The 72,089-nt window shown below is 35.9% G+C and overlaps 2 protein-coding genes across 7 annotated transcripts in view; both read left to right on the top strand.

Moving 5' to 3' along the window:
* LOC144437252 (RING finger and SPRY domain-containing protein 1-like) overlaps positions 1-23,641 on the top strand; it is a 23,820-nt gene extending 179 nt beyond the window's left edge. Inside the window, exons 1-9 of one of the 4 annotated variants that reach the window (XR_013481010.1) lie at positions 5,893-6,084; positions 11,120-11,235; positions 11,569-11,712; positions 11,951-12,062; positions 12,389-12,491; positions 13,054-13,206; positions 14,089-14,193; positions 15,251-15,381; positions 19,875-20,007. Coding sequence is in view for 3 of the 4 variants with exons in the window: in XM_078126150.1 (XP_077982276.1) it covers positions 6,015-6,084; positions 11,120-11,235; positions 11,569-11,712; positions 11,951-12,062; positions 12,389-12,491; positions 13,054-13,206; positions 14,089-14,193; positions 19,875-20,001 (930 nt within the window). In the remaining variant the exon portion in view is untranslated. Of the gene's footprint in view, positions 1-5,892; positions 6,085-9,656; positions 9,685-11,119; positions 11,236-11,568; positions 11,713-11,950; positions 12,063-12,388; positions 12,492-13,053; positions 13,207-14,088; positions 14,194-15,250; positions 15,382-19,874 lie in introns of those variants that run through there. The other 3 variants (XM_078126152.1, XM_078126150.1, XM_078126151.1) reach the window with 3 other exon arrangements.
* Positions 23,642-34,774: 11,133 nt separating this feature from the next.
* On the top strand, positions 34,775-61,000 carry LOC144437654 (uncharacterized). Of its 3 annotated transcripts, none has more exons than XM_078126646.1 (10): positions 34,775-34,853; positions 38,622-38,805; positions 40,360-40,500; positions 41,232-41,292; positions 41,907-42,072; positions 42,512-42,715; positions 43,523-43,787; positions 44,383-44,576; positions 45,489-45,657; positions 46,452-46,515. In XM_078126646.1, exons 2-9 carry the CDS (start codon positions 38,685-38,687, stop codon positions 45,537-45,539), a joined length of 1,203 nt encoding a protein of 400 aa, XP_077982772.1. In that variant the 5' UTR covers positions 34,775-34,853; positions 38,622-38,684; the 3' UTR covers positions 45,540-45,657; positions 46,452-46,515. The 3 variants fall into 3 exon arrangements, with proteins under 3 accessions (XP_077982772.1, XP_077982771.1, XP_077982773.1); XM_078126645.1 differs by lacking the exon at positions 34,775-34,853 and adding an exon at positions 36,210-36,566; XM_078126647.1 differs by lacking the exons at positions 34,775-34,853; positions 38,622-38,805; positions 40,360-40,500; ... (3 more) ...; positions 43,523-43,787; positions 44,383-44,576 and adding exons at positions 47,210-47,420; positions 48,407-48,897; positions 58,476-58,624; positions 59,372-59,576; positions 60,275-61,000 and having other exon boundaries at positions 45,530-45,657; positions 46,452-46,600.
* The last annotated feature ends 11,089 nt before the right edge of the window (positions 61,001-72,089 follow it).

Raw genomic sequence — 72,089 nt, 5'->3', positions numbered from 1 at the left:
GAACTAGTCATAATGTTGCAGGGTCTTTTTTTGATAAAGTTTGATACTATTAGTTTGTAGCTTTGTCAGAGTTTTTTGCATTTGACAGCTAAGCAGGTGCCACCAAACCAGAAAGACCAAGCACCATGTTTTTTTACATCTCACACAACATGGTTTTTTTGTTATGAATGACACATACAAAATACAGACACTAGCCCCATCTACATGGCACTAAAAATCCTACCTGAGGTAGGATTCGGGATAGTTTGAAGCCTGTGTAGACGCAAACGCGTCCTGAAACCGTCCTGAAACTGTCCTGACTTAGGACACCTTTGAGAGGTTTCCTGAAACCCTCCTGACTTCGTCCTATGTACTGTCAGGACGGAATGCGCGACATCTATGCCGCAACCTTCATATGTGCAGACACAAACCTATTCTACCTCAGGTAGGACTTGGGACTGCCTCAGGTAGGACGACCTACGTGTAGATGGGGCTAATATGTTGAAGATCATGACGCTCTCCTTTGGTGGTGCGCCCCCAACGGCGAATGCAATAGCTGTTACCAGGGATATTGTTACCATCGCTTCTATTTCCTCTTTCATCGCTGTATTTTAATAATAAAACTACAGTGGATTATTCCAATTAATGATGGAAACTTAAGACCAACAACAAATTTTCATGACGTCACATTTTGTTTACATGCATACCCAACTATAACCATTTCTAGAATAATCACTACCAGACTACACAGGAATACCATACAGGGAAAATGAAAACAACTTCTACATGTAATATATTGTTACACAGTACACATTTTATTAACCAAAATTGGTGTACAAGTACTGAAATGTTGACAGCATGTAAAAAAGTATCTACCTATGCAGATTTGAATATATTATCTAGTTGAGGTGGTATATACAGCTCATGATAAATATCATAACAATGAAAATATATACAATAATGTATACTTGAGTTGGCACATAATCTCCCTTGCTTGTTTGAAATATCAATATATGTGAGTTTCATTCAGTACACTTCAAATTCTGTTTTCTCTATATACGACATCATGTAGACAACTCATTCTTCCTTGATATTGTTAATTTGTACACTAAAACTAGCAAACTTTAACTTGGTCTAGCTGGCTCACACAACTCGTGCAAGGTATGGTTATGCTATGACTGTATAGTCCTGCTTGGTGCTGAGCAAAACGCGTGCATCGTCTGCAAGTAGCGAAACGCGTGCACTGTCTGCAAGCAGGACCAGGTATGGTAACACTAAGTTGAAGATCATGACACTCTCCTTTGGTGGTGCGCCCCCAACGGCGAATGCAATAGATGTTGCAAGGGATATTGTTACAATCGGTTCTATTTCCTCTGTCATCGCTGTATTTTAATAATAAAACTACAGTGGATTATTCCAGTTAAATATGGAAACTTAAGACCAATAACAAATTTTCATGACGTCACATTTCGTTTATATGCATACCCAACTATAACCATTTCTAGACTAATCACTTACAGACTACACAGGAATACCATACAGGGAAAATGAAAACAACTTCTACATGTAATATATTGTTACACAGTACACATTTTATTAACCAAAATTGGTGTACAAGTACTGAAATGTTGACAGTATATAAAAAAAGTATCTACCTATGCAGATTTAAATATATTATCATAATTGAGTGTTAGGTATGGTCTAACAAAATAAATTGTTTGGTTCTGGTTACCCAACCTCAACTAATTTTTCAATACCGACCTGCAAATTTAACGTATTCGAGAAAAAAAATAAAATCGCAAAAATTGTGAAGTCTTGCAAGAAATAGTGGATGCAGAAACTGACATCAACTTAAAAAAAACAATATAAAACTGTTGTTCCAATCTGTAATGGCTGTACATCTGATGGGAAGAAACCAAAAACACAGAGACCATATGGAAAACAACGGAAAAAACACCTATTCTAAAATTGAGCATAAGCGGAACCACACAATTTTTTTGTTAGGCCAAATAAATGTATGTACAAAATACTAACAATAGTGTAATTTTGCACTTCGGATTAATGTCACACAACTCGTGCACGGTATGATTATGCTATGGTTGTATAGTCCTGCTTGGTGCTGAGCGAAACGCCTGCACCGTCTGCAAGTAGCGAAACGCCTGCACCGTCTGCAAGCAGGACCAGATATGATAACACTATGTTGAAGATCATGTCGCTCTCGTTTGGTGGTGCGCCCCCAACGGTGAATGCGATAGCTGTTACCAGGGATATTGTTACCATCGCTTCTATTTCCTCTTTCATCGCTGTATTTTAATAATAAAACTACAGTGGATTATTCCAGTTAAATATGGAAACTTAAGACCAACAACAAATTTCTATGACGTCACATTTTGTTTATATGCATACCCAACTATAACCATTTCTAGAATAATCACTACCAGACTACACAGGAATACCATACAGGGAAAATGAAAACAACTTCTACATGTAATATATTGTTACACAGTACACATTTTATTAACCAAAATTGGTGTACAAGTACGGAAATGTTGACAGTATATAAAAAAAGTATCTACCTATGCAGATTTGAATATATTATCATAATTGAGTGTTAGGTATGACCTAACAAAAAAAATTGTTTGGTTCTGGTTACCCGACCTCAACTAGTTTTTCAATACCGACCTGAAAATTTAACATATTCAAGAAAAAAAAATGAAATCGTGAAAATTGTGAAGTCTTGCAAGAAAAAGTGGATGCAGAACCTGACATCAACTTAAAAAGACAATATAAAACTGTTCTTCCAATTTGCAATGGCTGTACATCTGATGGGAAGAAACCAATAACACAGACACCACACAATATTTTTGTTAGGCCGAATAAATGTATGTACAAAATACTAATAATACATCTGTTGCAGACCTCACTGTATGTGTGTGAATCCCCATCTGAATAATAATAAGATAACCGAGTGTGGGAGGTGAAAGTGTAATATTGCACTTCAGATTAATGTCATTTCTATGGGTTTATGTGCATACACAGACATGCACCAGTCTCTGGGGAGATTTTTTTGTCTCATATTCTTCAACTGTTTTGAGTATGTTATTCAGTTTTGAAAAATGTCCAACTTTTTTTCAGTTACTAGTAGTCTCCCATGCGTTAAGGTATTCACCCAACTGTTTGCAATCACCATTCAGGTCACCATCTAACACAGAAACACATGTGTGTTTAAAAAAATCTTTATTCAAATTAAGAGAGAAAAAAGCCTGGCGACTTGAGCAAGTCTAGTGCATGCAGTGAGATTTACAATAGGTATATATATACCCAGGTTGGTCATGAATTTCACATACTAATGGCCCCTCCTGGGCCCTAAGATGGAAAAAGTGCGACATGTAAATGTCATTCGAAGGAAAGATACAGATATAAAAATTCCAAGCTCTAGTTGATATAATGATGAGATGAAACATTCGTTTCCTTACAATCTCTTTCACTGAACTGTTAATAACACGGCTGAGTCAGCATCAATATATCTCAGATAATGTTAATAACGTTTCCCTAACATGTATCAACTGCATCTTGTTGAAAAACCATGAGGGTTTTTTAGCACAACTGAACTTGTTCAGTAGTGCTATAGGGATCGCCCGGCGTCTGTCTGTCTGTGTGTGTGTGTGTGTGTGTGTGTGTGTGTGGATGTGTGTGTGTGTGTAAACAACTTAAAGTCAAAAACCATTGAACCGATTGCCACGATATTTGGTGGGTCCATTACTTTGGGTGTCTAGTTGGGAAATTGTTCAAATCAAAATGATCGCATCACAGGTGTGTGATTTGGGTCAAAAAATGTGATTTTTGGTCAAAAAACTTAAACTCAGAAACTACTGGGCAGATTGGTGCGAAATTTGGTGGGAACATTCTTAAGGGGGTGTAAAGTAAGATTTGTTCATGACGGGATGATTCCATCAGTGATATGCAAATTAGGGCTAAAAATGTGTCTTTTTGGTTAAAAATCTATAATTCTAAAACTACTGAGCAGATTGGGCTGAAATTTAATGGGAATGTATCTAGGGATGTATGGACGAAGAAATATTAAGCATACCATGATTCCATGAGTGATATGCAAATTAGGTGTAAAAATGTTCATTTTTGGTCAAAAACTTATATCTCAAAAAGTACTTGGTCAATTAGTCTGAAACTTGGCGAGATGTTTCTGAAACTGTTATTCTGCAGATTTTCTTAAAAACATTTTGACAAAATTGGCCCTAGCGACCATGACCACGCCCTTTAGCAACAACCAAATGGCAGTATATTTTGGTCAAATAACATCATCTGGTAAGCAAGTGAGTAAACATTCAAAAAATGTATGCAAATACCCTAGCAACCATGACCACGCCCATAGCAACAGACAAACGGTGGTGTATTTCACAAAGATAACAACAGGGTTTAATAGATAATTGAATAAACATCCAAAAAATGTATGTAAATTTGCATAGCAACAAGACCACGCCCATAACAACAGCCAAATAATCACGTATATTGCAAAGATAACAACAGGAATAGAAAGACAGATGAATAAACATTCAAAAAATGTATGCAAATACCCTAGTAACCATGACCACGCCCATAGCAACAGCCAAACGGTGGTGTATTTCACAAAGATAACAACAGGGTTTAATAGTCAATTGAATAAACATTCAAAAAATGTATGTAAATTTTCCTAGCAACAAGACCACGCCCATAGCAACAGCCAAATGATCACGTATATTGCAAAGACAATATCAGGAATTCATACACAAGTGAACAAAAACATACACAATGTATGCAAATATATCTAACAACATGACCACGCCCATAGCAACAGCCAAATGATAGCATTTATCGTAAAGATAGCAACATGGTTGGATAGGCAACTGGATAGTTATTCAGCAAATAAACACCTATTGTTAGCATAGACTAGCATATGGATAAACATTTTTAAAAACTACAGTTGTGCTACAACGCCATTGGTATTTTTTTTATCAGCAAATGTTTACCTGCAGTGTATTGATCTAATTGAGTTGTTATCATGTCAAGCTTAAATTGATTTACAGTTTGCATTGTGTACACGTTAAAGTGGCCATATGGATGAGGATTTGGTATTTGTTTTGATAACTTGATAAAATAATTTTATCACGGCTTCTACTTGAAACATTTATGTGAAAAAAACATATGCCAAATCCTTGTTTATAACTCAATAAATTGCAAAATCATAACAAAATTTCTAAATTGTTTTTATATTGTACGTACAAAAACAAACTATTTACAATTTCTTTTTTTTAGCTTTTTGCAATGTTTTGAGTTACAAACACAAGACTTTGTCAATGTTGTGTCACATTGATTTTTCGAGTAGGACACCATGATAAAATTGTTTTATTAATTAAAAATCCAAAATAAATACCAAATCCTCGTCCATATGGCCACTTTAACAGTGATATGCTTGAGAAGAATACAGGGAATGTTACTAGTGCACTATGTTCTATACAGTATATGATTATTTTGTAAGTATAGCCAAATGCTGATAGTATAACCACAAGTTGAAATGACAATGCATTCTGAGACATGGTGAATTTTGTTGTTGCGAGTCAAAATACCATTTCTTGTGAGTCACTACATAGTAAGAGATAGGGGAACACTAAATTTTGGTGCGTCATTAGAAATTGTGTGCGTCAGTGGTGCATCAAATTGGCTTAGAGGGCACACTGCTCACAGGTAATATAACGGTAAGTCATACTATCAAATTTGAACTATACTATGTCACATGGATATGATACACGTATACACAGAGGTAATCAGTAAATAGTTGACAGTTCAATGAGAAAGGTTGTAACTATGTGTCCTATTCAAATAAATCATTAGCATATACCACAGCCTGTTTTACGACACCGTCCAAGACGCATCGCCAAGAGGCAATGATTTTGCAGTGTCACAGAAGAAATAAGACTGTAAGATAGATCATATTGTTACGCCCTCTCAAGGGGTTGACCAATGTATGAGGGCGCCCTCTCATGGCATACCTTACAGACTTGGAAGAAATAACAGCTCTGATTTGTGAGAATGAAAGAAATGACTGCCAAGGTACCGGTAACAATAATGTTATTTTATTTTTCATATAGAAACCTCATTAGTCAGTGAAATGGAAGACAAAATCCAAATTTAACACATCGTCATATATCTTGTAATATTGCCTGTTGTGTTTACTTTTTTTAGTAAATCTGTACAAATTCAAATTACTGATGGTTAACGCTTGATAGTTTTTGTACATGACCTTTGACATAATGCAAAGTTGAAAGGTCATAGACGCCATTTGGCTACGATTGTCAATACACTAGGAGTTTGTGCAGGAACTTCGGCTTATATTTCATATATTTTAATACTCAAAAATTTTAGCTGAAGACAATACTTTTACAGTTTGGCTACATTTTTATATAGCAGATGAAAACATTTGATTATAGTACATTGTGTATACTTATAGTGGCATATGGATGACGATTGGATATTCAGTTTTGATTATCAAATTATAAGACAATTTTATCATGGCATCCTACTTGAAAAATCAATGTGAAACAACATAGACCAAGTCCTTGTTTGTAACTCAATATAATGTAAATAGCTATAAAAAATGTGTAAAAAAAGTTTGTACGTACAATAACAAATACTTTTACACACTTATCAGTCTTTTTAATTATTGAGTTACAAGCAAGGCTTTGGCATATGTTGTTTCACATTGATTTTTTTCAAGTAGGAAGCCATGATAACGTTGTTTCAAAAATTAAAAATCCAAAATAATTATCCAATCCTCATCCATATGGCCACTTTAAAAGTCACAATATGTAAGTTTTTAACATTTAACATTTAACATTTATTTCATTTCTAAAGCGCTTCCTCTATTTAAAAGAAAATATTCAAAAGCGCTGCACAATAAGTTAAAAGAGACATTTGATAAGTTAAAAGAGCATTGACATTTAAGAAATACTGTAAAAAAAATAAAATAATAATAATAATAATACACATCAATAGCATATTAAAACCATTCCTAAAAGTGTTTAAAACAGAAACATGGCTAAAATCAACAGTTACAAGTTGTAAGAAACTTTAAACAGGTATGTCTTCAACCCTCTTTTAAATTGTTCCATTTCATCTAAACATTTCAACTCTTGTGGAATGGAATTCCATAGTCTCGGACCACATACGGCAAAAGCCCTATCATTTAATTTATTATAAGACCGTGGAACTACGAGATTGTGACTGCTATTTGTTCTTAGGTTATAATTGGAGTTGCAAACCCCCTCAAGCATATCTGCAATGTACACTGGAGCCTTGCCGTTCAGAGCTTTATAAACAAGCAAAATGATTTTGAATTCCACTCTCGCCTTAACAGGAAGCCAATGCAACTCAATTAGTGATTGGGATACGCTATCAAATTTCCTCAAGCCTTTAATAACGCGTACTGCTCTATTCTGTAGATGTTGTAGTTTGTCAAATAAGTACGCTGGCATACCGTACAACATTACATTTGCGTAATCCAGGTGGGAGCTGATCAGTGAGTGAACTAATATTTCAGTTGCACTTTGATTGAGATATTTACGTATTCGACGTAAATTGTACAAATTGTGATTGACCCGTTTAGACACTTGGTTTACATGATGATCCATGGATAAGTTAATGTATTGATTCACACCTGATAACATAAATCTGTCTTTATTTTACCTTTACTTATTTACAAAAATGCACCATTAAAAGTGTGTGTATTTGAATCTGGAAACACTGACTACAACATTGTTGAGAGGACAATATTTGTAGAGAAAGTAGAAAGACGTGTGTTTCAAAGTGTGCTACGATGAAAATTGAAAATTTCATTTTTGTTCACTGAAGATTATGTGCCTAAGGGATGATTGCACAATGTTGCACAAGCTCAATAAATGAACTTTATTCGTTTAGGACAAAACCCCTTTCTTCCCTCCCCTAACAGAACATTCACAAGTGCGACACTGTCATGTTTATATATGATGTAAACCACAATGACAACTGTAGCAGTCACACTACTACGATCGATGCAATGTAAAACATGATGGCAAACACTTTAAAATACTACTGGAAATGTTCAAACCCAACAATGTATCTCACATTGGAAGTCAATTGTAAAAATATAGATATCAACATGTCGGTAGTAAATACAGAACCTGTTTTCAAAATTTGGTTCGAAGTGCAAAAATGAAGTTCAACAATCGTATTGGTGCCAGAATCCTCTAAACGAAAAAAGTTTGTTTATTGAGCTTGTGTGACATTGTGCGATCGTTCCTAAGTATCAAGGTACAGTAGCATTGAGTTGCATTTCCTACTAATACCAGTGGTATTAGCTATCGTTATGGTGATAACTTGACGATGTGTATCATACCACTGTATTTACATCTTTTTCACATATACAACTACTGACATCAGATGGTGGACGAACTGAACCTCTTATAAACAAGGAAAGTAAACAAATGAATTGGATTAATAACCTTGGTTGAGAATGTTGGAATAACAGAGACTTGTATTACACACCATGGTTTGAAAAGAACAGTTTAATGGCCTCTTTATGTGTACATGAAATGCCATGAGAACTGTACATTTGTTTGTGAACTCAGCTAATAGGTAAAGTGGCCATAAAACTGTTCTTATCAAATGATGGAATGTAATACAAGTCTCTGTACTTCAAGCATGCTGTGCCAAGTGTTATCATTTGTTTACTTTCCCTGTTTGTAACAGGTTCTGTTTGTCCATGGTCTGATGTCAGTAGTTGTACATCTGCATTCATATTCAAACCAGGTCACAGTGGTTGCAGTGACAAATATTTCAATCTAGCAATGATGTTGTACAAACACAAACGACGCACTGTACAATATTTTACTCACAACTCTCTCTGATTTATACAAATCTCACCTGTGTACAGGATTTTGTAAAAACATTTTTGCCATTTTCAAAACGTAGATTGACACTGATGAGTTTCTGAATACATATTTTCATTGGTTCTGGTATCAATGATTTATTGTAGAAGTAGCAATTTTAGAAATTTGTCAACAGATTTTCTTGAAAGATATGCAAAATATTTTCTATGAAACTAAGGAAAATATATGCACCTGTTATGACTTTGCCAAAGATATAGATTTATTTGAATAGGTATGACAAAAGAATTTTACATATTAAAACTCATCATACACACTGTCTACCCAAGTTAGTGATACTTTGACATTGAAAAGTGTTTTATTCACAGTACATGTTTCATTTAGTTGTTAGCACATTTTATGCATAATTTAGAACTTTATTTTTGATTCCTAGACGCACTTTTGTTGCATATTGATTAAATGTAATTACGATGCTTAAAATGTTGACAAATATGGGTTATTGATGATGTTATAAAATAAGGAACTTCCAAGCATACCAATCAGAGAGAGTTGTGGGTAAGATAGTGTACAGTGCGACGTGAAATGTTAGTAAATGATAAAAAAAATGCTTTGAAGAGTATAAAGTTGACAAAATCACTGATAATTTACAATAATAGTAAGTTTATAAAAAAAATAACATTCCAAAATGTGACACAAGTCTCGCTATGAAACCAGAGTAATTTTTCCCTCTCACTAAAAAAGAGAATGTTACATTATTTACAGATGCCATGATGGAATAATTCCACTAAAGGTGATATCTAATCAATATTTACTACCAATATTTTTGCTAAAGTGGTCATATGGATGAGGATTGGGTATTTATTTTGGATTTTTAATTTATAAAACAATTTTATCATGGCTTCCTACTTGAAAATCAATGTGAATCAACACTGACAAAGTCTGTATTTGTAACTTAATACAGAGCAAAAAGGTTTATTTTTTAAATGTGTAAAAATATTCATTATTGTACGTACACATTAATTAATGAGTTGCAAACACGGACTTTGTTAATGTTGTTTCACAGTGATTTTCCAAGTAGGAAGCCATAAAAATCCGAAATAAATACCCCCAATCTTCATCCATATGGTGACTTTTAAGGGTGGTAAGCAGGTAAAATCTATCGGAGGTTCCCCTCATTTTACCAGAGATCGCAAACAAAATTAAGGTAGATTGTATGGAAAACTTTACAACTTTTACAATTTCCACATTTCTGTTATTGGGGTTCCCTAACCTTAGCAAAAAACACTGACTATAAAGTATAAACTTAAAGTTAGATATTTTAAAGAAATTTTTGCGATTGAAAGGTGCTCACCAGTTCCTATAGTCTAATTTTTGCACGTTACTAAGCCCAGTACAATGGTCAAGAAATTTCACCTTCATATTTTGTCTTTGGTGAAAATTTCCATGTTTACAACATAGTGGATAGGTAATACGTTTTTGTAATCTTATATGAGTTTAGTAACTCTCTGTGTTTGTAGAGACAGGAAGCTATTTTCTATGCAGACTGCACTGAGAACAAGTCAACCCAAGACTATGGATGATTACTAATACATCCGTGTCAAGACAAAAAATTACATCATACTTGAAAGTTTTAAGTAGAGAGAAAAAAGAAAGAAAAAGCTTTCACCAGAATACATACTCCTTGTCTATGAGATAGAGAAATAAATATCTATTTTAGCCACATACAAAGCAAGGGTTAGTTCAAAATACAAAAACAGTACATCTGCTTTATTCATCATTTTCATGTACTATTTTAAGATGTCCACTTCACTTGTTTGGGTAGATACAACTAACATTTGTTCTCAGTACAGCCTGTTTGTAAATAGCTTCCTGTCCAAACATAAACAAGACTTTGTTCTCAATTATACTCCCACTGTGTACAGACAGTAAAACTGCTGCTAACCATCTACTGCTACTAGAACAGCAACTGAGGCAATAAAGTGTTGCCATTTCATTTTATTACCCTGAGGGCTGTTATGTAGCAATTATTTCCTGAAACTGAAAGCCAACAGAAATAGCTGCTACATTAATTCTTGTTTAGAATTCATAGATAGAAATCTACAAATGTATTTCAAAATTTGTTTTACCATGTAACTAAAATGCAGAGACAATAGATATATGTAAGTATTGATGGGTGCTTACTTTGATTCTTTTTGTTAAACTGTATGTTATTCTTGTAATTTCAGTTGTAATGGATGGTAGAGCATACACATATGAAACACTTGACTTGGCAGGTTGTAATGCCATGTTAAATAGTAACGATGTGAGTGAATATCTCAAGATATCCCCCAATGGTTTAGAGGTAAGTAAGAATAACAATTCTCATCAGACAGAGTGTATTTTCCTAGTGACGCAATGAAAACTTGTCTCAAGGTGGCACATGTTGTACCTTTGCAGCAATGAATAGGTCTGTGGTTTTATGATGATGAATATACTGTAATGTCACAATAACTGTAACTTTCTCTTATTCTTCATCACATGAAAAATACACCCAACTTTTTGGAAACAATTCAAGCTGTCTTACTACTTGCTGTATATACATTACCGTACCGGATGTTATCAGCTGTACATTCTGTGTTGATGTGTTCGCTGTACATTGTGTGTTGATTTCTTTGGTACATCTTACATATTACAGGCACGATGCGATGCTTCGTCATTTGAGAGTGTCCGCTGTACATTCTGTGTTGATTCTGGAGTCTGGTATTATGAAGTAACCATTATTACACCCGGTGTTATGCAAATTGGATGGGCAACAAAAGACAGCAAATTTCTTAATCATGTGAGTGTGTAACAGTTGTTTCCATAGTAACATAGGATTATTCTTTTGATCAGTTTTTTTTCTATAGCTCTGCCAGACAAGTTTTTCATACCTAAATACCTAAACTTAAACTTAACCTGAACTAAACTTAACTAAACTAAATGGTAAATTAGTGGACAGTGATATCTCTCTGCACTTAATGTCATAGATATATTCAATAATTCCTTGATAATTTCATATCGTTTACCGCCCTCTACAGGAAGGATATGGTATAGGTGATGATGAGTTTTCTCTCTCCTATGATGGATGTAGACAACTGTTCTGGTACAATGCTAAAAGTAGAGCACATTCACATCCAACGTGGCAGCCAGGTATGACAATGTCTGTCTGTCTGTCTGTCTGTCTGTCTGTCTGTCTGTCCGTCTGTCCATCTGTTCATGTCTACATTTGTACGGCTGTTGGCATAGTATGTATGTGTGTGTGTATGCATATGTGTGTGTGTGTGTGCCTTTATGTCTGTTTGCTTGCGCATGTATGTATGTATGTATGTATGTATGTATGTATGTGAGTGTGTGCATGCGTGCGTGCGTGTGCATGCATGAGCATGCATGTGTGTACGCGTGTGTGCATGTGCATGTATATGTATATTTGTTTGCAAATGAAGAAAGTTACAACTGTAGATTTATTTTTGTTGTAGGAGATGTGGTTGGATTTCTTCTTGATTTAGAGAAACAAGAAATGATATTTTCATTAAATGGCAACACTTTGCCACCTGAGAATCAAGTCTTTGAATCAGCTGGGTAAGAGAAATTTCATTTGTATTGCAAGTGGTAGGACTGTAAGAACAGAATAGAATTACAACATTTGACACAGTGCACAATCAGAGGCCAGTGAATGATCTCTATTGAAATTCTGTCATTATCATGACATTTGAATACATTGCATACATGAATACTAAGTGGCCAGACATTTTACACTAGATTTTGTTATACATAAATTTCATGTGTGTATCTTTCAAGGAATATACACTCATCTCAAATTCCAGCTGATGTTTCCAATTTTGCATGTTTGCATGAAGTTAGAGTCTGTAATGGAAAAAGTCTTTCACAAATCTCTACTTGAAGACAAAGTGATGAACGCAGAGACCCTATTGAATAACTTAAAGTTGAAAATTGCTTAAACCAATCATACACAGCAAGAATAACAAAGTATTTCCAAAAACTATCGATCGAATAGAACCTTTAGCCTGTCTTGTTTAGTACTTGTTTACTTATTCATATATAGCATTGTGTTCAAACCTGAGAGTTGTATATTTTAGATACTAGATACTAAGCTAACAAGACATTTCTGTTTTGATTGCAGTATTGGCTTCTTTGCAGCAGCTAGTTTTATGTCCTTTCAACAGTGTGAATTTAATTTTGGTATGATGCCTTATAAATTCCCACCATCACAGAAATTTAACAGTTTTAATGATCATGCATTACTAGGTGATGAAGACAGGGTTATTCTACCAAGGTAAGTACTTCCTGGGTCAACTTTGAATCCATTTAGCAAAGTAAGTACTTCCTGGGTCAACTTTGAATCTATTTAACAAAGTAAGTACTTCCTGAGTCAACTTTGAATCTATTTAACAAAGTAAGTACTTCCTGCACCAAATTTGAACCCATTTCGATACATTTTGCTGAGTGTTATGTTGTTATTGCTCAGTAATCTACTCAACTTAATTCCGATGTAATCCAACTCCCGGCAAAGTGGTTTGGGTGAGATGGACTTGAACTTGTCATTTGTATATGTCACTTGTCTGTTTGTCAGCAAGCTCAGCACACAGTCAGAGAGGAGAAATAGATATTCCAATGTTCCTGATCCTTACCAGTATATACACAAGAATTATAATTCCTGACAAAAGAAATTCTTATTTACTGCACAACACTTTCGAAAATTCCTACAATGTTATGACTGAAAAGCCAAGTAAACAACTCCTAGACTGTAGCTGTGATTTGCTGTGATTTGATGTCTATATGTCACAACATGTTGATACGACAGTGATAAGCTATTGAATGTCTGTTCGTTTTGGTAGGACAGCTCTCTGAAAGCTAGTTTTATAAACCTGCAGTGTACAGTTTTAGGACTTCCACTGTTTACACTATCTTGATCACAGGATGATTAGAATTGCACAACAGAGGAACCACTATCAGCCACTTGTGTAATCTACCACATCAAACAATATTACTTTTAGTTTATATCTATCTTAGTAAACTGAAGCCTCGGCTACCAGAGTCGTATTTCAGAGTTGGGAGTTTTGTATGTTCTTTCAATTTGACCATTTGTTTATTTGGTACAATGTATAAGTACTGATTTTATGTTATATTTGTTTGCTCTATCATTACCACCTTACAGGCACAAGAAGCTAGCCTTGTTACGGCATATCAGTGTGAGTGAAGGTGCCTGCAATCTCTGTTTTGACAAAATGGCAAATACAATGTTAAAACCATGTGAGCACAAGTAAGTAGTATCAGTTTTATCGTATTTCCAAATTGTGCTACTTCAATTACTCTCAAAGATTTTACTTGTGTCCTACGTAGAAAAAAACATTGTCAATATTCTTTTGTAATAACAAGCATTGTGAGTCAACTTTGAAAATTACAAAAGTTGTCTACCCATACACTTTATTTATATCTGTATTATATGAAATACCAAGTGAATTGAACACTGGTGGGGAAGGAGACTTAATGTGAAATGGGCCATAGAAATAAACCTTTACTGTTAATCTGTTCAAGAAATGTCCAACCCATAGTTAAAATTAAGAGTTGGGGTCACCTTACAAGTACATGTAGATACAATAGAGGTCAAAATGATGTAAAAAATTGCCATTTTAAAATCCAATATGGCCACCAAATCCAATATGGCCACCAAATACTGCATTAACTATATGGGAAATTATTATTGTCAATCCCATTGAAAACAAGACAAGAGACAGACCTCAAAATTTCTTTTATTATTTCAAAAATACCACAAGCAAGTTTTCTGATGACAAATATTGGGGAAATGTTAAAAATCTTTATGTGAAATTCATCTCTGAGGCATATTGTACCTTAAGTTGCTTTAAATGAAATTCAAATGACCAGTATGAAAGGAATAGACACAACTGTGATTTTCAAGATAAACTCAATTGATTCGACCCCTGTTTTATAAACAATTACACTCTTTGGAAAGTCCAATTCAAACAATCAACGCCAAGTGATCTGATAACAGGAGGTTGTAAAATATAACACCGATATGTAGACTGAGTGAAGTTGACCTTACTAGAAACACTATTTTTAATAGACAATCTTACAATACAATGGATTGAACCTTAGACTGAGATTGAATACAAGACATCTATTTTACGACCTCCTGTTTTCAGATACCACACTTAGTTGAATTGTACTTTCCAAAAGAGTGTAATTGTTTATATACAGGAGTTTATCTTGAAAATCACAGTTGTGTCTATTCCATTCATGCTGGTCATTTGAATATCATATATAGCCTTAATAATATATAGTTTTTATTGCATTTCCAGGCCTCCGGCCCATTTGCAAGGAGGTTACAAAAATTCAAAGTCAGATCATGACTTTCAGTTACAGAGTGCGTGAAATCAAGGGATCTACATTACAGTGAAATCAAAGCACAGTTACATACAAACATACAGAGGTACGGTAAAGTTATAAAAAATCAGAATCAACACTTAACTTGAAGACAAAATTTCTTTACGTCTCTGAAAAGCCTTATAGATATAACTTGATAGTTTTCTAAGGACAGCATCATCTTTTGAATTTACAATAAATTTACATAGGTTAGGAAACAGTATGAAATTCTCTGGAATAAATTTCAATCTCAAATCATTATAAAGGAAGCATTCAAACAAAAAATGGTACTCGTCTTCAATCATATTTCTTTTACAAATTTGACAAAATCTAGCCGTACTTTCTATACCCTCATGTCTACCTATTTCAATAGCTAAAGGCAAACATGCACACCGAAAACATGCCATAATCTGTCGTACTTTAAAATCACAGTTCAAAAACAAATATTTCTCGGGTTCAAGTAAGCTCTTAAAATTTACATATGTACGCAATTTAGGTTTAGACTGTATATGAGTCCACCATAATTGTTTCGAAATGTCTTGTGCTCTTGCTACAAATTCGCTAATAAAGGTATCCTTATTTCCTACTTCTTGACAAAGCCATACGTGTCCAAACCCATAAGAATATAAAATATTTTTAACAGAGGATACCCAGTTGTGTCTACCCATTAAATCTAAATTATATAACATAAGATACGCTTGACGAGGCAATCGATGGGGAGGTAGCTCGATTAATTTAAGCCAAAAATTAACACAACGTTTAAGTGACCATACGAAAACTGGTACGCGTCCACACTCTCCTACAACTGCCTCGTTAGTCGCACTAGGTGGTAAGCCCAGAAAGACCCTACACCATCTACGCTGAAGACGTTCAATAATATCATAACACTGATAGCCCCATATTTCAGAGCCGTACAGGATAATGGGTTTGATCATTGTATCAAACAGCATGAAATGTATGTCAAAAGGGAAACCGCCAATTCTTTTACTTGCAATTAACAAAATATTCAGAGCTTTGTTTGCTTGCTCAGCTAAAGTAGCAACGGCCTTGCCCCAAGTATTTCTGGAGGAGAGAAGTAGACCTAAATATTTGTAATAGCTTACAACATCAATAATTTGCCCATTCAAAACCCATTTTTCCGATTTGGCTCTATGTCCCCCTTTCTGAAAATCATAATTTTCGTTTTGTCCATATTTACCTTCTTTTCCCATTTTTCACAAAATTGACCTAAAATATTGATAAGTCTTTGCAAGTATACAACTGTATCCGCAAAAATAACAACATCATCTGCATATAACAATGAGAAAAGGTCATGCAAATCCTGTGTTAATTGAATGCCAATAGAATCAGAATTAATTAACATATTATTTAGTTCCTCTATAAAAAATGTAAATAAAATTGGGCTGAGCATACAGCCCTGTCTAACACCAACTGGACAATCAAAAGATCTCGACGCAATTTCACCTGCCTTAACACAAGACTTTACACTTGAGTACATTGAACGTAAAATGGAAAACATATTGCCATCAACACCAAGAACAGAAAGCTTATACAGTAATAAAGAATGGTTTTCCTTATCAAAGGCTTTAGAAAAGTCAACAAATAAACAATAGAATTTGCCTTTTCTGACACTTAAATATTTTTGAGTTACGGCATGCAAACCAAAAATGTTGTCTACAGTGCTATGATTCTTACGAAAACCAGCCTGACAATCGGAAATAATATTGTTACTGTCAGCCCAATTTGATAGCATAGAGTTTAAGATAGACGTGAAAATCTTCCCAAGAACATTCAATAGTGATATGCCCCTATAGTTGTTTACGTCATTCTTGTCTCCTTTCTTAAACAATGGAATGATGACCCCTCGTGACCATGTATCTGGGAAATTTCCCGATTCAAAAATTGAATTGAATAAGACAGAAAGAAAAGGCATAATAATATCTACAGAGTATTTGTAAAATTCACCAGGTAATCCATCAGGACCAGGAGCCTTTCCAGATTTCAAACTTTTCAAACTTGCCAATATTTCATTTTCTGTGATCGGAGCATTTAGATCATTGTCATCTTCAACTGGAGTAAATAACGAATCCAAATTCTTTAAGGTATCATCAACTGACTGTAGAAAATCTTTATCACCACGCTCTGAATCCCCACATTGCTGATAAAGATTACAAAAATACTCGTACCACTCATATAAGCTTATATCATTTGAAGCATAACTTTTACGTTTGATAAAAGAGTTCAGAATTTCCCAAATATTTGAAGAACCAACTTTCGTAGCTTGCCTGAGTTTCTCCCTCACAACATTCTGATAAATTTGTTTCTTTTCTCTGCACGTAAACTTCCATTTTCATCCTTCCCAATTCTGCCGTTCAAAACATGAATATTAAATTTCTTACATAAATCAATCAAAGCCTTACCAGCAGGTGTTGTAGCCTTGTCTTTAGACAAAAATCGTCAGACACATACTGTACATTATCTAATGCAGGAATGTGATCAGTTGCATCGTCGATTATATAATCGTTCAATTGACCAATCCTTGCGTTAAAATCTCCTGCTAAGATTATACATTTGTCTAAATTTACACCCAGCACATCTGTTAGATGGTCACTCAACTTTTCAATCTCATCTGTAGAATTTTGCGGCCGAAAATAGCAGCAACCCAATATGATGTCCTTGTCAATATTTAATAAACTTTTGTCGAAAGTGAGAAAAACGCAATTTTCTAACGACTTGTCATCAACCTTCAAAATCTTATCTACCAGAACCTGTCTAACATAAATAGTAACACCGCCACTAGGACGTCCCCTATCTGACTTTCTAATTGCTGGAAAAGAAAAGGCTCGATAGCCATGTAAAAAACTAATTTCGTTTTCCTTACAAAATGTTTCCAAGACACAAACTATATCATACTCTTTACAAAAATTTACAACATCTTCGTTATTTTCATGTCTTTTCAAACCACGAACATTCCAGGTTAGCAATGACACTGAATTCGCGCACTGCTTGTTCGGACCTTGGCCACACCCCTACGAAGAAACCAAACTCCCATCAACTCCTCGGTGCTTAAATAATCGTTCCACTATCTCATCGGAAAATTCGTTTACTCGAAATTCTCGTTTACAGTCCGACTCTACAACAACAAGTTTATCATACTGTAGATAGGCTTTAACGCTTGGGTTGCCTTCTATCAGGGTTTGTCTATATCTTAATAGCCTTGCACGTATATTGCGTACTCTCCTTGAAAAATCTTCCCCAATAGAGATACCGGTACCTTTTAATTTAAAGGCCTTGTGTAGAACTTGTTCTTTAATCTTGAAACTTCTGAAACCTGCAACAATAGGTTTAGAGCCTCTAACATGTGGTGCGTTGGTAATTCTGTGTACACGTTCAAATTCCACATCTCCGTCCACTTTCAGCTGGTCATGAATAATGTTTTTCACTTTTTCTTCCGAGTCCACCCACTTTTCATTTTCTCTGTCTTGTGGTACACCAAAAAACACCAGATTGTTACGTCTGCTTCTATTTCCTAATTCATCCTTATCTCTTTTGATGACATCAATAGACTTTTTCATATCGCGTAAAATCGAGGTCAACCAATTTTCAGCCATTTCTCCCGAAACAGCCATATTGCCGTCTACTTTTTTTGCGTGGTAATTTTCAGCTGTAAAATTCTGTAGTTCAGATTGAAAAGCTTCAAGGCCAGCTAGTTTCTGAGTGTTTTCCGAAGTTTGTTCTCTCAATTCGGACAGGTCGTCTTCCACATTGTCTATTCTCGTTTGAAGCAACGTAAAGTTGGTTTTGAGATCTTTAGTTTCTTCTAAAATGGTGTCCAATTTTACGTGAAGAGTGGCAATATCCTCTTTTGTAGCTGCCTCTGAGCTTCTCAGTTTGGGAGGACCAGGGTTTTGTTCGACATTGCCGATGATGATAAGTAAACCAGCTAGACATACCTTGATGGCCAAAGACATCTGACAGTTAATGAGCGGGATACAAAGGGAAGCCATCTTGGGTAGCCTTAATAATAAATTTATTGTAAGCTTACACTGCCAATATTGTAAGTCCTTCAATCCTTGAAACATTTCAAAACTAATTAGCTGATTTACCTCTCTACTAGTTATTGATGGTACTATGTACACTGGTTTCTTTTTATACCCCAATGTAATGAGAAACCCCTCTGATTTAGATGGGGGGGGGGGGATTCCATCTCTGTCAGCAAAACTTGTGAAAACACCAACGTAATAAAATACTCAAAAGAGGAAAACAAAAAAAAACCTATAAATGAAATTGTACATGTTCAGACTCAGTTAATTTATACAAGCTTTTGTTTTTCCTCAGCATAAAGGTTTAATTCTTATTACTGAAATACCACCTAGGCAAGTCATTAAAAGTAACAATATTTGATTTCTAAGTTGACATTTTGACGTCCATTCTACACATGCATTACTATAGCTGTACTATAGCTGTACATGTCAACTTTGTTTTACTCCCTAGGAGCATGATATAAAATGATGTTACACAGGTACCAAGATTTGACTCAATATTATGATCTTTCTACAGGGGGCTGTGCATGGAATGTGCAATGCAAGTTGAGACATGTCCACTGTGCCGAACTTTCATAACAGTACGAGTACACAGTGGAACTTTCATAACAGTACGAGTACAGGAAGATGAGAAAGCGTCATAGCAGACAACATGTTTTGTATGTACATGTACAAACTGTAATTTACATGGACACAGTATATCATAACAAGGGATACTGTTTTTTTTGTTCTTTTGAATGCATTTACCATCAAGATAATATTTGTTGTACAATATTGAACCATAGTTTTAATACAATATGTACATGATTACTCTTCAGTATTCACTTGTATCAGAGGTCATAAAATCATGGGTTTTTTTAACACAGTGTTTGCCCCCCCCCCCCCCTTCCCGGGGGGTTATTTAGTTGAAATGCGCTATACTCTGGTGCCCATGTAGTATTTAGTCTAGAGGCTATCTGTGGCTTCAAATCTCTTTTCATGTCTAGCTCAATGAGGAGCTGAGGTGAAATTTCGTATTCAACTGAAGCCATCCACATATTCATTAACATCAAGTCTTTGTTAATGAATCACAGAATTCTGTCCAATGATAAGTTAGCGTTTATTGGGGGCAGATATGTAATGTCCAAATAGGGTACATCTGTCAGGTCAGAATGCTACTTATACATTGTTTACATCATTGTAACAGTTTGAGGTTTACTCATTTACATGAACAACTTTTGATTCATAGTTTCTCATTGAGCTAGATGGTGTGAAGAGATCTTAAGATTCAAAGTCATGGATAGAATCTAGACTACATAGCATACAGCTTTGAGACAAGGGTTTTAAGAGGGATAATGTGGGGTAATATTTTTGTCATCGAAGGTATGTAAAATAACTTAATTGTTAATCAGCAACAGGAGATAATAATGTTTGAGTGCCATCAACTTATGTTATGAAACGTGGGAAGGGATTGCTTCCGAAAAGTATGCTATAATACTAATCAGAAAAGGGGTGAGCTAATCCAGTGGTTGATGGTCCTGGACTACAGACCACTTCTTTTTAATAATGACAACCTTGACAACAATCAGAACCACTAGATTGGCTGTAGGATCACTGAATTTTTGTAGTTACCTGTCTGGGGAACACCAGATTACAAATGGATTTGTTACCCCTGAATCAGTTTGTGCAACCCCTTCCCGGGTGACAATATGCTTCCAAATAGCACCCTCTAGTGGCCAAACTATACAATCTTTTGTTTTTCAATAATCAAAGCATAGTCAACACAGAGACTTATTCCAAGATAACTGGTTATGACTATGCCTAACCAAATGCCACAGCTTAGCTGGTTATTTTTACAAATTTAGAATTATGTGGTCAAGCAAAGAAACAGAATTTAATGTTCATATTACTGGCATTGCAGATGGCTAGAACTTATCAGACTTGTATATGTAGGGCATTTTGTGTAAGTGAAATTTTGTGTACACTGATGAAAAAAAAAAACGTCATTCAGAAAACTTTCGTGCAATGTTCTTATTTTCATGCAGGAAAATCTTTTCAGTGTTTCAGTGATTGTTAATACCCATAGATGAATAATTCTATGTTTATGTTTATACCATTTACATACAAATGTTTTGTTTTTTTTAGACCAGAAAGTTTGTTAGTCAGAGTTTAGAGAGAGTTTTGTCACTAATTCTCTAGTAAACAAGCATGTATAGGAAATTTAAATATGACATGAACTTTAGACTGTAAGATACGTCGTGATGTTTCACCCTCACTGGCCTCCTCTAACAGTAGGTGGAAGGGGTTGGTCGATGTGTGAGGGCGCCCTGTCACGGCGTACCTTACAAACTACATGAACTTCAGAAGATGTCAAAAGACCCCTTCCCCCACTTCACTCTGTTTCTCTATCAAACAGTTAAGATATATAGAATATTCAGAATTTGACACTAGGTCCTCCCCCTCTTCCCAACCGGGACTTTATGTTTTCATGCAGGTGTAGACAGCCATGTTCTAATGTGATATTTGCTAAGACTTGCCAAAAAGTCAATTGTAAATTGCCATATTGAATATATACATTCACTGTAGTACATTCACTTTGAGTATTACATTAGTAGTAATCCAGTACAAAAACAGTTTGGTTCTTTGACTAGTTTTGCACTTGAGTGGTCTTTTTCATGAAGAAATTCAAGTATTAGGGCAAACACTTTGTATTTTCGAACTTCATGTAGTAAAATTGTACTATTTCATTCCCCGAGAAGTCTCATTGTCAGTCAAATTGGATGTATTCTACTAGCTAGTGGTTCACAGATACTTCTATGGTGTTTGCATACTTGCTGTCTTGTACAAATGCTACTTTTATGAGTTTGTGCATATTAAATTAAAATTTTATTTTGTCTCTCTCAGACTTAGCCATATAGGTGAAATTAGTGTTGTCATGGTAACAGACCGATTCAGAGAAAAGTAAGCTAGCCAACAGATTCATCAGTTATCAAGAGATCAATTATTGCTTAGGTAAAACACACACCCCCCCCCCCCTTTTTCTACATCTACCAAGGTTTTCAACCTCCTTGCTGAGTCACAACTGTTGGAAAACCAGTTTTGTGCATGAACTCCATCACCAGCAACAAAGTCAACCATTCCACCTCCTCGTTATAATAATAATCGTATAGGGATAATGTCATTTATTGGTCCAAATGAATTTAGGAATTTGTTGATATGGTAACCACTGAACAGGGTGCAGGTGTCTTATATCGTTAAACCAGGAAACTGGAATACCTTGGGAAAAGCTTTGTTATTTTGCAGGGTCAAACTATGTTGCAACTCTTAACATGCACCCTCTGCATAACCAGTGTCTCTTTAGTCTGTGAGTAATGCAGTGATAGAGCGCCCTCACACATCGACCAACCACCTTGGCCTGTGAGGGCAGTGACATGATGTATCTTACAGTCTAGTATATACTCCATCAAATTTCAAATTTTGAAATTATTCTTCCTTCAAATTATCATATTTATTCAGAAGAGTATAAAATTTACAAAAGTATAATAATAATAATAATTATATAATAATATGGTTGTGATCATAATGTCATATTCCTGGAATCCTGTATTTATGCTGTTGAGTTATTACGTTTTCAAATTTTACAAATTCAAAGACATGGAAATCTCCAGATAAAACCCATTTGGACGATGATATTAATAATTTGAAAAAAAATATTATGATGATTAAGATAAAGTTACCAGCAACTGTCGAAAAGTGAGCAAGAAAACTAGTTGTTACGATGTAAAACAACATAATTGGTCACCTTGAGTCAGGGTAATTTGTAAATGACATTACTGTGGAGCTTTGGGTTACGTGAAAATGGAATGCATTTCATTGCATTTTGGGTACCCAGAGAAGCCATGAGCTAGCTACATGCGCTAAATCTGTGATTCTCAATAAATAAATTGTTTCATCTCAAGTTTTACAGGGGAGGTCAACAAAATAATGAAAGCTGTGGCCAAATTTCTTTCCATTAGTCTGTGTATGACTTACATATAACAAGCAGTCTGCCAAGTGTAAGAACACTTACATCTGCATTTTTAAGAAAGTATAGTTTTAGTTGTATTAACACCCCTATTTCCTGCAGTAGAATGGACTAATCCGTTACATTGGCTATGGAGGGTTGTTTCAATAGACATGTAGATAGGGGTGAACTGTTTAGGGAATGATCCATTTGGTGAAATGACTTTTCAAATTTACTCAACTTTGTTATGCTTATTCCTTTTGTCTAGTACAGCATTCTATGGTGGTTTACATTTTGTAATATATAGCTCAATAAATTAATTATGTATGAAATTATGGGATATATGTGTCAGGGTTCCATGTCAGCCAGAAAATACCTTGAAAATCCTGGAATTTTAATCCACTCTGGAAATTCCTTTGAAAGTCCTGGAATTGTAGACCACTCCTGGAAATGTCTTTGAAAATCCTGGAATTTCAACCACTCCTTGAATGTTGAATGTCCCAGAATTGCAGACTAATCCTGGAAAGTCCTGGAATTTCAAACATCTTGTAGAAATTTCTTCGAAAGACCTGGAATTGTAGACCATTCCGGGAAAGGCCTTTGAAAGTCCTGAAATTTCAAACTACTCCTGGAAAGACCTTCAAAGTCCTCAGAACCTCACCAGGAAAGTCCTTGACTGTTGTGGAATTTCAAATAACTTTTCAAAGACCTGTTATTTATTCTATGTCAAATCTGTTCACAGCCCAGTAATTTAATAGTCTATTGGTACAAATCCAAATATCACTCTATGTATCTCATTGACACTAAAACTCCTGAAAAATGTTATTTGTGTAAAAATAACCCCAAATGTCATTAAAAACACTTAAAATTGAAGTTTTTGTGAAAGAATGGACCGATAAAGGTCATATTTACCATTACATGTGCATGGCTGTGTTCATTTATTATGTTTTAATACTGTGTGATATGCTATTTCCCAATATCTTGAACTTGTTGGGATAGATCTTTAGTATATCACCAGTTGCCATGGTATCTGGTTGCTAGGATGTGCTGTAAAACTTACAACATTAACACATCTCTTCATATTCATGGTTTTATAAGTGCAACTGGACTTCTTGAACATGTCTGTCTGTGTGTGTGTGTGTGTGTGTGTCTGTCTGTCTGTCTGTCTGTCTGTATCTATATGTGTCTGTGTGTCTGTGTCAGTCTGCGTGTGCACGCTTTACTTGGATGTCCAGCAGATTCCATTCCTGTGATGTAATCTTGTTGGTATGACATACAAACTTTTACTATGGAACAAACTCAAATCTTTCATAACCTGTTATTCTATTGTGACCAGGAGTAAGTATAGTCTGTAGTATACGCCATGATGGGGCGCCCTCACACAGCAGGCTGGTGAGGGCAGAGTGACACAACAGTATCTTACGTTCTCGATTGGGTACTTAGCGAACACATGAAATAAAACACATCACAACAATATTTACAATTAATGTAGCTCAAAAGTTAACAGAGATGTCTTTATTACTGATTAAATGTGGATGCCGAAAAATACATGAAATGAAAAATTCTTTACTGATTCAGAAGTACAAATATATTCTTTAAATCACAGTCGCTTGTAAACTGTTATTCCTTTCCTAAATGGTTTTATTCTTGTCTACGACGGTCCTAATACAGAACAATGACGTTATTATAGGTATAGGCGATATTCTTATAAAATCGGTAGCGATGTCATACCCCCCCCCCCCTACTGTTGTATGTATGAACCAAAACTTATATAGCATCACAGAAACTAGGTATGATAAAACAGGTATTATGAATAACATGGGGTCAGAGGTTACCAGCACTTAACCCACCGTTGGGATAGATCTTTACCATCTATCCAGATTTCATCTTCTTTTGAGAGGACAAATTTGAATATTCAAAGATTTCGTAAATAATGTTGGGGTCAGAGGTTACCAGCACATAACCCACCGTTGAGATAGATCTTTACCATCTATCCAGCTTTCGTCTTTTTTTGAGAGGATAAATTGAGATCTTTACCATCTATCCAGATTTGATCTTCTTTTGACAGGAAAAAATTGCATATTCCAATATTTCATGAATAATATGGGATCAGAGGTTACGAGCACTTAACCCACCGTTGGGATAGATCTTTACCATCTATGCAGATTTCATCTTATTTTGACATGAAAAAAATGTGCATATTCCAAGATTTCATAAATATTATGGGGTCAGAGGTTACCAGCACTTAACCCATCGTTGGGATCGATCTTTACCATCTATCCAGATTTCATCTCGTTTTGAAATGAAAAAAATGTGCATATTCCAAGATTTCATAAATATTATGGGGTCAGAGGTTACCAGCACTTAACCCACCGTTAGGCTAGATCTTTACCATCTATCCAGATTTCATCTTCTTTTGAGAGAATAATTTTGAATATTCCAAGATTTCGTAAATAGTATGGGGTCAGAGGTTACCAGCACTTAACCCACCGTTGGGGTAGATCTTTACCATCTATCCAGATTTCGTCTTCTGTTGACACGATAAATATATACATTACAAAATTTGGTAAATAACATGGGGTCAGAGGTTACCAGCACTTAACCCACCGTTGGGATAGATCTTTACCATCTATCCAGATTTCATCTTCTTTTGAAATGAAAAAAATGTGCATATTCCAAGATTTCATAAATACTATGGGGTCAGAGGTTACCAGCACTTAACCCACCGTAGGGATAGATCTTTACCATCTATCCAGATTTCATCTTCTTTTGACGGGATACATTTGAATATTCTAGGATTTCGTAAATAACATGGGGTCAGAGGTTACCAGCACGTAACCCACCGTTGGGATAGATCTTTACCATCTATCCTGATTTCATCAACTTGAAATAATTACGTCAATGAATGAAGTTCGTTAGAGAGGGTAGGGAAGGGAAGGAACTTTACTTTATTTCTTGAGAAACCCCCTAGGGGCTTTTCGCATCGCTTCAATGACCACAGACAAGTATGTGTTAGTTGTCTGTGCAATGACGAAGTAGATATCACACACTGAAAGCAAGAAGTTATGTTGGTCGTATTGTTATGACGTCATGAGAAATACTTTTTGGGCACAATGATGCTAAAGTCGACTTTATACATTTTGTCTTCAAACATTGCTGTGTATTATAAAGGTATTCGTAGTATACTTCTTACTGCACTGGGATAGCGTCTCTAACCACCATTTGCTATTGACTGATCAGAACTCAATACTTACTTACTTAGAAATGATATACTCTAAAAATATATACTTTGCAAACAATTGTTCTTGCAATGTCAGAAGACAAGTGTAATGTCATGAAAGGTATGCACGGACATTATCCTACAATAGTTGAAGCTATAGCTAGGTTTTATGTGAATATTGTGAATAGTGTAAAGTTCATAAATATAACCTCATCAGTGATAATCCTGAATCTGTTTTCGATGGCAAATAAAATGACGGATACCATTATAATGTGGTATGGGGTATTAATCGATGGGGATATTGAAAGTAATCTAAATTAATCAATTGCTGCACGAACCTTTGCACCATGAAGTTAAACGAAAATGATAGAAAATTGAAACAATCGTAGTTGTCATAAGAGTTTTCAGATGATACTAACTCGGTCCTCGAAAACAGTTGTATTCGTATGGCGTACGTATATGCGTAGTGGATTGCGCCCTCTGTGTTGAGAATGGTAGTAACGCTTGTTTTCGGGACGAATGGTAAATCTGCTCATCTATAGTTGTTTTTAGTCGTAAATAATGTTGACTGCGAGTCTAACCTGGACATATGCACCTTTCATGACCTCCGTAACATAAAGAGAAAGTAAATTTTCAGTATTTTGAATCCATGTACTTACAAATTGACGATTTTCTGTGGTATATGGAGAGAGGACTGTGCCGCCGCTTTCATCGTCTTCGCTCACAACCGAATTATGGAATCGTCATCGAACGAATAGTAGATGATACACGTGACCGTACGGTATTTTTGTTGCCCTTGGCAACTAAGTTCTCTGACTTGTGTGTGCGCATCAACAGTAGCTATCACACAGATCTCGTGTATTACGAGACTCAAATGGTCAATAAATAAACCGTCAAAATAGAGAGAAATCTTGATAAGCTTGTGGAAGGAAAATTGATACATTTGATGTATACGTACACAAAAGGTTATCAGAGGGAGGGGAAAAGTCGCGATAAATGTTTAGTTATAAACTTGCTTCATTTGTATACGTAGGTGTATGGGTACAGTGCTTTGCACATTAGTGTTCACTGTTTTCATTTGATACAAACATGCATACAGAAACCAATATTAAGAAACTGTACATGCTACACTCTGAACTATGGACAAGAGATCGTTATTTGACATATTTGACATCGACAGTATTGACAGTCTAAAATACATCAAAAGTGTAATGATGGTGCTTTCTTTGAAGACAAGACCAAAAATGTCAATCTTGCATTTCAAAAATGTCAATCGAGTAGCACGATTGGCATTTTTGAAAGCTGACATAGTCGGGGAAAACTTTCCATGATTAATATTTTTGAAAAAAATGTCAATCGTGCAATCTGTGTAATCCAGAAATATTTTAATTAGCACCTTCTGATATATTTTGAATTTTATAGCTGAGATTTTCCTTACAGAGAGGGATATGTATGGAACAAAGAATAAATACAGTGATGAACTATGTTTTTCTTGTTTTAGGGGTACAATGAAAGTATTTGCTTACTTACTTACTTACTCACTCACTCACTCACTCACTCACTCACTCACTCACTCAATCAATCACTCACGCACGCACTCACTCACTCACTCACTCACGCACGCACGCACGCACTCACGCACACAGGCAGGCAGGCACGCACTCACTCACGCACGCACGCACGCACGCACGCACTCACTCACTCACTCACTCACTCACTCACTCACGCACTCACGCACGCACGCACTCACTCACTCACTGACGCACGCACGCACGCACGCACTCACTCACTCACTCACTCACTCACCCACCCACCCACTCACTCACTCACTCACTCACTCACTCACTCACTCACTCGTTCGTCATGTATAATGTGCATTGTTTAAATGGTTGGTGTAACTATAGTACTGGGACGATGCGTACTTTAAAATTGGCATATAATAACACAATGTGGTTAAACTTTGACTTATTAGAGGTGCAGTCGGCATTAGTAATATCTGTGTAATCCAGAAATATTTGAATTAACACTTCTGATATATTTTGAATTTTTGTTACCTACCAAGAAATCAGCCAATGTGATAAATTTTACATCATAATTTTCAATATTACACTTTACAGGTGAAACTACTGCAAAACAATAATTGTTATCCAAGGTTTTGAAATGTTGTATTTTAATTGCAAAATATCAAAAAAGTGGAAGAAATCAAAATAACAAATAGATTAGGTGTAAATTTTACATCATTTCATCGAAATCTGCTGCATTTAGTAGATGTATTATATTTTAATTCGTAGACACACTTGCTCAGAATCCCACTTTTTCTCCGGTTTCTGAAAAAAATTGTAGCCTTGTTTATGTATAGTTAGGTAATTGTTTCTTTGTTTGTTAAAAACTCTACTTTTGTATGGCATGACATGTAAATATAATGAACCTAATAATGGTGTGATACAGTTTGTAGAGCTTTAGATAATTGGTAGTCTGTAAGGTACGCCGTGACCGTCGGGGCGCCCTCACACATCGGCCGACCCCTACCTAGACGAGGTCGGTGAGGGCGAAACGTCACTACGTATCTTACAGTCTAGATAATTGGCTAACCTTGGATAGTATTGTCATGTACCAACTACAGCTTATTAGCCACATGTAGTGGTACGTGTAAATCTTGGAATACAGTGACATTTATCGACTATGATTTCATTGAAATCAGGGAGATAGTGATACAAACGGCAAATATCCTTGACTTTGTTAATATTTTTCCAGACGAGTCCGATAGATTTTATTCAGTGACGTACTGTTTTATTGTAATAGTAAAGGTGAGTGATAAGAGTGTTGATTTGGAATAAAACCTAAACAATGACATACTTAGACTGTAAAATGCGTCGCTGAGGGGGCGCTTTTCACCCCTACCTATGGTGTAAAAATGCACCCCTCCCTACAATGTAAAATGCGTTCCTGGTGGCGTGCTTATCATCCCTCCCAAGAATGTTTTGTGTGTACGTTTTAATATTACATTTTGTCATTAGTGTATGTATATTGTTTTATTTGTGTATTTTATTTACTATTTTCTTTGTATTCTATTTTTTATTGTTTTTTTCTCATCCTGTTATTGGACTATGCCTATTGGATGGTATGTGAATAAAATAAATAAATAAATAAAGATGTCGCCGGGTGCGTCGTTATAATCCCTCCCTCGACTAACTTAGTCTCGGTTACCTAACCTCACCGCTGATGGCTCACTTCATAGCCTAGGTTGAGAGTCAGGGTAACCGAGATTAGACTGTACCAGACTATAAAATGCGTCGTCGGGGGCGTCGTCGTCATCCCTCTCTAGACTGTAGACTACATCACTGGTGGCATCCTTATAATAAAGGGTTCAAAAGAGCGCCCACAACGGCCGAATTTTCTTTTGTGATCAGGATTGCCTATAACCAATCTGATTAAAATCCGATGTAGATGTCGGCTAATCGTTCATTTTGCTATAATACTTCGTTATTTAGCCTGAATTGACGTACCTTCGTGGTACGCATGTTTACGTTTTTATCCAGATCGCCTCCTCTGATCGCCTTCTCTAGTAGAGGAGGCGACCAGAATAAAAACGTAAACATGTACCATGAAGGTCAATTCAGGCAATATAACGAATGTAAAATAGCAATGAACGATTAGCCGACATCTACATCGGATTTTAATCAGATTGGCATATAACCAGCACACAAACATAAAACACGTCACAACAATATTTCCAATGTACCTCAAAAGTTGATGGGAATGTCTTTATTACTAATTAAATGTTGGTGCCAAAAAATAAAGGAATTACTAAAATCCATAATTGTTTACTGATTCAGAAGTACAAATGTATTCGTTAAATCTTGAGATACAATTACTCTGTCTGATTATTTGCTGCGAGGCGGCTACGAAACCCTTCCTTCATGCCAAACATTTACAAGGCAAAAATGACCCGAGAAGTGAAGCGAGACTAGACGAGACATAGCTTGGACAGCGATCTTGATGGGTGTACAACTTACAAGGAGGTGCTGAGCTCTAAACAACTTCTTCAGCAACACCACTCGGTTGAAATCTATTGAAACAATCAATCTTACACTCACAATAACACTATCTAATCTGAGTACGGCACAATGAAAGACATGGGGGGAAAAGCCTTGTTTATGGAACAATACAGTAAAAGTATATGCTGACTAGACAGATTATCATTTCACCTTGGCTTGTTTACTTTGCAGTAATATCTCAAAGAATTATCAATGAATTTACATGAAACTTAGTAGAAAGATTAATAATGTAAGGACCCAAGTATGTGTTTATTCACGTGTCTGATGGTATTTTGGTTACATTGTATGGTATGGTGCCAACAAGTCTTGAAAACTATAAACAATGTAGCAGTTAGAGAGACGTCTTTCGAGAAACAATTTGGACCAGCTGTCCTTGATACATCTTGCTTTAGTCTATCAAGAAAACATACATCATTCATCACTGGTCAATAATAAATTGCATGATTTCTTAGGTTAGGTCATCGAATCAACTGCAAATTTTTCCATGATTTTATTTTAAAATAGTTCTGTGAAAAAAGAAACAAACACTAGTGACTGGAGGAAATATAGTAGATGTGCAAGTGGAAGTAAAAGAAATATATTGACATGGGACATGCACAAGAGGAAATATTTAGCAAGATTTTATATAAATGTTGAAATAAAAAAAATTAATATTGATATTTATATAAAGGTTAGAACAAAAATTCTTCATATTGACATGTCACAATATAATGTGATTCTACTTATAATAACTGATCATGAGCCAAAAAAATCATGTTATGCTATATTATTTTTATATATGAATATAATAATTTTGATTTTAATTAGGCCATGACAATCAATATTGTCCAGTATATTATGTACAGAACTGTTTTGTACCTGCAGAAACTTGCTGAGTAATATTTGTTGACAATGGCAATAAGCAAATGAAAATATAAATCGATTGCAAAGGTGCATATTTAGACCACAAAAAATATCAACTATGTGGACTCACTGGACAAGTGATAAGTTTTCATAATCTTTTTTTCACCCCTTCAACCTGTCCTACTAATGTTCAGCTTGGTATAGGAAATGAATAGAGAAACACATGTAGGTTCTAAAAAACAAGTGTGCAATGCTCCATGGATCTGCTACATGCAGGCTGCAAGAGAAACAAAAAAAAACATAATTGACAATAAACAAGAAATGGTCAGGCACTACTCAAAATGCTATGATTAAATAAAGTGAAAAAATACAATCAACACACACAATCAATACTGACATAACCTTTTTTTTGCTAGAGCTGTTAATTTACAAAGATTTCACAATGTAGTGTTCTGATGCAGCCAGTGATGACACTAAATTAGATATTTTTACCACTGAAGAATATCATCGACAATTCAAATAAAATTACATCACAAATTACAAATAATTGAAAAAGTGATCAACACATTTTTCTCAACAAGAGACATTTGACTGGTTTTGGTATGTAAATAAAAATTCTCAAATGTTGGGTGTGAAATCATCAAGGTTTTGAATAAAATTGGCCATTGCATGTTTGATATATGGCTTTACATAGACAGACCTTGGACACATTGAAATAGCACCCACCCCTTTTTTTCAGGCACAGAACAAACAAAAAAAAACTTTTTCAAATGTCAATTTATTTCAATGAATGACCTGCAATTGTACATGCTCAGTCATTTATGATTTACCAATTGAACCTTGCCCTTGTATTTTAGCAAGATATATGGTAAATGTGTGAGAAAAATGGTAACATTTACATACTTCATAACCTACATGTAGAGGCTCTGGCACAGGTAAAAGGAAGGAGACAGAGCTGTGGGAGTGTTGTTTCAGTGTTTTTTTGTTAAGGGCGGTAAGTAGGCAAAATCTACCTGAGTTCCAAATTTCATTTTACCAGGATTCCCCATCCCACCACAATCCTTGTAAATAGTGTATGGGGTAACTGTCAGTTTTACCAGATTTACTACTTCTTGAATTGTTACCAGGGTTCCAAACCCTTAGCAAACACACTTTCCATTAGAAGAGTACAGGACAAATTTAGTTTCCTCAAGAATGCTGAAATGGGGATTTAATGGATGATGCAGCAAGGCAGTTGGTTATTTTCATCTATTTCGATGAAATAAAATACAGCAAATCAAACTGTCAATTTATGATTAAATTAGGATTATGTTGCTTAATTGACACACACTAGTACTTCAAACTTTCTAGGTGCAAGAAAACCTAGATTTATTCTTAGATATTTTTACACCAAATGTGATGTTTTTATTTATTATTATTATTATTATTATTATTATTATTATTACAAGTGAAGGGGTTTAAAAAGTATATAATAATAAAGCATTGTGTGAGAAACAATTTAGAGGAATGGTGCCTTTTGGTCCTATTGTCAATAAAATGCATCCGTTTGAGCATATATTAGCTTAGTCTGTAAGGTACGCCGTGACGGGGCGCCCTCAACCATCGGCCAACCCCTAACTGTGTGAGAGGAGGCCGCCCCCCCCCCCCCCGATATTTGTCTGAACAGCTCGCATCACGACCGAGCAAGGTACAGACAAATACATTGTTCTGTAATGATTTATAAAGTTGCTGATGACATTCCCTGAAAACAATATTTGCAATGCGTCTCACAATATTTGTAATATTATTCCGAAACCACTGCTGTTTTCAAATCATCGTAGACTTTCACAACATACTGTTACAAATATTCCATGAAGTGTTTAGTAGTAGTATTTCTACTACATTGTATGCAGCAGTACATTGACAGGTACAAAATTTTGATAATACAGTGTTGCAAAGTTTACTGAAAAGATAATCGATTTTTCCGACACCCTACAGGCGCTCTGAGCTGTGCGAGTGTTATAAAATTTGAGCCAGGTTTTTGAGCTATTGCCGTGCTTATTATATTGTGGAGTCAAATGATGTATCCATTCGTGGCAAAATTTGGCCTCAGATTTCTGTTTGCTATGAAGACAGGTGTACTTGATATTTAAGGACCATTTACAAAAATAAAAGTTACCAACGTTAGATTTGTTTACGAATTACGTCACTGTACCCATCAATGTCGCTCATCAGATTTCACACTAAATGCTTCCCATCAGAAAATTTAACTGAAAGTAAGGGAATTTATGATCGTAACATATTCAGTCATAAAATAATCAGGTTTCTGGCAATTTCCATGACTTGTTTAGAAAGATTGCAGTTCAATAATATTTGGAAGCAACAGCATAAAGTTAGTGCTAAATATTACGTGATCACAATCAATCGCAGTCAACCAGATGCACATGTGGTATGTTTGTGCCTCCTGTATGGTGTACGGACGGACTGGCCTGTCTGTCAGTGTCACATTTGCTTCTTATCGTCAGCTGCTTATCGTCAAGATGTTGTAAGAATTTGAAAATAGTCTGTGTCTGATCAACAGAATTTCTCTTCCACTAAAGTTTAGACAACATTTAGTTGTACTCACTCATGCAAACGTTGTTGATCATGCTTGAGATGTCACACTGACCTCGTTAACTTCGACGTCCTTATGAAAATAGGTCAAGGGTTAAATTCACCTAGAACACTTTCGCTCGTGATTGCCGCGCAATCGTCAAATATTTTCTAGATATCTTATTTTACACTTTGGGCTTTTTAGTTTTGTCTGATAACCAGCCACCTTGAAAACTATGTACTCACGTTATTTGATTTTCTCTTGATTGCGTTCATTACCATCCACAGAGTGACACGAAGCATTTTCGTTGTCTTTCAAAAAACTTCCCGTCCCGTGCGTGTACTGAAGACTCACTGTACATGTGGCATGGTGTATCGTCTATGACTATTTTTGTCTTGTAAAATAAAATTTGAACATGCTGAAGAGAACTATGGCTAGGAATGTCTTATTTTTGTTTTATCTATTTATCATTTTGTTTTGACGTATTGACTGTACTGTGTTATGACCATATATGTTATATGAACCTGTGTTTGCCATGATCCAGGTAGACACAACAATATGGCAACACTGAATTGCAACATCAGTACAGCGTTGTGTCTTTTTATGTTGATTTCGACAATGATACATGTTATAATTATGTATCAAAATAAAAGCAATCAACTCTCGGTAGTCTGCTATCATCATGAAGCTGACTTGCCTTTATATCAGTTCAAACACAATTTTCGATTTCACTTTGATCATGAGCCACAAGCGGGGAACTACTTAATTGGTCAGGGAACCAGTTACATTTACTGCTGGCCTTCAAAACGTTCGTTGAATCGGTAAAGTTTATTGTGATGACCATTGGCAAGTATAGTGTGTATATTTTGTAGAGTGTTGTGTTTCTTGGTTCATTGTGCACGATTGAAATAGAAACAGGTGAAATGCACATAAAATCGTAATTGCTAATTCGGGTTGGAAACGTGGTAAAGGCAAGGTACTAACCAGTCTAACGCAACGTACTCCTAGTAATAAATGCACGAGTCAATGTAATGCCCGAGGGACCCCACCTCGAGACAAATGTGGGGGATTAGACCGTGTTTGCCATGAAACAATGCCCGAGGGGGTGGGGCAATTGCCTCATATTCACCCCCTAGTCATTTTCACGGACGTAAAAGAGTGGTTGTGTGTCAGTCAGAATTTGTGAATGCCCCACCCATTAGGGTGAGAGAAATGTTGGGAGTATTACTTCTTTTAGGTGGTGATTTTCCAGAATGTCTTGCCCCAGGGAGTGGGGAATTTGACAAATTTTATAAGACTAATTTCCAAATCCCCCACTATGCCCCGAGGTGGGGGGGGGGGTGACATTGACTCCTGCATAAGGCACATGTTGAAGCCTGTATTACATGTAAACAGACGTGTCGTGTAGTTCTCAACTTGTCATATACTATACTATACTTGCTATACTGTAATGTACGATGAAGCAAACTGAATCTTTACAACAACAACAACAACAACAACAACAACAACAACAACAATAACGACGTTACAAAGAGATACAGAACAACAGGTTTTAGGTCAAATACATGTATCGGCCATGGATATACATGTATGTTATGCAATTCCCTAGAAAGTATACGTAAATAACCGTTCCCCCCACATCATCTCAGTTTCACGTTTGCTCGCGATATAGACATCATTAAAGTTCAGTGGATTCAGTGTACTTTATTAGGCAACCGTTTATCAAAGGTAACCAGTACTTATTATTCATAGAAATACTCCTCAAATTGATGTCATAAATATCCCACACCTCAACAGACACTCCGAAAAAACACTGCATATTAACATTCGCCTATGAAATGTCGGAAAACATATATGCAATGTCCCTTGTTGTTTTAACTCATCCATAATTTTAGCAACTAAGTTTAATGTAAATTAATGATGATTATTCCTCATCGTCGGCAAAGTCATGTAAACAATACATTTGTAAGCTGGTGAGTTTGTTTCTATCGTTGTCTATCTCACTTGTAATATTGTATGTGATGTGTGTACCGCGGTACCGCATATGCAAACATATGACAATGTAATGCACTTTGCTACATTGTATTCAATTCTAGTGACGTCATTCACCTCGCGCGCACACAAGTAACGGACGCCATTTCTCACACTCGACACTTCGCAAGCCTTTATGATCGAGAATTTCTGGATAATTTATAAGTATTCCTGTAACAATGAATGCTACCGTGATGTCACTTGTCCCCGATGACATGAATGATATCGGTGTCTGTTATCGACTGAATTTGGGACCCAGAAATACGTACATACGCATGTACACACATCGAGTTTCACAATACTAAACTACAGTGTCAGCTGGAGCAGCAGACGATCTTTGAAACTGTCGGATTTTGAATTTCTATCCATAAACAAACGATATACAGTATGGAGTCTCGTATGTCAACTTGTACTCAAATGTATGTGTACACATTTGGAGATTTTGTGATGAAAGACTGAACCAAGTTGTGTAGTTCGAATTCTCAAGGACTGCTGGTATTTAGGTATTTAGTAAATTTACAATTTATTCTGGTGATTTTTAGAGTTTTACTTTTAGAATTGCATAGGTTTGATACAGATAATTTCAAAAATCATGAAACCTTGTTACAACAGATATCACCAACCCATACATTCCAACAGCAATGATGTTTTTTTCCTAAATTTGAAATGTTTTAAAGTGTTTTATGTCTAATTTTTCAAAAATTCACGTTATATGGTTATTTTGGTTACCATGGCAACCGATGTTATTAAATGACCGCTTTTTTGAACTCAGCATGACAAAGTACCCTTGGTAGTAGGGTCAATGTGCAAATAAGAAGATATTTATCAGATTTAGAATATTGTTTGTGAGATGTATGTGTATATAATGAAAACATAATTTTCACGTCTACCATACGTTTCCATGGAAACAGCTATCCAATTTTATACAATTTATGTTACATCAGGTAGCACTAACTCATACATGTCTAATACAAGGGCATTTTTTCACTGTATTATCTTTTTTTTCAATGTTTTATGTCAAATTTTGGAAAAAATGGTTAACATATTATGGTGGTTTTGGTTACCATGCCAACAGATGTTCATAAAATGACCCCCTATTTTGAACTCAGCATACAAAACTACCCCAGGTAGGGTGGTTAGTATTTGAATAAACCTGTTTATTATAAAAATTAGTATTATTATATACTTATTATTTAATTATTTAATTATTTAATTATTTTTTTTGGGGGGGGGGGCCATAAACATTTGTTTAAAATTGACACTTCAAGATTGACTGAAAATAGCATTTTATAAAATAAAAAGAAATAAACAGTACTAACTAGTCTATAGCTGTTTATTGTATGACAAAGAAAAGAAGCACTGAAAATAAACCTCATGTATGGAATGTACTGTTGCACACCAAAAATGCAACAATTAATACTTTTGACACATACTAACAAGTATTTACAAAGTGTTTTACGTGACTGGAAACTTGCAAAAGGCGCGAAAATGAGAATGGCCTAAGTGTGTGTGTGAAGTTAAACCGGTAAATTTATATCAGCCGATACATTTTCTGAACAGGCTCTAGTCTAGAGTGCAAAGTTACTTGCTTCACGCACGGCCCCGGAACCTGTAATAAATTCACGACGAACTTTTACTTGCATATAATAAAGTCACTGTCCCGGCATGCACTACGTTCCGCCGGCTTTTCATAAACAAATGTTACAACTATTATTCGGGAAAACTTTACCATAAACAAATATGCTGGATTACAAAATAACTAAGCAATGACTAGACTGAAAGCAACATTTTCAAAACTAATTTACTGCAACTACCACAGCATGTTAGGCGTCGGCAAGACGTAATCAAACTCCGGAAACAAGACAGGTAAAAAAATCACTGTAAACATTACCTTGTAAGTGAACTGCTCATATGTAATCACGCGTACGCACGGTGACCATTGTAATATATTGCCAATGATGAAGCAATGAAGGCATGTCAAAACAAACATATAGGTGTTATCGTGGGTTATACTTCCATGGCCTTACCCACAACTTGAAGATAAACAAAGCCGATCGCAACAAGGTCAAGGACGTACACCATCGAGGCGAGATTGATCGAAACACACATTTTTCACAGATATTTTTTTTACTAAAATTGTTGCATAATTACTAATCTATAATAATAATAATAACAATAATAATAATATCACTTGTAAAGCGCCATATATCCTAAAAGTCCATAGGCACTGAAACACTACAAAAGTGATAAAAACTACTAGTGGAAAACATACTAAAAACAGTCTCAAATCTCAACGATGTTCAGCTTTATGATAGCCATTTAATATTTTGTTTGTTCTGAGCTGAATGTAATACAGAAAGATCAACAGTTTATTTCATAATATTATTCAATTTTATTGTAAAAATTTGTGCATATTTATAATTCATCACCTAATGAGCTATTTCCAAATACTTATTCGTTTATGTTTATGTTTACTTGAATAAAAGGGAAAACAATGGAACATCGTTCATGATGCCTGAAAGAACTATCAATGTATTTATTCTGTTTATGTTTACTAGAATAAAAAGGGAAAACCGTTGACGTGAATCTGACCACAAGGGCACAACTGGACATCATTCAAGATGTCTGAAAGATCTATCAATGTGTTGGAGGATCAGATCCGAACTAAGATTCTCTCCAGACGAGCTCGTGTGACCGAGTTCTTCAAAGACTATGACAGACTCAGATCTGGTTACATTTCAAGTAAGTTGAAATAATCTACATAACATACATTGCAGTACACAGTTTCAGAAGTGTGGGGACTTTCACTCTCTACATACCACATATTACAGCTCTTTGCAGAAAAGCTTGCCCAAGCTGTTAAATGAACTATTAAGATCAGTGAGTCTGATCACAAGGTTTCATGTTGAGATAGACACAAGAAAGATAAGAGACAAATATCACATACACAGTGTAGACTCTTTATTTAGTTAACTTAATGATATGAACAGTAACTGCATGAAAGAAACAGTTCAGTTGATTGCTGACCATGGATTTTGTTTGAACTTCAAGAAATTATACCTCATGTCTAGTGTAATTGTAGTAGTGTGCATGCTGTTACTGTTAATGTCATTAACTAAATGAAGAGTTGATATCATAATTATTTGCCTGAGTTGAACAATAAAAAACATCTTTAAATGAAAGTTCATCTGTGTTGGTAATTCAGTGTTGGTAATTTTTAAACTTTTGATCCAAACACAAACTTGAAAATTGTTATCTGATATTTTTGACTGCGTACTTCAGTCTTTGTCAACAGATTGACCCATTTATTCAGAAAATTATTATTAAAAAACATATCTATATTGCTATTCTACGTATTACATATTTCTCACATGATGGCAAATAAAAATGTAGATAAATCCAACATGGTCAGCATGACGTTATGTATTCAGATCACTAACTACACATAATCATAAATTTTCTAGACTGTCATGTGGGGATTTTTGGCTCTTGCCTTCCCTACATAGACAAGAGCCAAAAATCCCTGATGACTATTTCCTAGGCTAAACTCTCCTTAAAGTAACGTAGTCTGTTATTCATTCTACTGATAGGGAGTTCAAAGCAAAAAACCTATAGACTTGTTGTAAGGCAAAAAAATTGTTTGGTTCTGGTTACCCGAACCCCACCTATAGGTTTTCACCCTAAACATTATTTTACATATTCAAGGGAAAAAATCAGGACAATTGTGATATCTCTCGCAAAGAAATAGTGGATGATGCAAAAACTGGCACCATCTTAAAAAGACAATACAAATCTGTTCTTCCAGTCTGTACTGGCTGTACATCTGATGAGAAGAAACTAATAACACAGAGACCATATGGAAAACAGTGGAAAACATAACTACCTTAACTAGACACTCACATATGAAAAAATATATACCCCCGGTATATAAAAAATAACATAAAAAATCTACCTATCCCACCTATTCTAAAATTGAGCATAATTGGAACCACATAATTTTCATTTTTAAGCCTAAGCAATGAATAATACAGAAATAATGCGAGTCACATTTATTGTTATTCATCTAAATGTATCATAACATACACAAATATTTGTATGAACCATTAAAATTGAAATGTTTTTATAAGAAATGATGTACATATTGAACTATTTATTTAAGAGATATTATCATATTTATTGTATCATTATTGTTAGCAGCTGGTATTGATTGAACCATAACGGTAGATTACTCTGTAGATTTGATAGTTATTGGGAATAGATGTTTGTAATTAAAAGTATGCATTTTTTTCCCCACAGCATCACAATTTAAGCGTGTTCTGGATCAAAGCTTTGGAATACAACTATTCCCCGAAGATGAGCAGGCACTGACAGATAAATACGAAGATAAAAACGATGGAATGATTAATTATCGTAAATTCTCTGATGTCATCGATTGTGGTGAGTATTCTGGGAAAGTACACAGAATATCTGTTTAATTGGGTAACAGGGTTATGAACTAGTAAAATCAAAATCAATAACACATATTGACCACAAATTTTGGAGTAGTCACATGTTTCTGTTCAAAAGATGTTGTCCTGTCGATGTATGTTTTTTTTTCATTAAACCTGCATTACTGACATTATGAGAGTCACTAAAAATGAAATGTTTTCAGTGACAATATTAAAATTAATTCCTTTGGTGGCCATGCTTTCTCACATGCCACACCTCGTCTTTAAAACAAATTGACACCGGAGCTCTGACAGACACCCACAGTCAATGCCTTCAGGAAAAACCTTAAAACACGAAGGTTTTCAATATTTAACTGTACAGTGCCTCTGAACTTTACTTTGTATTGGATACAGGCACTCGATTGATTGATTGATTGATTGACTGATTGACTGAGTGAGTGAGTGAGTGAGTGAGTGAGTGATTGATTGAGTGATTGATTGATTGATTGATTGATTGATTGATTGATTGATTGACTGACTGACTGACTGAGTGATTGATTGACTGACTGACTGACTGACTGATTGATTGATTGATTGATTGCGTGATTGATTAATTGATAGATTGACTGATTGATTGATTGATTGAATGATTGATTGATTGACAGTAATTTAGAACAATTTATGTGACATTATTTTAAAAGTGAGTGGTAACTTTTTTATCTAAAATTGTATTTTTCACAGTTTTTGAACCAAATGATTTGAAGACTGAACCACAAGCAAGAAAAGTAGAAGTCACAGAATAGTAAGTATATCACTTTGCTATTGAATACTTATTACAGATGAGATAATGAAATATATTGCCCAGATATCACAAAGTCATTATTGTATTGTTAACCTTTTGAAATTCTTGGGTCATTATATCGATTATTCTCCTGGTATGATAATATTTCATAAGTAGCATTATAAACCTGTGATGTCACAAAGTTATTAATGATATAATGAGGTTATTACTCATATAATCATAGTGGGATATGACAAAGTCATTATTGGTATTATTACCCTGGAATATAGTGAAATTGCTATTGTTATAATTATGAAGGGATATGGTGAAGTTTATATTGTTGATGTAATCACCATGGGATATTGTGGAGTCATTATTAATGTTTATTACCCTCAGTGACAATTTCAGAATTATGTTTATCTTTTAGACACATTTATTATAAGGTCGTTATCAATATTTATCACCCTCAATACTAGTGGCTGTTGTTTTCCAAAATGCAATTAGATGTGTTTATCATCTGACACATACTGACATTTATTGTGAAGTCGCTATTGATATTTATTGCTCTCAGTCGAGATTTTATATAGTTGTTATGTGACACATTTCCAAAACGTTATTTTCTTTATATCCTTTAGTCTGGGGACACATCGCTCTCAACGTCCTCTCAGTCCATCCTTTCGTAGTAGATGTACTGATATTCTGAGGAGAATTGCACCATTTTATAAATACCATGGAATCAATGTCAGAACTTGTTACGAAGACTTTGACAGACACCACAATGGATTGGTCACAGAAAGCCAGGTAAGAAAGAAATCACATGGACACCATGTGACAGTCACATGACAAATGTGTTATGTAGATGTTGACAGACACCAGAATGGATTGGTCACAGAAAGGCATGTCAGAAAGAAATCACATGGACATCATGTGACAGTCACATGACAAATGTGTTATGAAGATTTTGACAGAGTCACCACAATGGGTTGGTCACAGAAAGTCATGTAAGGAAGAAATCACATGGACATCATGTGACAGTCACGTGACATACATACTGTGTTTGAAATTAGACTTTAAACGCTACATCACAGTGTAACATAGATACCTGATATAGTTACATATCACAAATCAAAACAGCGTAGTATAGTTATTGATGCGAGGATTTTCTGTTGGAATATCGTCCTATCTGTAGATCTTTATTTTTTCGGTCAGACGTTGAACTTTATTTTCATTTGTGTTACAGTTCTATCGTAGTTTTCCTGGTCCACCAGACGTGACAGAGAATGAGATGCAAACACTGGCTCAGAAATACCTGGATCCAAGTAAAGCTAGTCTCTGTAACTACTTGAATTTCCACCATGATGTAGAGGCTATCAAAGACACCTTGGTTGAGGATTTAGAATATCCAGGTAGCCCAGCTAAAGCTGAGTATAACATACCAGCCAAGGTAAGTCAACGTGTAGGAATTTCTGATTTGATGTATTTTCCCCAGAGGATTAATTTATCATTATTGTCTCATCAGTGATGCTGATGAGGCATTGGAAATGTCTGTTATGAAGAAGAAAATTAGTCATCCAATAGATTGTTTTCAAATTACATCGTTTGGCTATTACCAATACACAAGACCTTCCTGTGGTACTCGAAATGGGTAGTTGAGACAGATAAAATGTAGTATTGTACCATGCGCAAGCCAGGTTCAATAAAAAAATATGGAATATATACTCTGGTCGTTCTACCTCACAACAACGCATGCCTATGTCACGACAACACATTGTCTATGTCACTGGTTCTGCTGTGTTCGAAATATGAGTAAAAACTTTCAAAAGTGCCATTACTTTCCCCAATTTTACTTTTATATCACTGGCGATGGTATAATTATATTATTCCCAATATTGTTTCTTCATTCAGCTGGAAAATACTCATGACCTAAGGGTTGTCACTATGAGTCACTTGCCGAGAAGTAACAAGTGCCCTGAGGTCACTTGTATTTTCCTTGGCTGAACAAAGAAAAATATTGGGGCATAATATCTAGTTATAGGAAAATATCACATTTGCAAACTACTTCTATCAACTATGATTTCTGTTGTTTGGTTCTATATTGGTTCAATGAATTGTGTAGATTAGGGGTTGGTATAATTACCCCCCCCCCCCCAAAAAAAAAAAAAAAAAATCAAAAAATCAGAAGGTTTGATATTGCTCAGTGATCAAATCAAGATTATATAAGTCTTAATGTGGTTTTTTTTTTCTAATTCAGACTGTAGCACCACGGTCCGTTGATGTCTTTGACAAGATCCGTACAGCTGTGTACAAAAATGGTATCCGTACCACTGAGTTTTTCCGTGATCACGACAGACTACGTAGCTACATTATCACCGAGAACCAGTTCATCTGTGGTCTGTCATTGGCTGTGGGCAAGGAGGCACAGTTATCACGCAGTGATATACAGAAAGTGGTGGATTACTACAAAATCAAAGACGGCAGAGTACGATACAAGGAATTCTGTGACCTGATGGAAAGTGGTAAGTCTTGTTGAAAGAGATCAATGAAGTGAAATGGTTAGGTGACGTCACAAAAAAGATTGTATGTGGGAGGGAGGTAAAATTTCAATGTAAGAATATAGACATAAGCTAAATCAGTAACATCTGCCAAGCACAAGGGGACAAGCTTTGATGTAAATTCTCTTCACTCTTTTCATGAAGGGATAAGTAGGAGTGTATAAACACAGTAAACCCATTCAATGACAAGTGAAGACGAGGCAGTTAACTGGATCATATTGATTGCTTTCTTGTCAGATGACTAAATAAAAAATCTTTTGGAAAATAAAAAAAATATTTAAAAAAAAAAAAAAAAAAAAAAATGTTCATCCGCCCCCTGCCCACTCATATCCAGGGGGGGGGGGGGGCATTACAATTCTGCAAGTTGTTGACGAAAATAGATTTGAAATTCAATTTTAATCGGACAATTGTATTAAAGAAAATAAAGGAGCATAGCATAAAATGTTGGTGTATATATTTTAATTTTATGGTGCATTCTTACCAATCAACTTGCTATCTATATATATAATTGATAAATAACATGGGATACCGTCATCATTTCACTTGTTTGTATCTGCAGCATTTAATGACCCAGACTTGGAGAAGAAACCAACAATGGAAGTGAAAAGACCACCACTAGGTGCTTTGTCCAGATATCTCAATCCATTGAGTGATGTAGAAGAAGCCAGAGTAGCTGAGGTATTGATGGATTTGTCAGTGACCGTACAAGAACGACGTATCATGATGTATGCCTATTTCAAAGACTATGACAGAGTATGTACAATTTTTAACTCTTTTTTTTTTCTTTTGAAGGAGGCTTAGTTTTTAAACAGGAAATTGAGAATACACCGCCCTCACTCAAATTGGAGGTATCATCACCTCATAGTATCGTTTCTTAAGAGCTTTGTTTCTTGGTATTCTGTAGAAGTGTAAATCAGGGATTTTTTTCGTATTGTTCAGACATCGGGGAAAGCAGGAGTGTTCTATGATTAACTGAGTAACCTATACAATGTATACCCCCAAGGTACACAGACAGGAAGTAGAGCGCCACCATGGCAAATTTTGGAAAGGCCTATTATAAAATCTTTTCAATACTTGTCTATCTATAGACAATACAATCTGTTACATCCCAGAAAAGCAAGTTCAGTGTGTACCACTATCATTTATAGCATAAATATCAGGTATATAAGTGAAATCATTTTGCTTGGGTGTTAGGCCTAAAAATAAAAATTGTGCGGTTCCGATTACACTCAATTTTAGAATAGGTGGGGTAGGTAGATGTTTTGGGAGTTTTTTTTGAATTTTTTTTTTCATGTGTGACTAGTTCAGGTAGTTATGTTTTCTGTAGTTTTCCATATGGTCTCTCTCTGTGTTATTGGCTTTATCTCATCAGATGTACAGCCATTACAGATTGGAAGAACAGTTTTATATTGTCTTTTTAAGTTGATGTCATTTTCCACATCCACTATTTCTTGCGAGACTTCACAATTTTCACGATTTTATTTTATTTTTCTCGAATACATTAAAAAAAGTTTATGGTCAGCGTAAAAAACTAGGTGGGGTCGGGGAACCGGAACCAAACAAGTTGTTTTTTAAGGCCTTGTAGGTTTCAAAACTCTGTGACACTCAGTCCCAGTTCAAAGAACCATGAGGTTCATTACAAGTTAATTTCTGTCTTTTCAACAGAGCAAAGCAAATACAAGAAACATCACATTTTCCCAGTTTGGTCGTATCTGACATTTCTTGAGTCTCAATGTGCAATCAGAAGACTTCAAGTTACTTTGTCGTAAATTTGAAGACCCAGAACGCCGTGGAGATGTCAACTATCCAGCATTTGTCCAAGCTGTGGACAGAGGTAATATATCTGATTTGTCAAGTTACAATCATTCAATCCAGAAATTTACTTCAGTTAACTTTCTGCGCCCGTACTCTCACGAGCATAGCGAGTGTAGTGTGGCGTACTCAGTGTATTTGTATGAGTGCTTGCAGTGTTTTCTGCACCTGCACTTTCACTCACCACACTTGTGAAAGTGCAGCAGAAAGCATGAGTGCAGATACCCTGAGTACCCACACTGGAACTCATGTGGCATGGGGTTCTGTTATTATATATGTTTATCTGATATGGCAAATTTCCATAAAAATCATACAGTGCAATCACATGATTTTGTGTGTAGTGAACGATTGCGTCCTCACTTGTATATCATTTGCATACAGCTAGGTATGCAATAATGTTTTTGATATTGCACTGCAGTGAAAATACCACTAGTATGTGTGTGCACCAGTGCAAGTAATTTGTGGTACATAACTTATATTACCTTGTTGTTGTTGTTGTCGTCATCGTCGTCGTCGTCGTCGTCGTCGTCGTCGTTGTTGTTGTTGTTGTTGTTGTTGTTGTTGTTGTTGTTGAAGAAGAAGAAGAAAGGATAAAAAAAAAAAATTTCTTCACTATGATAAGTTAATTTGTTTTCTTTCTATAATTCATTTTCAAATTGTGTTCCTTACCCAAAAACTCATGCAAACTTTATTAAGATAACACTAATGCAATGACCTGGGATTGAAACATAGTCCTTTAAACTTTAAATTTGAGATTTGTCTGCCACACTCATATTTTTTGTTAATGATTGTTATACATTGTCTATTTTATTGCAGAGTTTGTTGGCTTTACTATTGGAAGTGATGAAAAGAAAGATGCAGGAGATGCTTCTGTCATGACCAAGAAACCTGTTGATATCAGTAAAGTCAACTTTGAAGAAGTTTTAGGCAGAATACGACATCATTCATTAGTTAATAGGATCAGGGTAGGAACATGTACTTTATTTTTTTTATCTAAGATGTAAAAAGGAACGATAGGTACACCAGTACACTGGTGGGCTAAGTGATGGTTCACTGCAAAAGAAGGGAAAAAAATTCAAGGTACAAACATACACATATGTGCAATTAGTGTGTCCTCTCAGCCAATTTGACACGCCACTGATGCACACAATATCTAGTGACGCACCAAAATTTGGCATTCCCCTATCTCTTTATACTATGTGGTGACTCACAAGAAATCTCGGTTTATATTTTCTCATTTTGACTCACAACAACAAATTTTAGCTATCATTAGAGGGCACACTGTGTGGTTGAAAACAAGTACCAGCCTCTGTACAAAGTGAAACTTTTACATTAGAAAATGTATACATTTGTATACTTGAAAAAATATACATACTTGTACACTAGAAAACAATGTATAAACTTGTACACAAGAAAATATCATGTACATGTTTACATTAAAAATATATACACACTTGTACACTGGAAAAAAACCTACCGGATACTAAAATCAAAATGTGTGATAGATATATGTACTTTAGTATGACGTTATTTATGTGGTATTTTTTATTTACTAATTCTTCTTTATCTTTCAGGTGAATGAATACTTCCAAGACTTTGATCCGCTACGCAATGGTTCAATCTCACAGACCCGTTTCCGTATTGGTCTAACAGCCATGGGTTTGAGTACTATGGGACAGAGTAACTTGTCCGAGGCAGAGTTTCTTGCTCTGTGTGCTTACTATAATGATCCTAAACACCCCGGTAGAGTACTCTGGCCAAACTTCAAAGTAGATGTCGACACAGGTAACTATAGCAACAGTGTCCATGTAATGTTAAAAAAAATTGCAATATATTTTTCGTTTAGATGTGTAAAGGCCCACTGCAAAGTAGGATTTAAATTTAGGTTTGAAAATTATTTTTTTTGCCCCAAAAAGTTGGTCTAGAACAAAAGAATGATCTCAATTAATCCTCATTAAGATAATTAACACTGATGTGATGGCCTAGGATTGAAACATAGGCCTTTAAGATATTGAAAAGTAATAAGAATATGATATAAGATTTCTATAGTGACTGTACTAAAGTGAAAAACTTAAAAATCCTAATCTAATGTGGGCTTTTACATCAAGATGAAAAATAGATTGCAATTTTTGTCACTAAAGAAGCTCGGTGAGCGTTCCCTTTCTTACACTGCTTCAGTTTTGAAGTCTTCACTCTTTGTCACTCTAACTCTAAGTCTTCCTTCCACTCTGCCCTTAAAACTTACCCATTTCATTCTTAACTCTCACTCACTTACACACTTCTCTCTGCATCCTTACCATATTTTCAAATTGTCTCTCTGTATCCTCTCATTCTGTTAGTAGTTCTGTGTCTGCAACTGGAGCTCTTCAAAAAACAGGCACATTATAAATTCACTCTATTGTTATTATTAAAACTGTATTTGACCAACTTGCTAGATCGCATTAATTACAGAGAAATATTTGTGTCTTATAAATGTCATAATTTATTCAAAATTAGTTGTCTTTTATCAAATTAATGTACATGAAAATAAAAATTTGATGTTCTGTGAATACCGAACTAATACTTAGTAACTTCATTTTTCATTAGTGTTTTGATTCAAATTTGATATTTAGAAATCAGCGTTTATATCAAAATGAGAAGTTGTCAAACTTATTTTGAATTCCTTGGATAAAGCTAAATGTATGTCAACACTTGGTTAAAACAGAAAAATACTGTTTCCTGTGTTGCTTAAGTAGGATTTATGGTTTGTGGATCTTTTTATCTATTACCAGTGTTTACTCAAGTTGAGCCAAACTTAGAGAAGACCCCAACAAACGAAGTTCCTACACAAGACACCTTCTTAATGGATAAACCTGGTACAACAAACTGGAACAACGTCGATGGAATGGTGGTTTCAATCGTAGACAACGTAATGGAGAGAATGCGACGAGCCATGCAACGACGAGTTCTCGCAAAGCCTTGTTTCCAGGACTTCGATCATCATAATCGCGGCCACGTGACCAACTCACAATTTCGTCAGTGTTTGACGTATCTCAGCCTCACCGCAACAGAAGATGAAATGATTGCTTTGGAAATGAAATTTGCAGATAATTTTGGGTTTAATTATTTGAGGTTCTTAGAAGAGTTACAACCAGGCGTCAAACAAGACATGAAGTATCAGGAAAGATTGGTTGAACTACACGCTGTCAACAGTAGAGTGGTTAATCTAGAGAAGAATGCATGCACAGACGTCGACAGTGTTCTCACCAAAATCAAGTCCAAGGTGAGTGAAATCAGCAACAAACTGACAAAATGAAGTTCCTGCAAATTAATACATGAACTATAAAAATATCAGTCTGTGTTATAACTTATATCTTAATATTTTGGTATTAGTATTAATACAACAGGGACTACTATTTAAGAGTAGATGAACCTGTCATTTTTTTTCTTGAAAACTTCCACAAGCTCAATTTACATGATGTACACCATTTTTTTCCAGTATGATATAGTCTAGTTCCTATACAGTATTGTTTCCATTTACACCTCCACTCACAGTCTAGTTCCTATACAGTATCGTTACCATTTACACCTCCACTCACAGTCTAGTTCCTATACAATATCATTACCATTTACACCTCCACTCACTAGTCTAGTTCCTATACAGTATCATTACAATTTACACCTCCACTCACAGTCTAGTTCCTATACAGTATCGTTACCATTTACACCTCCACTCTTATAGTCTAGTTCCTATACAGTATCATTACAATTTACACCTCCACTCACAGTCTAGTTCCTATACAGTATCGTTACCATTTACACCTCCACTCACATAGTCTAGTTCCTATACAGTATCATTACCATTTACACCTCCACTCAGTCTATTTCCTATACTGTAACAGTATCTTTACCATTTACACCTCCACTCACTAGTCTAGTTCCTATACAGTATCGTTACCATTTACACCTCCACTCAGTCTAGTTCCTATACAGTATCATTACCATTAACACCTCCACTCACATAGTCTAGTTCATATACAGTATCATTACCATTTACACCTCCACTCACAGTCTAGTTCCTATACAGTATCATTACCATTTACACCTCCATTCACATAGTCTAGTTCCTATACAGTATCATTACCATTTACACCTCCACTCACAGTCTAGTTCCTATACAGTATCGTTACCATTTACACCTCCACTCACAGTCTAGTTCCTATACAGTATCATTACCATTTACACCTCCACTCACATAGTCTAATTCCTATACAGTATTATTACCATTTACACCTCCACTCAGTCTAGTTCCTATACAGTATCATTACCATTTACACCTCCACTCACATAGTCTAGTTCCTATACAGTATCATTACCATTTACACCTCCACTCAGTCTAGTTCCTATACAGTATTGTTTCCATTTACACCTCCACTCACAGTCTAGTTCCTATACAGTATCGTTACCATTTACACCTCCACTCACATAGTCTAGTTCCTATACAGTATCATTACCATTTACACCTCCACTCAGTCTAGTTCCTATACAGTATCGTTACCATTTACACCTCCACTCACAGTCTAGTTCCTATACAGTATCGTTACCATTTACACCTCCACTCACAGTCTAGTTCCTATACAGTATCGTTACCATTTACACCTCCACTCACATAGTCTAGTTCCTATACAGTATCATTACCATTTACACCTCCACTCAGTCTAGTTCCTATACAGTATCGTTACCATTTACACCTCCACTCACAGTCTAGTTCCTATACAGTATCGTTACCATTTACACCTCCACTCACAGTCTAGTTCCTATACAGTATCGTTACCATTTACACCTCCACTCAGTCTAGTTCCTATACAGTATCGTTACCATTGACACCTTCACTCACATAGTCTAGTTCCTATACAGTATCGTTACCATTTACACCTTCACTCACATAGTCTAGTTCCTATACAGTATCGTTACCATTTACACCTTCACTCACATAGTCTAGTTCCTATACAGTATCGTTACCATTTACACCTCCACTCAGTCTAGTTCCTATACAGTATCGTTACCATTGACACCTTCACTCACATAGTCTAGTTCCTATACAGTATTGTTACCATTGACACCTTCACTCACATAGTCTAGTTCCTATACAGTATCGTTACCATTTACACCTCCACTCAGTCTAGTTCCTATACAGTATCGTTACCATTGACACCTTCACTCACATAGTCTAGTCCTATACAGTATCGTTACCATTGACACCTCCACTCATAGTCTAGTTCCTATACAGTATTGTTTCCATTTACACCTCCACTCACATAGTCTAGTTCCTATACAGTATCATTACCATTTACACCTCCACTCACAGTCTAGTTCCTATACAGTATCTTTACCATTTACACCTCCACTCACATAGTCTAGTTCCTATACAGTATCGTTACCATTTACACCTCCACTCACAGTCTAGTTCCTATACAGTATCATTACCATTTACACCTCCACTCACATAGTCTAGTTCATATACAGTATCATTACCATTTACACCTCCACTCACAGTCTAGTTCCTATACAGTATTGTTTCCATTTACACCTCCACTCAGTCTAGTTCCTATACAGTATCATTACCATTGACACCTCCACTCAGTCTAGTTCCTATACAGTATCATTACCATTGACACCTCCACTCACAGTCTAGTTCCTATACAGTATCATTACCATTGACACCTCCACTCAGTCTAGTTCCTATACAGTATCGTTACCATTGACACCTCCACTCACAGTCTAGTTCCTATACAGTATCGTTACCATTTACACCTCCACTCATATAGTCTAGTTCCTATACAGTATCGTTACCATTTACACCTCCACTCACATAGTCTAATTCCTATACAGTATTATTACCATTTACACCTCCACTCAGTCTAGTTCCTATACAGTATCGTTACCATTTACACCTCCACTCATATAGTCTAGTTCCTATACAGTATCGTTACCATTTACACCTCCACTCACATAGTCTAATTCCTATACAGTATTATTACCATTTACACCTCCACTCACATAGTCTAATTCCTATACAGTATTATTACCATTTACACCTCCACTCACATAGTCTAATTCCTATACAGTATTATTACCATTTACACCTCCACTCACATAGTCTAATTCCTATACAGTATTATTACCATTTACACCTCCACTCATATAGTCTAGTTCCTATACAGTATTGTTACCATTTACACCTCCACTCACAGTCTAGTTCCTATACAGTATCATTACCATTTACACCTCCACTCACAGTCTAGTTCCTATACAGTATCATTACCATTTACACCTCTACTCACAGTCTAGTTCCTATACAGTATCATTACCATTTACACCTCCACTCACAGTCTAGTTCCTATACAGTATCGTTACCATTTACACCTCCACTCACTAGTCTAGTTCCTATACAGTATTGTTTCCATTTACACCTCCACTCACAGTCTAGTTCCTATACAGTATCATTACAATTTACACCTCCACTCAGTCTAGTTCCTATACAATATCGTTACCATTTACACCTCCACTCACATAATCTAGTTCCTATACGGTATCTTTACCATTTACACCTCCACTCAGTCTAGTTCCTATACAGTATCGTTACCATTTACACCTCCATTCACATAGTCTAGTTCCTATACAGTATCATTACCATTTACACCTCCACTCACAGTCTAGTTCCTATACAGTATCGTTACCATTTACACCTCCACTCACAGTCTAGTTCCTATACAGTATCATTACCATTTACACCTCCACTCACATAGTCTAATTCCTATACAGTATTATTACCATTTACACCTCCACTCACAGTCTAGTTCTTATACGGTATCATTACCATTTACACCTCCACTCAGTCTAGTTCCTATACAGTATCATTACCATTTACACCTCCACTCACATAGTCTAGTTCTTATACGGTATCATTACCATTTACACCTCCACTCAGTCTAGTTCCTATACAGTATCATTACCATTTACACCTCCACTCACTAGTCTAGTTCCTATACGGTATCATTACCATTTACACCTCCACTCACAGTCTAGTTCATATACAGTATCATTACCATTTACACCTCCACTCACTGGTCTAGTTCCTATACGGTATCGTTGCCATTTACACCTCCACTCACATAGTCTAGTTCCTATACAGTATTGTTACCATTGACACCTTCACTCACATAGTCTAGTTCCTATACAGTATCGTTACCATTTACACCTCCACTCAGTCTAGTTCCTATACAGTATCGTTACCATTGACACCTTCACTCACATAGTCTAGTCCTATACAGTATCGTTACCATTGACACCTCCACTCATAGTCTAGTTCCTATACAGTATTGTTTCCATTTACACCTCCACTCACATAGTCTAGTTCCTATACAGTATCATTACCATTTACACCTCCACTCACAGTCTAGTTCTTATACAGTATCTTTACCATTTACACCTCCACTCACATAGTCTAGTTCCTATACAGTATCGTTACCATTTACACCTCCACTCACAGTCTAGTTCCTATACAGTATCATTACCATTTACACCTCCACTCACATAGTCTAGTTCATATACAGTATCATTACCATTTACACCTCCACTCACAGTCTAGTTCCTATACAGTATTGTTTCCATTTACACCTCCACTCAGTCTAGTTCCTATACAGTATCATTACCATTGACACCTCCACTCAGTCTAGTTCCTATACAGTATCATTACCATTGACACCTCCACTCACAGTCTAGTTCCTATACAGTATCATTACCATTGACACCTCCACTCAGTCTAGTTCCTATACAGTATCGTTACCATTGACACCTCCACTCACAGTCTAGTTCCTATACAGTATCGTTACCATTTACACCTCCACTCATATAGTCTAGTTCCTATACAGTATCGTTACCATTTACACCTCCACTCACATAGTCTAATTCCTATACAGTATTATTACCATTTACACCTCCACTCAGTCTAGTTCCTATACAGTATCGTTACCATTTACACCTCCACTCATATAGTCTAGTTCCTATACAGTATCGTTACCATTTACACCTCCACTCACATAGTCTAATTCCTATACAGTATTATTACCATTTACACCTCCACTCACATAGTCTAATTCCTATACAGTATTATTACCATTTACACCTCCACTCACATAGTCTAATTCCTATACAGTATTATTACCATTTACACCTCCACTCACATAGTCTAATTCCTATACAGTATTATTACCATTTACACCTCCACTCATATAGTCTAGTTCCTATACAGTATTGTTACCATTTACACCTCCACTCACAGTCTAGTTCCTATACAGTATCATTACCATTTACACCTCCACTCACAGTCTAGTTCCTATACAGTATCATTACCATTTACACCTCTACTCACAGTCTAGTTCCTATACAGTATCGTTACCATTTACACCTCCACTCAGTCTAGTTCCTATACAGTATCGTTACCATTGACACCTTCACTCACATAGTCTAGTCCTATACAGTATCGTTACCATTGACACCTCCACTCATAGTCTAGTTCCTATACAGTATTGTTTCCATTTACACCTCCACTCACATAGTCTAGTTCCTATACAGTATCATTACCATTTACACCTCCACTCACAGTCTAGTTCTTATACAGTATCGTTACCATTTACACCTCCACTCACAGTCTAGTTCCTATACAGTATCGTTACCATTTACACCTCCACTCATATAGTCTAGTTCCTATACAGTATCGTTACCATTTACACCTCCACTCACATAGTCTAATTCCTATACAGTATTATTACCATTTACACCTCCACTCAGTCTAGTTCCTATACAGTATTGTTACCATTTACACCTCCACTCACAGTCTAGTTCCTATACAGTATCATTACCATTTACACCTCCACTCACAGTCTAGTTCCTATACAGTATCATTACCATTTACACCTCTACTCACAGTCTAGTTCCTATACAGTATCATTACCATTTACACCTCCACTCACAGTCTAGTTCCTATACAGTATCGTTACCATTTACACCTCCACTCACTAGTCTAGTTCCTATACAGTATTGTTTCCATTTACACCTCCACTCACAGTCTAGTTCCTATACAGTATCATTACAATTTACACCTCCACTCAGTCTAGTTCCTATACAATATCGTTACCATTTACACCTCCACTCACATAATCTAGTTCCTATACGGTATCTTTACCATTTACACCTCCACTCAGTCTAGTTCCTATACAGTATCGTTACCATTTACACCTCCATTCACATAGTCTAGTTCCTATACAGTATCATTACCATTTACACCTCCACTCACAGTCTAGTTCCTATACAGTATCGTTACCATTTACACCTCCACTCACAGTCTAGTTCCTATACAGTATCATTACCATTTACACCTCCACTCACATAGTCTAATTCCTATACAGTATTATTACCATTTACACCTCCACTCACAGTCTATTTCTTATACGGTATCATTACCATTTACACCTCCACTCAGTCTAGTTCCTATACAGTATCATTACCATTTACACCTCCACTCACATAGTCTAGTTCTTATACGGTATCATTACCATTTACACCTCCACTCAGTCTAGTTCCTATACAGTATCATTACCATTTACACCTCCACTCACATAGTCTAGTTCCTATACAGTATCATTACCATTTACACCTCCACTCAGTCTAGTTCCTATACAGTATTGTTTCCATTTACACCTCCACTCACAGTCTAGTTCCTATACAGTATCGTTACCATTTACACCTCCACTCACATAGTCTAGTTCCTATACAGTATCATTACCATTTACACCTCCACTCAGTCTAGTTCCTATACAGTATCGTTACCATTTACACCTCCACTCACAGTCTAGTTCCTATACAGTATCGTTACCATTTACACCTCCACTCACAGTCTAGTTCCTATACAGTATCGTTACCATTTACACCTCCACTCACATAGTCTAGTTCCTATACAGTATCATTACCATTTACACCTCCACTCAGTCTAGTTCCTATACAGTATCGTTACCATTTACACCTCCACTCACAGTCTAGTTCCTATACAGTATCGTTACCATTTACACCTCCACTCACAGTCTAGTTCCTATACAGTATCGTTACCATTTACACCTCCACTCAGTCTAGTTCCTATACAGTATCGTTACCATTGACACCTTCACTCACATAGTCTAGTTCCTATACAGTATCGTTACCATTTACACCTTCACTCACATAGTCTAGTTCCTATACAGTATCGTTACCATTTACACCTTCACTCACATAGTCTAGTTCCTATACAGTATCGTTACCATTTACACCTCCACTCAGTCTAGTTCCTATACAGTATCGTTACCATTGACACCTTCACTCACATAGTCTAGTTCCTATACAGTATTGTTACCATTGACACCTTCACTCACATAGTCTAGTTCCTATACAGTATCGTTACCATTTACACCTCCACTCAGTCTAGTTCCTATACAGTATCGTTACCATTGACACCTTCACTCACATAGTCTAGTTCCTATACAGTATCGTTACCATTGACACCTCCACTCATAGTCTAGTTCCTATACAGTATTGTTTCCATTTACACCTCCACTCACATAGTCTAGTTCCTATACAGTATCATTACCATTTACACCTCCACTCACAGTCTAGTTCCTATACAGTATCTTTACCATTTACACCTCCACTCACATAGTCTAGTTCCTATACAGTATCGTTACCATTTACACCTCCACTCACAGTCTAGTTCCTATACAGTATCATTACCATTTACACCTCCACTCACATAGTCTAGTTCATATACAGTATCATTACCATTTACACCTCCACTCACAGTCTAGTTCCTATACAGTATTGTTTCCATTTACACCTCCACTCAGTCTAGTTCCTATACAGTATCATTACCATTGACACCTCCACTCAGTCTAGTTCCTATACAGTATCATTACCATTGACACCTCCACTCACAGTCTAGTTCCTATACAGTATCATTACCATTGACACCTCCACTCAGTCTAGTTCCTATACAGTATCGTTACCATTGACACCTCCACTCACAGTCTAGTTCCTATACAGTATCGTTACCATTTACACCTCCACTCATATAGTCTAGTTCCTATACAGTATCGTTACCATTTACACCTCCACTCACATAGTCTAATTCCTATACAGTATTATTACCATTTACACCTCCACTCAGTCTAGTTCCTATACAGTATCGTTACCATTTACACCTCCACTCATATAGTCTAGTTCCTATACAGTATCGTTACCATTTACACCTCCACTCACATAGTCTAATTCCTATACAGTATTATTACCATTTACACCTCCACTCACATAGTCTAATTCCTATACAGTATTATTACCATTTACACCTCCACTCACATAGTCTAATTCCTATACAGTATTATTACCATTTACACCTCCACTCACATAGTCTAATTCCTATACAGTATTATTACCATTTACACCTCCACTCATATAGTCTAGTTCCTATACAGTATTGTTACCATTTACACCTCCACTCACAGTCTAGTTCCTATACAGTATCATTACCATTTACACCTCCACTCACAGTCTAGTTCCTATACAGTATCATTACCATTTACACCTCTACTCACAGTCTAGTTCCTATACAGTATCATTACCATTTACACCTCCACTCACAGTCTAGTTCCTATACAGTATCGTTACCATTTACACCTCCACTCACTAGTCTAGTTCCTATACAGTATTGTTTCCATTTACACCTCCACTCACAGTCTAGTTCCTATACAGTATCGTTACAATTTACACCTCCACTCAGTCTAGTTCCTATACAATATCGTTACCATTTACACCTCCACTCACATAATCTAGTTCCTATACGGTATCTTTACCATTTACACCTCCACTCAGTCTAGTTCCTATACAGTATCGTTACCATTTACACCTCCACTCACAGTCTAGTTCCTATACAGTATTGTTACCATTTACACCTCCACTCACAGTATAGTTCCTATACAGTATCATTACAATTTACACCTCCACTCAGTCTAGTTCCTATACAATATCATTACCATTTACACCTCCACTCACATAATCTAGTTCCTATACGGTATCTTTACCATTTACACCTCCACTCAGTCTAGTTCCTATACAGTATCGTTACCATTTACACCTCCACTCACAGTCTAGTTCCTATACAGTATCGTTACCATTTACACCTCCACTCACATAATCTAGTTCCTATACAGTATCATTACCATTTACACCTCCACTCAGTCTAGTTCCTATACAGTATCGTTACCATTTACACCTCCACTCAGTCTAGTTCCTATACAGTATCTTTACCATTTACACCTCCACTCACAGTATGTCAAAGTTGTTACTCTAGAAGTCCTGAGATGCATGAGATGAAATTTAAAATTCATTCACAGCCACCCACACAGTCATTAACATCATGTCTTTGTTAATCAATCTCAAAATTCTAACCAATAAATACACACAATTTTATGGCCATGTCACATAACGGCAATAGTTTATGTTCACAAACAAATCACATACACATAAAGAGGCCATAAAACTGTTCTTATTAAACCATGAAATGTAATACAAGTCTCTGCTGTTCCAACACGCTGTGCCAAGTATTATTAATCCAATTCATTTGTTTACTTTCCCTGTTTGTAACAGTTTCCGTTTGTCCACGGTCTGATGTCGGCAGTTGTTATGTATATTATGATTGAACTTGGATATTTAAAATAATTCAAGTCTATCATTTGAAATGATTTCTGAAAATTCAAACATCTGTTCTTATTTTCTCAGGTGATGAAAGAGAGGATTCGTATTTTGGAATTCCTACGTGATTACGACAAACTTCGTACAGGACGCATGAAGAAGGAGACATTCCGTCGTGCTTTGGATCCTGCCAATCTTGGTTTAAAAGGGTCAGAGGTCGCCATTCTTGAACAAGCGTAAGTATGCTCAATGTTTAACTCCAACTACACTATAGATGAGTGAGGGTGCGCCGTCACTGGGTACCTTATACATAGACTAACATTGCTACAGTTGATCCAGTGAGGTTATGAACAACAAACTTCATGTGAATATTGCTCATCAGAGTGCCCTCCTTTATAAAAATTCACGTTTCAACTTCATTTCAACTATACCTTCAACATTCTCTGATTTTGTCGATGGCTGGCAAAATGAAATACTAGTAAATGGCATTATATTATACCAGTATATTGATGGTGCAAATCAAGAGATCTGATTGGTCAAGACAACAAACTAAGACATCTAAAATAGTGACGAATGCACAGTCGTACGTAACACGAACATCATTGAAACGTTCATCATTGAAATCATTAAGGACCTTCAAGTAGTGAATAGATAGACCATCGATATCATAAACATCTAAGTATATAAACACTTGTCTCCCAAGAAGTCCAGTGAGGGCCATCCCTCATGGGTTCAGTGTTAATGTAGGAGTAAACCAGAGTACCTGAGGAAAGCCTGCGTTGTTCGGTAGAGTCAAACTGAACGACACTCTTCTTACAGTGTGGTAAATTTAATCAAACCCTGAATGGGATCGAACCCCGGCCGCAGTGATAAGAGGCAAGTGGTTTAACCACTCAGCCACCCATAACCCCAAGCATGGTAAATTCTTAATGCAATAAGTTACAATACTGACAATTAATCGCTATTCATCTCTACTCCTTCAGTTTCCAGTCTCCAGTAGATCCCAACTATGTGGAATACTTGAAATTCAATGATGAGATAGAAGGCATCTTTACCGTGAAGAATTTAGAGAAGGCACCGTTGTTAACACCACAACAATAAAATGTACCCGTAGAAGTGGAACAGAATGTACTCCCTCCGGAAGAAAAAATGTGCTTGCAGCAGACACTGGAAAGATTAGCTAATAGGGTATGTAATCAATTTAATTAATGGTTAATAGGCCATTCCAGATTGCAAACAGGAAATAGATAATACAGCGCCCTCGCTCATATTGAGCGTATCATCACCTCATAGTACTAGTTCTTAAGAACTTTATCCCTTGGTATTCTGTAGAAATGTAAATCAGGGATTTTTTCATATTGTTCAGACATCAAGGAAAGCAGCAGTGCTCTATGATTAACCGAGTAACCTATACCATGTATACCCCCAAGGTACACACACAGGAAGTAGAGCACACCATGGCAAATTTTTGGAAAGGCGTATTATCAGTTGGGGAGTGGTTATCTCATTTGCCTAGTACAGCTGCAGTCTGGGTGCAAATCAATCTCATTAAAATCTGATGTAGGGAACTGGGCAAAATTTCGTTATTTACCACCTACTTTTATTGTCATTTATTCTTTTTTTGTTCTGTCGACACATGATACCTACATCTGACACAATCAATTAGGAAAGCAATTTTGAACTTTTTGACTCATATTTTGAACACAGCAGAACTAGTGACATAGACATGCATTCTCGTGATGTAGAACGACCAGAGTATATATCCCATATCTTGGCTCCTGTATGATATAATAGAAAATATATCAAAGTGCAGAGCATATTTTATTAATTATCTTGCTCAGCCTACATGCATCTAAAATCAATCCTTTGTTTTGTATATTTGGTAGGTTCGTACAAGGAGTATGCAGTTGTTCCCACTGTTTGAAGATTATGACCGTGTACATAACGGCACAGTCTCTAGATCCCAATTCAGACGTGTCCTCAGTGAACTGGAGCTCAACAGTTTAGTCAGCGAAAGAGAATTCCAACTTCTATATGAACAGTTCCATGTCAAAATCGGCGACAAAGACGACGTTAATTACATCGCTTTCTGTGATGCTATTTATCCGTTAGCTAAGTTGGAGTGGAGAAAACCATAAACCAGAAAAGAAAAAAGTACTTTCTGAATTATCACAAAAAATGTGTATTACCAGGTTGTCGAAAAGTCCATCCATATAATCACACATTTACAAATTATCAAATCGTCCATAAATTGATATGCAAAGACCATTGTGCAGGATATTTTTTGAAGACTGTATGTATATATAAGAAGAAAAAATTGAACAGGACTTTTTATTTTGTTTGTTTCATAATTTCAGTGGCTTTGAACCAGATCAAATGTTTGTATTTTAATGTGCTACTACTCTATGTGTTATTAATAGACAACACATGCTATATATCCTATCAGCTGACTCATTCATCCGAAATATATCATACCATGAAACTGACACTATGGAAGAAAATATTGTGTGTTTTTGGTGGTTTAGCTGTTTTTTAGACATATATTAAAGACAATGTAATAAATTTATGAAAAGGTTGAATGATATAATACTGTGTATATTTCAAAATTTGTCTGTTTCTTGTCACTGAAATATTCAATAAACTCATTTGTATAACAAATGTCGGTTTTCTTTTTTTGTTTTATTTTTTGTATGCTGTGGTTCGACATTCTCAGAAGTACTTTTAACTTCTTTGATTTTTTGCACACTACTCACTAACATCAGTGGTACATGCAATCTCAATAGGCCATTCCAGACTGCAAACAGGAAATTGAAAATACAGCGCCCTCACTCAAATTGGGGTTATCATCCAATGGACCTGTTACCAGTTCCAAGATTCATTGCGCGTCTCTCTATACAATGCCATGTATTCTGTATGCACAGGTGGGGTTTGCACGCGCTAATGAGGGGGATGATTGTCACCTGACCATACCCTGGGTTTTCCAGTAAAATCCAACTCTGTCATCGATGGCATTCAGTCTTTGTTCTGTAAAATCACCCATAATTAAAGAGGTCAACATGTCTTACCATCATTTCCTGATGAAAATGTTATTTCAAATGTAATAAAGACTAAATCTAACAACATAAGCGACGTCCTCTCGTGCAATGCATCTTGGAACCGGAAAATCGACTATAGAAGTGTAAATCAGGGATATTTTTCATATTGTTCAGACATTGAGGAAAGCAACAAGTAACCTATACCATGTATACCCCCAAGATACACACAGACAGGAAGTAGAGCACCACCATAGCAAATGTTGAAAATACCTATTCCACTAATCCTTAATATTTTCAAACTTTACAGATTTAAAGTTAGCTCTTTTATACATAATCTGATGTATCACAAGTCTGCACACTCTATTACAGATTACTTTACTCTTATAGATCATCCCTATGATACAAAACAAAGACATAGTCATAAACATTTTCTAGAATATAATCATACAACATTTGGTCAATCTTCCATTTCATACTCTGGCGTCAAAGCCTGGAATAATCTGCCTGTTGAGATTCAGTCTATTGGTTCATGCATAAATTTTTAAAAAAGACAGTTAAAAAGCTGTTACATGTATTCTCAGAATATGTATAACTGTAATGTCATGTACAACTTTTCGTAAATTGATAGTGGAAATTGTATGTGTATCAATTTTACTGTTCCATTGTTGTTTGTTGTGCTTTGTCTTTTTTTAAATGTTTCTTATTTGTGATAGTTCTTATAGCAATCTGTAATGTTGTATATATACACCTAAAAGTAAGAGTATGCTTGTTAGTCACTAAGGGGATACAAGTTTGACTAGCTTTGCTATTTCTTGATCCATTCTGCCATGTATTCTGTATATGTATCTATTTTAATTTTAAGTAATTTTTATTATATTGGTGAATAAAAAACTATTATTATTATTATTACTACTACTATTTATAATCACAATTTGACTTCCCCTCTACTACTCAATTGTAAGTACCTGTCATAGCATTTTATATCTTACTCGAGAGTCAAAATAGAACAAGAACGTTGACTTATTCTCACTGGCACCAAGATTAATGCGTGAATCATATATGAAGCAGAAGTTGTGGCATCAACCCAAGATGATGTGCCTAGGTAGTCAAATTCTATCTCAGGTTAAAAGAGAATCCCTAAGTCAGCTATCCTTCTATCTAAGTCTACATATCAAGCTCCATTTCCAGTCAGTGTGTGAAATTAAAGGAAAACGACTACTGGTCATAAAGACCGACAGGTAGCATAATGCTGCTGGTCCTTATGGAAAACTGCTAGTCCGTAATCAATGCATGCATGCGTTTATCCATGCATCCATGCATCCATCTTGCAGTCATCCATCCATCCATCCACACACACACACACACACACACACACATGGTGATTTTATGAAACATCATCAATGGTATTAAACCAGTTTCTTGACATGACAAGAATTGATACACAGTCCATCAAAATTACAATAAAAACGTTAAAAGTTAATCTTTATTACTTTAACTACAATAAAGTCTCAAAATTTAAACACAAATAATTCTGTTAATCTTGTTCATCCTCATACTCGACAATTAACTTTTCAAACTTCTGAATTAATTCTCCCAGACCTGCTCTCATGTTAGGGGTATATAAACATGACTCTAGTATCTCGACCAAGGTATAACCATCAATTTGGTTGAATCCAGTGAGGTGTACATTAAAATATTTCTTGAGTAAAATGGTCAAATATGACTTCAATATCATCGCCATCTTTAATTTGTGGCCATGGCAGGTCTACTATAAACATTTCTATAATAGTTGCTGCTATCGACCATATGTCAAGCGATGGCTGTAAAGTTTCACATATTATCAGGACTGCTTCAGGCGCCACGTATTGCATTGTTCCATTACCAATATTATCGGTTTATCCAATGCAACCAGAAAATCCAAAATCACATAGCGTCAATTTGACACCATCAACCTGTAAATCGTGAATACACAAATGTTGTTCAACCAAATCTTCAAACGGTACCGTGTCTTTCTTCTGTATTTCCCACTTTTTTTCTGTTAATATTTGATATATACAGTAGTTCTCAACTTACAGATACGCAATTGCTAATCATGATTTAGGCGTCATTTTTAAATAGAAAGGTCGCTTTCGGATATTTTATAAACCAAATGTCTCAATTTTACCAATAATTTACAAACAAAACCCGAATTAATTGTTTGCTGAATTGGGCAAAAACAACACACAAGTTCGTTTCCGATAAACATGAGTTCAAAAAATAGGATAGTCAGGTGAACATTTAATTTTGTTTTGTGCTCAGGCCAAGAGACAAGATACTGTTGGTGACAACACCCTCTTTGATGAGATGTGAATTTGAAAGAGGTTGAACACAATTATGTGAAGAAGACGCGAACACAATGTGCAGACTGCTCTGTATAACTCAACTTACAGTTTGAAAAGACCTGGCTTCTCTGGGAAGGGACTTCAAAATTGGTATGGCCAACCGAATTGGAATGGCCAACCGAACTTTGACAGTGTAGTCAACCTGTTTTTCCAAAAAAAGAAACGAAATACATATTTGTCATTTCACATATCTTGAAAATGAAATTCAATATTCATGAAATGTTGATGATGTCATAAGGTCACAGGTCACCAACTCAATTGTAAGTTTTCGTCATAGATTATATCACCTAATGTTTTCTCACCAGAAATGTATGTCATAAATATGGATACTGTAAATATGTTGGTGGCTACTCCGTACAAATGAGTAAACTTGTCACTTTCGTCACAAGTGATATCCCTAAAGAGAGAATAATGATGAACCGTTATTGTACAAAATTTAATCAAATTTAGGCGCACATGTAGATACGATATTCGTGACACATTTCCAGTTGAAGACAGGAAAATGTCATGTGGGTCGCCGAGTGGTTTTGAATCTACAAGTTACAGGTTTGAGCCTCATCGCTGCTGTTTGTTTCTGAATGGCTAAACTCCTTGGGTAAGTTCTAGATTGTGCCTGAGTCAACCCAGTTGTATAAATGGGGACCTGTAGGATAGAGGTCGCAATTCGAATCGTTTGATTCATATGTGTTTGCATGCATACGCTGCAATGGAGTTGAGGAAGTATACACGGCGGTTGTGTTGCTATAGGGGACCAGTCAGTTTCTTTGGCCTGGGGGTGGGGTGGATTTGTAGGGGGTCACCCTGTTTTTGAAATTAGCAGTACGGGTCATGCTGTTTTGGAAATTGTGGATGGGGGGGGGGGGTCATTGTGTTTTGGAATGTGATAGAAGAAAAAAATCCTTTTCTACAATGGCATATAGCCTTATCTGAAATGTGGTACATGTAAATATTTGTTCAACTTGTCCCTGTTTCTTACATGAATTCTTTAATATTACTTAGGGACCGGACAGAATTTACGGCAGGGGGGGGGGGCCTGGGGAGAAATTGGGGGGGGGGCCATGAAAAAAATGGGAGGCTTGAAGGGGGGGCCATGGAAATTCTCATGGTTTGAAAGGGGGGGCCGCGAAATATTTTGTCATTGAAAAAAATTAATATATTAGAAAATTTAGCATTGCATGAGATAGCACTTGATATCGCCTTTAATATTGAATGTCTACACTTTCATTTATGTATTAAAATGGAAGTGTGTACGTTTGTATGTACCTATTTAGTGAAGAATAAAAACACTACTCAAGATTAATTTGATACACCCTGAATTACTCTTATATACTCCAAGTTGTTCACACACACACACACACACAAATATGTATACATACATACATACATACATACATACATACATTTTAGCACTGTGGAAACAGGTTCAGTGTGTAATATATATATATATATATATATATATATATATATATATATATATATATATATATATATATATATATATATATATATATATCACCAAAAGGTCAGTTTTTAATCACATAAATTACAGGTCCTATGCTAGTATATTACCATATATATATATATGGTAATAAACTAGCATAGGACCTGTAATTTATGTGATTAAAAACTGACCTTTTGGTGAAAAATGTAAATACAAAAACGTCTGGCCAGATTAATTTAGATAGGTGTTTTATTTCTTTCCTTGACACTATTCTTGACTTTCACTTTCAGACTCACTAGAGTCTGAAGATGTGAGGCAAGACTTGTCTTTCTTTCTATTTAAAACCAGTGAAATTAAACTATTTCCCTCCTCAGCATCACCAAATGCATCTATCTGTACTAAATATTGTAAAGCATTTAGATGTCTGCGTGGTGTTAACAGTGACTTTGCACTAAAGAAATGGAGAGGTATATGAATACTCTAGTCAATATACCTGGTTGGCACCAGAGATGGTAAGAATTCCACAACCTGTACCAGACCCGGACAGTCCAATGCTCTATCTTCCAGTTCATAAGTGTCCAACTGTTGACAGTGAAGGAAAGCAGAGAGAGACAGATGACTGGCAACCCAGGTCAAATATCACAAGGAAATTCAGAAAGGGTGAATTGGACAACCAAATAATAGGTGGAAGAATTTTCAAAATTATTTTATGTTGATTGCAAACATATTGAAGCATATGTTCAACACCTACAAAACCTAAAGAATGTTCAAGAAATGAGAATGCGTACAAGGTTAAGTCAGAAAAAGGAGAAGAAAATCAAGCCGTACCAGGACTATAATTGGCTTGACTTAGTTGTGCATGGAAAGTTAAGCTCTCTTCAGGTTGCTGAATTAGACAAGTACTTGAAATATCAGCAACTAATACATACATGGTAGGAAGGATGACAAGTTGAAAGCTGTTACATGTGATGTGTTAAGAAGAACTTCAAGAGAGCAACAGAAGTCAGTGATTGAAAAGAACACAGGTGATGAAAGTGAAGAGGAACTGTGTGACAGTGAAGAAGGAGATATTGTTTTAGAAGAAATTCGTAGTGATAGTGACACCGATACATCAAGTACTAGTGACAGTGACAGTGAGAGTGACAGCGAATAAAATGAGTCTAGCCATCAAAAAGACCAGGATGGTTCCCTTATTGTTCAAACTAGATCAGGTAGACTGGCTGGATCATGGAAACTTGCCTTTATATAAATTCAAGATTATGAATAAAGGGATTGTATTGCAAAGGCTATTCATCATTGACACTGCACTTCAAGCTTAATGTGAATGGTTTAGAAAACTGTGAGTAATACTCATCTGATCACTGTACAGTGTATTGAATACAATTCTGAATTTGCTGTCCCCATCATGAAGTCACAAATGCCTGACACTATAGGTTTAAATATGTATGGTTTTGGAACTGAAAGCATATTGATTACATCTAAGTATTCCACAACATTCTGAATTTCTTTGCACTTTCATGAAGTCACAAATGTCTTACATTTACATGTGTATTGGTAATGCATTTAGTGTAGGAAAGTGAAAGCTATATTTGTCAGACCTCAGTGTGCATAAAATCCTTAGTTTGCTAGCACTTCATGACATCACAAATGTCTGACATTAGATAGTTATTGTGTTATGAGTATAAATAGATATTTGAATACACTATGTAGGTGATGTGATGTCCTTAGATACTCCCCACAAATGTCCCCACTACAGTTTTTCACAAATCACGCATGTGAATGTGTGTTTACTCTGTGTCTGTGTTTCTGTGTATGTATCAGTGAATGACAGTTAAAACCACCACATCAAATGTCTTGGTATTAAGTGATGACTACTTATGGTGTCTAGTTGGGAAATAAACAAGATTATACCACATGTGTATGATTACATGTATAGTCAAAATGTTTTGGTTTTTTTGTTTTTTAAAAAACTTCCTCTACAACTACTAAGTTGTTTGGGCTGAAATAGTAACATAATAGTAGTACCAAAAGAAATATTACAGTTGTGCTACAGTAACAAAAAAAAATGTACTCTTTTTAGTTATTGTAAGGGGCAGGATATTGTGCACTTTTTTTCTCTCTTTTTTTTTTTTTTGGGGGGGGGGGGCCATGAAATTTTTATACTTTTGAAAGGGGGGGGGGGCTGTGAAATTTTGGTCACAGTGGATGGGGGGGCCATGAAAAAAACCAAGTCAGAGATAATTTCTCCCCAGGCCCACCCCCTACCGTAAATTCTGTCCGGTCCCTTATTAGTTCAAACAATATATACCTATACATATACATGTATTACCTAGCTACCACACTAGTTACAGAACATGTCATGTAAATGCTTGGCTGTTCCACAATCAATGCTTCACTTGTATTGTAACTTGGGGCAAAAGTGAACTTGAAGGTTTCGTAATTTTCGTAATTGGTAATTTTCATAGACAGTTTATAAAAGAAGTTTAATAATCTAAATTGTTCTGAACTTGTCAGAAGAGATTAATACACTTTCTATTTTGGAAACTACATGTTATTGACACCACAAATCACCACATCTCATCAGATTCCAGTTTCTATTATACACTAGGTATGACCACCTAAAGTTCTCTAACATACCGATGACTTTACTATACATGCAATATTGGTGCCCTATAACAATGTCATGGGCCCATTTTTATGTGAAACTTACATTTACATTAGCTTTTCGAAGCTTGGAAATATTACCTCACAGGCTATGAATAATCTAAATATTGCCTAAATAGAAGCAAAAAACTCCAGATATGCCAGGGGGGAAACCCCACCCCAGAGGTCATTCATACATTCAATCAACAATCAGATGCACCAACAACCTTTTTACAGTCATAATGGTATTAAACTTTCCTTAAATACTTTCACCCTATTCTAATTTGAGATGGCATTGTCTTTTACATGTAAAGATGTGGAATGTTTGCCAAGATACATGTAGTCTAAAATTGCCTTAAACTTCAAATCTCCCCTACCAACGATACTACCATTAGATGTGCTGACCGTTACTATAATGATGCCATTTAGCTGTTTAAGAACATATTTTAACCCTATGTAAGTTATAAAGAATAGTTAATGATACTTGATGGTGCTGTCTTGTAAAGCATGAATTAAGTTATTGCTTGAAAGGGTCTGAATAGCCTAAATATTGGCTTTAAGAGTAAAAATCCTCCACGGCTTCTTGAGGGAGACCCCCTAGGACACCCCACCCCCACATGAGGTGGACATATCCCATCTCAAGCTCTTACCCCTACCTCTTACTGTCAAGGTGCTATCAAAGTATTTTTCAAAAATATTTCAACCCTATGTACTTGCTTTTTACATGTTGGTGCTGTCTTGTAAAGCTTGGAAATTATTTTCTGAAAATGTCTTGATAGTCTAAAAATTGACTTTTCAGAGTTAAAAACCTCCTGGGCTTCAAGGGGAAGACCCCCTAGGACCCCTCCCCCATAAGAGATGTACACATTCCCCTCTCAAGCTTTCCCCCTACCTTTCACTGCAAAGGTGCTACTAAACTCCTTTTGGAATATATTTACCCTGTGTAGTCAATAATTATAATTATGATAATGCTATCCTGGGATCTTATAAAGTATTTGCAAGACAGTCAAGCAAACCACACTGAGTCATGATAAAATATTATATATGGGGGATCATCATGTTTTAGAATTAAGTGATAGGGGGGTCAGCCTGTTTTTGGTTGTGACCTTTTTGTCGACCCGATTTAAGAATCCACAGGTCAATTCATTATGAATATCACCAAGTTTCAATTCATGAGTTTGATGCGTTTCATCGACGTAATTTTCACGTCATATTTAACTTTATGTACAGATATAAACTACCACTGTAAATTACATCAACCATTTCCCAACTGTCGTAAGGGACAAGGGTATATCTGTAAAGTGAAGGAGAAAAAATTATGATGTCGACATTCTAAGACAAAGATGACTTTCTGAACATTTAGTTCATTGGAATATTGTAACCATCATGGAACTCGGGTTAGTATTATCCAACATTTGATGAAAACGAATAATTTCACATAAAAGTGTTAAAGAAATATGTGTGAAGTTCTTTGACAACAAACTTTGTTTTTACAGTCATGAGATTCTTTTACTCGATCACCTGAAGGTATCATACCACCAACAATATCGCAATCAATAGCCCTACTATCATTTTTGTTTCCGTCTGCTTCGTCTTGAGGGGGGGGGGGGTCGAAATTTGCTTCTGACAGCGGACCACAACGTTTTCCAAGAGTTCTGTTTGAAGATACTCGACGCTTTTCGGGATACCCCAAGCGCAATGTCCACACACTTCGGCCATTTACTTTGACTTTGAAACTGTTTTTTTCCTGAACAAGAAAGACAGCGACAACGTGAAAAGTAACTGAGTGGTTAGAATGTACATTATGTGCTGTCATCATTATTAATCTGAAAATCAATCTAAGGTTAATCTAAGATCTGTAGTAGGAACATACAATCGAATTAGTTCGATCAGATACAGAAATTGAGCATGATCTATTATTTTAAAAGTGGTTACCAGAATTTTGAATTTGATCCTTACTTCAACTGGAAGTCAGTGCAAGTTGACAAGTACTGGAGTGATGTAATCAAACTTGCATGGGCAGTTGACAAGACGTGCAGCCACATTTTGAAGAGTCTGTAGACGGTTAATTTGAACTTTAGTTATTCCGTACAAGAGACTATTACAGTAATCGAGGCAGGATGTTACAAATGCGTAGATTAATTTTTCTGTGGTTGCTTTGTCCAAAAGTCAACAAATCTTTCCAATTATGTGCAACATGATAACCATTTCTACATATCTGACCGATTTGATTAGACATGGCGCCATCGCTATTTAGAATCACAACTAGATTCCGAACTGTAGAAGATGGAATGATATCAATCTCACCAATCTTAAGGCTAGTTAGCTCTGATACAACTGATTTTAGGCGCGAGGAGAATTGTCATGGAGTACCAACATATTGGACATCATCCAGCTACAACTAATTCTTTTGTATTTGTAACATTCATTTCTAACAAGCTGTCTGACTCCAACGTTCAGTACAATTTCATCAGACATTTAACCATTAACGCAAACTCGCTGAGGTCTATCCTTACGAGAGTCACCGATCCAAAGAACTAAGTTATTATTAACATTTAACTCAATCAAATACTTTAATAGATTGTATGGCTTTATAGTATTGAATGTACCAAAAGAAGTCTATGAAAAGAATCCATATGTACGCATTCTTACGTTCTATTAAATTAAATAGTGTAATAGATGCATCCTCTACACCCATGTGGGCTTTTATACTCAAACTGAGAGGGGCTAGGGGTTCGTGTGAACACATTAACAAAAGGTCAGCCCTATATGACGAGGGCACACAGTACAGACATATTCAAGTACTATTATATACAGTAGATATCGTACATACAAAACAACCCAAGTTTTAGATATTTATGTGAAGCTACGAGGACTGTGAGAGAGTCTATCGTAATACTTTATCACACAGCACATCATGTAATGAGCAAATGAAAACCTTAATGGCATCTTGGCATTATAAACTAGGGAAAAAAACTTGAGATTGGGATATGTACGCATATCATGGGATGAGGGGGGTAAGGTTCTCTCCCAAGAAGCTCTGACCTTTTTGACTTTTAAAGCCATTATTACAGGAAAATATGCTTTCCAAACTATAGAAGATAGTAATCATGTAATTAGCAACTACATAGGGTTGAGATATCGAAAACAGTTAAACAACATCTAGACAGTATATTAGGAGTGGGATTTGAGACAGGGATATGGTGTTTTCACAAGACAGTAGCACTATCATGTATCAGAAACTATTCTTTACACATACGGTTGAATTATGTTCATGGCATTTTATTAAAAGTCAGCACATCTGATGGTTGTGTAATTGGTAGTGGGAGCATTAGAGAGTTGATTTTCTGTACGAGTCTTCAAAGGCAATCATGTGGAACCGCTACATTGTAGTGCCACCACCCGCGCTATTTCTTGTGACGCATTTCCCAACAAATAAATTACACAGAGTTCCTCAACCTCTTCCATTCTCCCTTAAAATAACAAATGCACACCAATTATTCATTTCTCATGCAACACACAACCACTCAAAAAGTCTCCATCATCAGCCATTTGGACAGGCATGCAGGGTGAACAGGTGTCATGCATATGCACAATAATACTGGTCAACATGTGTAACGACACCACCGCTCAAAACTCTGTTGAGTGGTTATGCGCTTGAATAGTTTTGTGTGATTTATTAGTTGGAAAATGAGATATATCGTGGCTCGAGGTATTTTAGTAGTGGCACGAGCTGTTTCAGCGAGGAATGGCTAGCTAATGTGGCAGTAGTCTAGCCAGTGAGGGCCGGCTACTGACACTGGGGTAGTACTAGACTCAATTGAAACCTAACCCATTTCACCTGATTCTGTCAAAATACTGCCTATAGGGACCGGTCAGTTTCTTCGGCCTGGGGGGGGGGGGGGCGGTGGATTGGTAGGGGGGGTCACCCTGTTTTTGAAATTGGCAGTAGGGGGGTCATGCTGTTTTGAAAATTGTGGATAGGGGGGGTCAGTGTGTTTTAGATTGTGATGGAAGAAAAAAATCCTTTCTACAATGGCATATAGCCTTGTCTCAAATGTGGTACATGTCAATATTTAATCTTGTCCCTGTTTCTTACATGAATTCTTTAACATTACTTATTAGTTCAAACCTAACTATACATATTCATATACATGTACCGGTATTAGTACCTACCTACCACACTAGTTACAGAACATGT

The sequence above is a fragment of the Glandiceps talaboti genome, chromosome 7, assembly GCF_964340395.1.
Source record: "Glandiceps talaboti chromosome 7, keGlaTala1.1, whole genome shotgun sequence".
In the NCBI taxonomy this organism is placed as follows: domain Eukaryota; kingdom Metazoa; phylum Hemichordata; class Enteropneusta; family Spengelidae; genus Glandiceps; species Glandiceps talaboti.
Note: the sequence above shows the minus strand (reverse complement) of the source record. Positions and strands in the feature narration are given on the sequence as shown.

Bases quoted from the DNA above. Each gene is read 5' to 3' on its own strand.
- LOC144437654 (XM_078126646.1), top strand. From the start codon at position 38,685: ATGTCTGAAAGATCTATCAATGTGTTGGAGGATCAGATCCGAACTAAG. The intron at 43,788-44,382 runs GTAAGTCTTGTT...TTGTATCTGCAG, and splicing joins CTGTGACCTGATGGAAAGTG to CATTTAATGACCCAGACTTG. The intron at 44,577-45,488 runs GTATGTACAATT...TCTTTTCAACAG, and splicing joins ATTTCAAAGACTATGACAGA to AGCAAAGCAAATACAAGAAA.